The sequence below is a fragment of the Artibeus jamaicensis genome, unplaced genomic scaffold (assembly GCF_021234435.1).
Source record: "Artibeus jamaicensis isolate MK-2021 breed Jamaican fruit bat unplaced genomic scaffold, CSHL_Jam_final contig_354, whole genome shotgun sequence".
In the NCBI taxonomy this organism is placed as follows: Eukaryota; Metazoa; Chordata; class Mammalia; order Chiroptera; family Phyllostomidae; genus Artibeus; species Artibeus jamaicensis.
Window position 1 is genome coordinate 33092590 of NW_026521803.1, and position 71379 is coordinate 33163968.

At 39.2% G+C, this 71379-nt stretch overlaps 2 protein-coding genes and 1 long non-coding RNA gene across 11 annotated transcripts; 2 read left to right on the plus strand and 1 right to left on the minus strand.

Annotated features, from left to right (window-relative positions):
* The first annotated feature begins 1816 nt into the window (after window positions 1-1816).
* POLI (DNA polymerase iota) lies at window positions 1817-26660 on the plus strand. 4 transcript variants are annotated; one of them, XM_037165101.2, is made up of 10 exons: window positions 1817-1951; window positions 3552-3674; window positions 4325-4489; window positions 7153-7305; window positions 9066-9302; window positions 11347-11525; window positions 12449-12540; window positions 15082-15212; window positions 18979-19184; window positions 20828-26660. In XM_037165101.2, exons 1-10 carry the CDS (start codon window positions 1873-1875, stop codon window positions 21644-21646), a joined length of 2184 nt encoding a protein of 727 aa, XP_037020996.2. In that variant the 5' UTR covers window positions 1817-1872; the 3' UTR covers window positions 21647-26660. The 4 variants fall into 4 exon arrangements, with proteins under 4 accessions (XP_037020996.2, XP_037020997.2, XP_037020998.2 ...); XM_037165102.2 differs by having other exon boundaries at window positions 1817-1912; XM_037165103.2 differs by lacking the exon at window positions 3552-3674.
* On the minus strand, window positions 9192-31295 carry LOC119063664 (uncharacterized). The gene is made up of 4 exons (XR_008391410.1): window positions 30660-31295; window positions 26659-26959; window positions 20585-20717; window positions 9192-9277 (listed from the first exon to the last, which is right to left on the minus strand). It is a non-coding gene; the product is annotated as an uncharacterized LOC119063664 (long non-coding RNA).
* A 232-nt stretch (window positions 31296-31527) lies between these two features.
* On the plus strand, window positions 31528-54057 carry CUNH18orf54 (chromosome unknown C18orf54 homolog). 6 transcript variants are annotated; one of them, XR_008391436.1, is made up of 9 exons: window positions 31535-31604; window positions 32327-32417; window positions 34708-35036; window positions 36312-37082; window positions 37399-37549; window positions 39873-39975; window positions 44511-44670; window positions 45504-45565; window positions 46083-46100. XR_008391436.1 is itself a non-coding variant. In XM_037165107.2 (9 exons), the coding sequence occupies exons 3-9, from the start codon at window positions 34727-34729 to the stop codon at window positions 51440-51442; spliced, it is 1611 nt and encodes a 536-aa protein (XP_037021002.2). In that variant the 5' UTR covers window positions 31535-31604; window positions 32327-32417; window positions 34708-34726; the 3' UTR covers window positions 51443-54057. The 6 variants fall into 6 exon arrangements, 4 of the variants coding, with proteins under 4 accessions (XP_053520374.1, XP_037021002.2, XP_037021003.2 ...); XM_037165107.2 differs by lacking the exons at window positions 44511-44670; window positions 45504-45565 and adding exons at window positions 48284-48354; window positions 51370-54057 and having other exon boundaries at window positions 46083-46214; XM_037165108.2 differs by lacking the exons at window positions 44511-44670; window positions 45504-45565 and adding exons at window positions 48284-48354; window positions 51638-54057 and having other exon boundaries at window positions 46083-46214.
* Window positions 54058-71379: the final 17322 nt, after the last annotated feature.

Sequence of the window (71379 nt, forward strand, 5' to 3'; positions counted from 1 at the left end):
CCATGGTCAACCTGTACCTACCAAGCCACCCACCAACATGAAATACAGACACTCATGGACAATCTTACACTCTTCCTGTCAAAGTCCTTGAATGGGGTCTAGAGTTCTTCCTCTGAACCATGTGTGGCCAATTCAGCTAGGACAGAAGCAGACACTGGTGACTCCCTCACCCTTCACTGACATGTGTGTTCATGTTTATCACTAAGAAATTATCAAATTAAAAGCTGCTCTTCAATTTGACAAGTGACAGGGAGACAAACGAAGCTAAAGGGGGCTTTATTGTGCACTGTGCTTCAAGCTGCCTCACTTTTTCTGAAGCTGATGAGTATAGTGAGCCTATGGCTCTTACAAAGGAACAGTTTTAATCTTCCATGGTATGTCCATAGTTTGGATCATTCTCAACATGAAGGAATTAAAAAAAAAAAGCTTAGTATTCTGCAAGTACTTGGACACCCCTGAAAACAGCCAAGAAGCACTTAGTGACCAAGGAAGCACTTAATTCAAAAGTTCTTTAGTTAGACTTACCAAAGGGCATTCACAAAGAAAGCAGCACGGCTCTAAATCACTTAGATCCTACACTAGACTTCAGGGCCCTGGTCCAGATCCGAGAGGACGACGTGGTCTCCAACCCACTGAGTCCTGGCTCTGCCTGTTTTTTCTTCTCCTCTGTGGATACACCAACATGTCCTTTAAAGGTGTTCTCAAGGTTCTCACATCCTCTTTGTAAAAGCAGAATACCGTGAAAACATGTATGTTGAATATATGTATATATGTACACAAAGAAATTTCCAAATTTCCTCTGTTGTAAAAACACACAGGCACACAATACATCTTAACAGAAGGTAGATGTGTTATATACATTGGAATATTAAAGTAAATGTTAGTTTTTGTTTAGTCAATCATTTATTCTCCGGACTTTTTTTTTTTTTTACAGTGGAGAAACTGAGGCTCAGAGTAGTTACTGTATTTTTAGGACTATAAGACACACCTAGGATTTAGAAAAGGAAAATAGGAAAAGAAAATTTGAAGCAAAAAAATGTGGTAAAATATTTAATAACATAAATAACGTAGGCCACCGCCTCCCCCAGCCCCCGCCAACAGCAAGCCAGATAAGCTACATTTGGACTATGAGATGCACCCCCATTTCCAACCCAAATTTGGAGGAAGTACATCTTACAGTCCGAAAAATACGGTACATAACGTGCCCAAAGTCACATAGCAAGTTGATGGGTCTGGAGTAGAGATTTCAAAATCTCTTCCATTAAATTTGACTCCAAAACTCTTGCATTAAATTTCTATTCAGTTTAGATGATTAGAAATTCATAGGTTCAATCTGGCACAGTCTCTTTGAATCAAACAGCAAAGAAAATGCAATACACTTTAACGCACTTGTTAATCACATTAGTTTATGTGGCCGTCGGGCTCACATCTCGATTTTTACCGTTTCCCCACTTCCATCACAATACATCGTTGTGTCTAACCGTTAGCATCTTCCCTTAAAATTGATAGGGAGAACAGGCTGGCCTCGAGGTAAAGATAAAAGGTAATAACACCAAAGGTCTCAAGAAAACAAGGAGCTGATTTGCAACGCAACCCCTCACATCCTGCCCCGAGTTAGAGGGAGGAAACCTCAGCAACCGGAACCAGACGTTCTGGAGCTCGCGCCAGCCTCTACGTTACTGGCCTTTCGGCCTGCACCACGCATGCGCCAGGGCCAAAAATGGCTGGGGGAGGTGGGGCCACGGTTTCCATGGATACCCAGAGAAGGCTGCCGGAAGCTGCGCTGTGGTTGGCTGCCACGGGTTGGAGGAGCTGGGGGTGGAGCCCGAGGAGTAAGGCAGCTAAACGGAAGAAGAGACCGCGGCTCGGGAGATGGAACCCGCGCAGGCGTGGGCGTTAGCCGGCTCGCCGGGTGCGCGGGGGCCTGAGGAACCTGGCAACCTCCCCTGGTGTAAATGAGAAGGGCGGGGCGGGCGAACGCCCTGGGCGGCGGCGGCCGTTGGGGTGCGACCGTCTCCGCCCTGCTTGGTTCATTTCATCTTCCTGGGTCTGCCACTAGGGCTGCCCTTGGCTGCCTGGTGTTTTGCAGTCAGGACCCCGAGAGGGATGGCATCACCTAGTTAGGCAAGAGTGTATTTGTAGTAGCCCCTCAAAGAACTCCATGAAAGCCAAGCAGGCTCCTGGGCAGTTTAAAGTTGCAGACGTGGAGAACCTTGTCGCGCAGTCGTTGGGGGTGGGGTTGGGCCTCTGTTGGGTCTGGGAGGAATGGGTGGGCTCGGAAGGAACCCTGGACGAGGCTTGAGCGCAGTGATCGCCTCTCCAGACCCACTTCTAGCTTTGACTGTATCTTGTTTCGTCTGTCCTCGGGCCAGAGTCCCCCGGCTCTGTGTCCCTGCCTTTTTTTTTTAAGTAATTAAACTTACATTTTGGAAGAATTTTAGAATTTCCGAAGTTGGAGAAAGTTGTCCCTAATGTCAACTTTCAGTGTTAGTATTTTACATCATCATGGTACATTTGTCAAAACTAAGAAATTGACATTGTCATAATACTGTTGACTAAAATACGAACTTTATTCACATTTTACCTGTTTTTTCCTACTACAATATTTTCTGTTCCAGGATCCAAACCAGAATAGTACATTGCATTTAACCTGCCTTGTTTTTAAACTGGTAACAGCTGGAATTTCATCTTTCCTGTGTGTCGCCCTCCGGCCCCCCCACCCCATTGACTATGACATAAGCTACTTTTTTTAAAGTCCAAGAAATATGTAATCTTTTTTTTCAATTTAGTGAGCATTTATTGATAGTCTTATATTCCAGGCACTGTTACCAGTACTGGGGATTCAGCACTGAACCAGATAATCCTGCTTTCGTATGGAAGCTAAATATAGTTCACGGGTACCCATAAAATTCTGTCTTCTGCAATTCTGTATTTCTGATTGTTTAAAATTTAAGGACATGCCACTTACAGTAATTTGTAAATTGGTTGAAATCTGTGTTTACACTTTTCTACCCCTCTAATTTACCATAAATTTTACTGTAAACTTTTTTTTTCTTCTTTAATCTTTAAAGGGGAAGGGAAGGCGAGAGGGAGAGAAACATCAATATATGGTTGCCTCTCCTGGATCCCCTGCTGGGAACTGGCCTGCAACCCAAGGCATGTGCTCTGACTGGGAATACGAACTTAGATCCTTTGGTTCACAGGCCCGCATCAATCTACTGAGCTATACCAGCCAGGGCTTACTATAAACTTTCAAGGGAGAGGATAGTCTCTTGTCGTCCATTATTGATCAAGACTTTTTCCCCTCAAGTTTATTCTTGAGAAAAATACAGTGCAAACAGAAATGCTAAGTGAACAGGACTGAAGACCCTATTGTAGGTGGAGTTGCTCCCGTGTGTGTAATTTTTAGATGCTTTAGCAGGTATAATAAATCCAGGAAAGAAACTTTAAAAATTGTTTTTGCATTATTTTTCTCAGTTACCATGTTTTAAGGAATTGCCAGTTGCTCAGAGTTGATAAGCATTTGTATTTCTTTTCATATCGTGCATCAGTTCATGATCAGGTGGTACCAGCAGGAAGTTGTTCTTCCAGAGTCATAGTACACTTGGATCTGGATTGCTTTTATGCACAAGTAGAAATGATCTCAAACCCGGAACTAAAGGGCAAACCTTTAGGTAATTATGGATGTTGATAATATTTGTCGTATAATAAGGTCAGCACTCATTCATTGTGTCCATTGTATTCTGATTTATTAGCCATATTAAGAAAAATTTGGGGGCTCAGAATACTCTTCCCCTCCACATTATCTAATCTTCTCTGCAGATGATTAGGAAGAACAGTTCAATAATGAGAACATCAATTGGAGGAGATACCTGATAATTACTGTAGGCTGGTACTTACAGCAGAACATGGATTTATATTCATTACACAGTTACTCAGAAGATAAGTGAGTTTCCAGGAATTAATTTAACTGAATTCTTTTCATCTGCTTCTTTTTTTTTGGTAAAATATGTGCTAGATTTAGATGTAGAGTTAATTCAGCACAATTTAATCAGGTTTTGTCTGAAAAAAATTCTAGAATGATTTTATTTGTATCTTTTTGCTGAAGATTACATAGAATCTATTGATTCGTGATCATTTCTGTTAAATTTTACTTTAAAGAACTTGATGAATAGAGGCTGTATTTTTTAAATGAGACACAGCTTTTTTAATCAAAACAGATTGTATTAGAATTTACAATTATAATATAGGATTAGTAAACTATATTTTAAGATATTTCTTTAAATTCTACTCAGTTTTCTCATAAAATATTTATTTTTTATAGGGGTTCAGCAGAAATCTTTGGTGGTTACCTGCAACTATGAAGCTAGGGAACTTGGAGTAAAGAAACTTATGAATGTTAGAGATGCAAAAGAAAAGTGTCCACAGCTGGTGTTGGTGAATGGAGAAGACTTGACTCGATACAGAGAGATGTCATACAGGGTTACAGGTACAGATTACAGGCAGTAGTTTTTAGCCTTATAGAGGCTAATTTTTATAGAGGATGCCTGTTCATTTCATGAAATCTTCTAATAAATGTAAAATGCCATAATCAGTTTCTTTTTTGCTAATAACTTTGTTTTGGGTCTTTCCCATTTTTTAAAAATGTATATGAGGATGATGTTATGTAAGTAGTGTTGATGCAAAATGTCAAGTGGGAGGAGTTTGAAGTAGGTCCTGATTGGTGTGTAAATATGAAATAAGTGCAACAAAATTTAAAAGGGAGAAAATGGGGAGATGTACTAAAGAAAGCCAAATATTTTAAATTTTAAATTTAAATGAATTATGAAGAAATATGCTATACTCTAATTCATTAATGTTAGTTGAGAGAGGCTTCTGTAATGTTTAACATAATTAAAAACAATTAGTTAAAAACTAGCTTTCTATTTATCTTCTTTACTACTATTATTGTTTGTTCTCTTATTATTTGTAGCCATTTTCAGATGAAAGGGTTAAATATGTATAATATCCAAAAACACTAACAGATCAACAAGGAAAAAAAACTCAAGAAAATTGGACAAAGAATATGAATAGGTGATTGACCAAAAGAGCAAACACAATGTCCTATGATTATCTGGATAAAAGAATGCTCAAATTCATTATTGTCTAAGAAAATTTGAATCAGTAAGATATTTTATATCTATCCATCATACTTGCAAAAAATAATGTGAGAAAAAGTAGAAACAAAGTATTGTAGCTTTTTTGAAAAAGCAATCTGCAAACATTTTTGAAGTTAAAGACACATATTTTGAAGTCTTTAACCCAGTGGTACAACCTCTGGCAATTTAAGAAATAAAATCCTAAGGATGTATGTACAAAAATTTGTATTGTAGCATGGTTCATAATTGGTAAGCATGGAATGAAAACAAATTTTCATCAGGATAAGAATGACTAAATTAAGACTATGAAGGACTGTTAAGTAACCATTAAAAAGAATGCATTGGTGCCGTATACGTGACTCATACGTATATACCTTGTTGAGTTACCTTGTTAAGATGCACAAAAAGTGTATTACAGTTTTCCATATGTATAAAACAATAGCACAAACTCCTCCCCCACATATATGTATATGTGTATATATAAACAGGAAGAGAAACATGAGAGGATAGATACTGAGTTAACATTAGTTACCTTCTGGGCGGGGAGAGGCGGTGCTGAAATGGGAGGGGAAGCGAGAAAGGACAACCATGCAGAAAAGACAAGACTCTACTCCCAAAATAGTGCTTGTGCATTATGCAAAACTGTGTGTGTCTGAATATTAAGACGTTAATTTTTAGTGTCATGGAAGAATATTTACATGACACATAGAGCTGTGCATCTTGCCTTTGTTCTCGGTGATCTTTCGTGTCATTCACGTAGCAGCTCCTCATCCTTTCCAATGCCCGCAGTATTCCATTGCATCTCGCTCCATGCTGATTTAACTGGTCCTCCAGCGATAGGAGGACTGTGTGTCCCACTTTATGCCTAACGCCCCTGCATACTTATTACTACTCGCTCCTTTTATGTAAAAAAGGTCTTGTTTTGAATGAGAAATTTCATGGTTTCCCTGATGGTGATGGATTATTAGGCTGTTACCAACTTTTTGCTCTTACAAATATGTGCTGCTGTAGACATTTTCATGGGGAAATTTGGGCATACTTTTATGAGGGTATTTATAAGTTAAGTCCCTAGAGGTTAATTGCTATAATAGATCAAAGGTAATTGATCTATTGCACTTAAAATTTTGAATACCGCTATATGTTGCACTTAAGTTTGTCCCAACATAATTGCTAGTATGTGTGGGACTGTTAGATATTCTCAAATTATAAAGATTTTACCTCATAGGTGAAAAAAATACTGAGTGTTTTCTGCCATCCAGCTGATATTTCAAGAGGTAATTCAGAGAGAAATGAAAATTCTTCTCGGTGATTTCAAAGTTGTTATTAGTCTTAATCCTAAAAATGAAAATTGATAACTCCTTTTGAATTTATATCAAATCTTAGTTCAGTTCAGTTTAGTAAACATTTGACTTAAGGACTAGGCATTAGGCTAGATGTTGGACACTCAAGTACCTGTAAATCGTGGTCTATCTCTGCCTTTAAGGAATTAGCTCAGGAATGGCTAATTAAAATACCGAATTGTGGTGTATTTTGAAAATTAAATGAGTTTTCTTTTTGGCTCAGTAATCATTAGAAATTATAAATTTTGGTTTTGCCTTTAAAAACTCTCTTGAAAAATGTAGCTAGAATATATTATTACTTGTTTTTACTTTTCTGGGAAGACTATAATTTATTCTTTGGTCCACTGCTTCAAGATCATAATTAACGATAAGCATTGATATTGAATGTACTGCAGACACAGAAATTATAAGTATAGGAGGTTGAGCTAAATGTATCACTATGAGTATCTGCCCAGCAAATATCATTTTGGACTGACTTTGTTGAAAAAATTTTGCCTTTACCCAAAATGTTGTTCAGAAAAAAAAATCAGTTAAACAAGGACTTTGTTAAATATGTTGTGGAACTGTGGCTATATGTAAAACCTTTACTAACATATTTGATGTAAGCATAAAAGTTAAATGTATTCTCATTGTAACTTCAGTTGCGTCTGTGCTCCAATATTCTGTACATGCAGACTTGTTGGAAGAATTTAGTCCAGTTGTTGAGAGGCTTGGATTTGATGAAAATTTTGTGGATATAACAGACATGGTGGAGAAGCGACTACAGCAGCTTCAAAGCGATGAACTTGCAGTGCTGACCGTGTCGGGTCACGTGTACAACGAGCAGCGTGAGTGGATCGGACTTATTCTGTCCAGTCGTTTTAAAGCACTTACATGTCTCAATGCTCAGTGTGTTCCCAAAACCGACTTTGGACATTTTATGGCTTTTGTTGGAGGTGCAGCCTATGTCAGTCATCTGTCCGGGTGACTGAAATGCGTGCTGCTCCTGTAGCTCGGTGCTCTGCACACCTCCCACTTCGACACTGTCTGGGCGTTACCATTTTTGAGTGTCATACCTCTCTAGGTGAGCCTTACGTTAGAGGAGTTGGCTTGATAATATGCTTTTTAGAATAATTTTTGATTCTCTTCAAACTGTCTTTAAGCAAAACTTTGAGGCAGCTGAAATTTGCCTTTGTTGCTGCTTGCTTTTGTTCCCCCAGAGCACCAAGACTGTTTTGTTGCCCCCGACTTTCTGAGTTAGTCCTTCTGGGAGCCTGACCCGGCCTGGCTGCCGTCTTTTGCAAGCTCCTGTTCAATTTGTTCAGATCGTCTTTGCCAGCTCTTAGCATGAAAGCAGAATGGTTCATCTTCTTCATATATTAAAGTATAAGTGGCTGCTGGTACTTCCAGGGGGATATTTGCATTCGAAAATAAGCTCCAGTGACTATCTAATAAGACTTTGAGAGATCTTGTGACTTCACTGGTGACTTGCATGTTATACCAGAGGGAAGACAAGCTGCTATGCTTTTGTGTATCACTTGCCTTGACCGCCTGGCTTCTAGGTCTCTGCATGTGCTTCCTCTTATTCTCTTTGCTGAGAGCTGGTGATGAGTCCCCATGTAGTTCTCCACTTCCCGACGTGAAAGAAAAGGGCGAAAGCTACAGTTCTCTCCTAGAAGAAGACATGGAGCTTTTCTTATCCTTTGTACCTGTAGTTTCTTGTCACTCACTAAGGCTGAGAAGCAAGAATGTTCCAAATATGTTTCTGTGTAATTCTTAAAGCAAATTCAGATTTTATTGCTAAGAACATAGCACAGAGAGCTAGGTCTTATATCCTAAAAAGAAAATGTCCAATTTTTCACGAATTCTTCCACTGCCCCACAATTTTGTTAAAATTCTTTAAACATACAGAAAAATAAATGGAATAATACAATGAGAACACTCATTATACCCTCCTGGTTGATATACCTGTTACTATTTTCCACATGTGCTTTATCTTGCTCTTTATTGATTGGCTGACTGATTGATGAGCATGTGAGAGTAAATTGCAGATATGACACTTGATTTGTAAATACCCCTGAGGGTAAGGATTGTCTCATGTCACTGTAATAACATTTTCACACCTTATAGAAGTTGTTTCTAGATCATTTCCCTACACTTTTGATAAAAGAACTCTTAAATATGTACATATCTAAAATTGTTTTTATACATCTAGTGCATAAAATTTAGATTCAGATCTTCAAAGCTATAATGCTGGCTTTCTTATTAATACAATGCTTTATGCTTGCTTACAGGTAGCATGAAGAAGAGTTTTACTAATGTCAGTAGGAATTTTTTAGGAGAGATCAATTTTCATAGTCTGTTCATCAGTTAACACTCCTGTGCATTCTCTATCACAGGCCCTTGGAGTTCATACCCTGTAGTTACTTACTTTACAGAATCGCTGTGAAAAACAAAACAGATTAGTTAAGTGGGTGACAGTGTGGTGGTGTGTGTGGGGGGTGTTGAATATAGGTTAAATAAATCCTGTACCCTTTTAAAGTCATTTGTAAAAGAGGAAATTAAAAATTTTTGTGGTGACTTTTGACACCATTGGCTGTTTTCATAGCTGTAAACCTGCACGACGTCTTGCACAGGAGACTGCTTATTGGGTCTCAGATGGCAGCCGAGATGCGGGAAGCCATGTGTGACCGGCTGGGTCTCACTGGCTGTGCTGGAGTGGCTTCCAATAAGTTACTGGCAAAATTAGTTTCTGGCGTCTTCAAACCAAATCAACAAACAGTCTTATTGCCTGAAAGTTCTCAGCACCTCATTCATAGTCTGAAACACATAAAAGAAATGCCTGGTAAGACAAATGTATTGGAAAAGTATAGTTTTATTGTATTTCTTTAATTTAAAAATAAGACATACATGCAGTTATTTTTTTCTCTCTCTTTTTAAAATTGTTGTTCACATATGGTTGTCTCCATTTTCCCCGCTGCGCTCCCCACACTCCACCCTCGATCCTAGCCCCCTTTGGCTTTGTCCATGTGTCCCTCGTACAAGTTCCTTGATGTCCCTTCCCTCTTTTCCCCCCATTATCCCTGACCCCTGCCCCTCTGGTCACTGTCAGTTTGTTCTTTATTTCAATGTCTCTGGTTATATTTTGCTTGCTTGTTTGTTTTGATTCCACTTACAGGTTCCACTTACAGGTGAGATCATATGGTATTTGTCTTTCACTGCCTGACATGTAATTAATTTTTAGAGCCTGTGTACTTGGTTCATGGAGAAAACCAAAAAAACCTGTTTTCTGGAGGGAGTCTGTATGAGGAAACATACAGAGTTCTTTTCTAGTCTCACCTACTTTTGTAGAGTTTGAATGTGATCATAGAAGTTATAACCTGGGAACATACTCATATAGTCAATTACTTCCAATCCCTGGTTTATACTTTTATACTGTACATTGCATCTAAAGAGGAGCATTGTCTTTTAATAACTCTATTTTGGGATTATATATAAAATATTAGGGCTACAAGAGGCCTTCCAAAGCATTTAGACAAAGCTTTTATTTTAAAGATGAAGAAGCTGATTATTTTTTAAAGGGTCCAGTGATCTATTCAGGTCAAGTTTGTATCATTGAAGATCAAATACTTATGCTTTTGTAGACCACCAATAATGGATATGTTAAACTTCATTTCTATGGCATTGCCTGGGATAAAGATGTTATATAGAATTCTTTGGAAGTGAATTTTTAAGACAACTGAAACTTAACACATGTTTATGTGATTCCAGAATGTGTTATTCCCTCATCTTCCTTAAAGTACTACGGTTGTAACTTCTTGGATGCACCCAAGTCTGTATTCTGAAGAACAGTTACTATGTCAGACTGTAATACATTGAGGACTATAAACTGATACATAATACTATTACTTGACTTTACTTTTTGAATTCTTGTATTTTTTTTGCAGGCCTTTTCTTCCTTATTGCCAACTTGCTAGCCTTCTTTTATTTCAGCTGTGAAAATATCTGTCACTCCACTTTAATAATTTCCCCTACACATTCATCGCCTTTGATTTACTTTTAGTGTTCAAGGAAATTAGATAATTGTGGAATTAATTTTTTTTTAAAATGAGGGGAGTAAAAGGACACTACATTGCCTGAGCTTTTTTTCTGTGATAAAATATAACTGAGTTTTCCTGCAAAAAACTTTATGATAGGAGTTTTGCTAGTAAGAATTCTTTTTGTTGGTTTGGTTTCTGTTTCTTAGTTGTATTCAGGTGGTCAGTATTGCCAGGTATGACTTGTAGATAAATGTGTGGTGTTGGGTATAAAAATCGGGCAGGTTAACTACTAAGCACATGCTAATTGATTTTAATTGCTCTAGTGACAGTCTTTCTTTCGGTGTCCAACTTTTTGGCGTCTCTGGGCCCACTGGAAAAAGAGTTGTCTTGGGCCACACCTTAAATGCAGAAACACTAATGAAATCTGATGAGCAAAAAATGTTTTAAGTAAATTTACGATTTCGTGTTGGGCCACATCCATAGCCATCCTGGGCCACAAGTGGCCCATGGGTCGAGGGTTGGACACCCAATGAATAATCAGCATGATTCTTGAGTCCTTCCATAGTGGTATATATAACAGGTGGTAAAAATTTTATCAAGACAGAATTTATTGGTTGTCTCTATATTCATCATATTAGGTATATTAGGGCTGTTGGGTTTTCAAAGTGGTTCATATAACTCACAGGGGCTGAGCAGAACAGTGATGTCATTTGAAATGAAGTTCGATCTTAGCAAAATATTAATTATGGGATTTAAAGATGTGATTGATGCAGTATTTATAATATGTTCATTAGTTTTATTTTAAGGAAAAAAGTTGTTGTAACACTCTATACATTTCTTTTTGTTTAGGTATTGGCTATAAAACTGCCAAACGCCTTGAAGCACTGGGTATCAGCAGTGTGCATGATCTCCAAACCTTTTCACCCAAAATACTAGAAAAGGAATTAGGAATTGCAGTTGCTCAGCGTATCCAGAAGCTCAGTTTTGGAGAGGATAACTCTCCTGTAACACCATCAGGACTACCTCAGGTGCATGATAATGATATTTTAATTGAGTACTGGTTGTCACATTATTTCAGATGAAGATTTCTGGTTTATTGCTACGTTTTTACTATTGTAGTTTGCTTATTAGTTAGTACATGACCCCTTTTCTATGAGGAGGCTAATTTATTATAATAAATTTTTTACAGTTGATTGATTTAGAGAGGGGTAGAAGGAAAAGAGACATTGATTTGTTGTTCCACTTATGCATGCATTCATTGTTTGATTCTTGTATGTGCCCTGTTTGGGAATGGAACCCTCAACCTTGTCATAGCAGGACAACACTAACCAACTGAGCTACCCAGACAGTGTATAAGAGATTAATAAATATTCTTAAATTGAATCTGAGAATTGGTATTTAAATCTAAAGTTAGCCACTTTGATTAAATAGCCTATATTACATATGTGATGCAAAATATTTTAATCTTTTAGTAAGTCCTGTTTTTGGAGTAGTGTAATGATTTAGGAAATGGAGAAAGGTATAATGATCCAGTTCACATTGCCTGATTCTTTTCTGTGTGGCAGGAGCTTTACTAAGCACTTGACATCATCCCATTTAATCTTCACAGGCCTTTGAGGTGGGCAGTTCTACTGTTTGTTAATACCTTTTGCCCTCTCTTCCTCTTGCTCCCATTCTTTTTTTTTTTTTAAGTGAGGATGCCATACTGTAGAAAGGTTAAATAATTTGTCCAAGGTTAAATTTAAATTTTTTAAGAGTCTTGCAGTAACCATACAGTAAACTTGGAGTTGCTGCTGGACCTTTGTAATTCTCTTAACTTCCAGCGCACTTTCTAGTGGAGTACAGTAACTGGCAGGTAAAGAGAGGTAATGTAAAAGTGAACTAAATGGCACTGATAATTGGATATGCGTATTTGGGTTTACAATTATCCTTATTTGTGCTTCTTTGGTAGTCCTTTAGTGAAGAAGATTCATTTAAAAAATGTGCATCGGAAGTCGAAGCTAAAAGTAAGATTGAAGAACTACTTGCTAGTCTTTTGAACAGGTGATTTTCCATTTTGCCATATCCTCTATTTTCTGTATAAAGTATATGGAAAGAATACTTAATGCTCTGTCTTGGAACTTAAAGATTAACCGAAGACTAAACAGTGTAAAGATAGATCATTTATCACTGACTTTCTCTACATTATAAACTGTTCCAAAAGTAGTAGTAGATGCTCTTAACTAAATTTAACCCATCTAGTTTGATTGAATTTTACTCACATTATTTTTACATTATGGATCATAAGCTACTGATAGTTACCTACTGGGGTTTACAGACATCTCTAGAATCCCAACACCTATAAATATGTGATGGTTGAGGATAGGTAGTTATTGAGAGCAACAGCAAGGGAGAAAGCAGATGAATGCTTGTATCTCCTGTGTCTTAGACTACGTGAAAGAAAATAGAGTCAGGCAAAAGAGCAGCTCAGCGGGGCTGTGTGTGGGCAGTGAGAGTGATTGTGGGTGTGCACAGGGTCACTGGTCTGTAAGTACATGAGGACTGTCACCTGGGGTCATACACAGCACACAGATAGCCTAGCATGTGCGGAACAAGACATGTACCTTTCTGATGCCCTTTGCCATCATATGTCTGTCCTCAGCACTCTGTAGAAGAATATTGTCTCTTCCTCTTATGTCTTTGATTTCTCAGAATGGGGTGTGTGGGGCCTGAGAGTTTTGGGTGGTTGTGCTTCTGTAATGATGTCTGGGTGGCCAACTGATGAGAGAAAAGGGTTTGGATGACTCTAGGTCTGAGAAAACTGATGCAGTGAAGTTCCTACAACTTGGCTGTCACATGCCATGTGGTTCTCATGGCTTGAGCAAACCCACGCAGCTTATCGTCTTGCTGCAAGCAACCGGGGCTAACCTCGACCCAGCTCCAGAGATATGACTCAGGGTGGGCCCGGGAGGGGCTTGTGAAACTGGGTCACTTGCTTTGCCCCAAAGAAATAGAAGACTACTATGAAAAGCCTCGGCACGGGAGACAGTTCTGCACGTGGAAAAAACACAAGAATTATGAATATTATAGGTTCTCTTATTTAAGAATCAACCCAGGAATGAGACTAGGTGCTCTAAATCTGTGCAATTCCAACTATTAACCATTTATCCTTATCTCGGCTTGCCATTCCCTGTTCTATATCATGTCCCCTATTTCAGGGATTGAAGTGTAATACTGTGTAAGTGACTGGCAAAAAAAATATCGTGTGTGAATGTATTCAACTTCTAGAGTTAATGATGACTCGATAGAAATGTGAGAGGTATTAAATCATTTAATTTTTAGTCCAATGTACAGGCAGTAGTTTAAGATTGCTTAGAATATAATCTTTTTGTAGTATGTCTTAATTAGTTACAGGAACTAAATCATTGCCTTTGAATTGCACAATAACTTAAAAGAACAAGCTTATCTGGGTGATATTTAACTAGTAACATATTCACAGCAACCATTTAAGATGTTTATTATTTTTAAAGCAGCAATTAAGAAATTTTATGATAAAGCAATGAAAGAAATAAATAAATAATTTTTAAAAGATTTTATTTATTTTTAGAGAGAGAGGAAGGGAAGGAGAAAGAGAGGGAGAGAAACATCAATGTGTGGTTGCCTCTTACATGTCCCCTTCTGGGGACCTGGCCTGCAACCCAGGCATGTGCCCTGACTAGGAATTGAACTGGTGACCCTTTCACTCACAGGCCCACACTCAACCCACTGAGCCACAACAGCCAGGGCAAAAAAAATAATTCACTACAAAAATCTATTCCGATAGAAATCTTCTATTTCAGCATGTTTAACAATGTATAATATTTGTATTTTGTATTTGTGATTTTAATGTATTGCCATACATATAATGACATGTATTTTCTCTTATTAAATTTACACTGTTAAAGTGAATTTTCTGAATCATTAAAAGTTTGTTTTCAACCCCAAAACCAAGACCATTTGGATGGAATACTTTATAAGATGCATGTATATGCACGCATCTTCCTAAATACAGTATCTAATTGATCTTTCCAGTTCTTGCTCTAGTGTGCCACATAGTGGTGCTGTTACTACTGGCTCTCTTGGATCTACTTGGGGAGTGCTCTTTGACAAAAGTAATCTCACGATGTTTTTTCTTCCTGTAATGGTGTATTTTTTAAAAAGTGTGAAAAACCTATTACTTTTTATATATTTGCTTCTGTCAGTGATTCTCAGTTTCTTTAACTTCTTGCTGATTTTAATATTTTGCCTTTAGTTACATTTTGAACTTGGATTATAAAATGGCATGTTGTAATTATGTTTTATTTCTGTTCTTTTTCTGATTAGCACCCAATTCTGAGTGGGAGCCTTGCACTTACAATTTCAGTTCTTCAGTGTATAGAGTTTACAAAATCTATCTGGGCTCTTCAGGGACCTTTTATTGCTTACTGTGTAGTTATCAACTGTACTTACAATGTTGTAGTTACTAAATATGGCACCTTCAGATCCATTATGTTTACTAGACAGTTTTTAAAAATCTTTAGGTAATATTTTTCAAATTGCTTATTTCCTTTTTCTCTTTATTTTTAGAGTATGCCAAGATGGAAGGAAGCCACATACAGTGAGATTAACAATCCGCCGGTACTCACCTGAGAAGCACTGTAGCCGCGAGAGCCGCCAATGCCCCATTCCATCCCACGTAATTCAGAAGTTAGGGGCAGGTGTGGGCTTTTCCTAATCATTTAATTGGCAGGTTGTGCCCTTATAAAAGGAAGCTTTGCATTAGAAATTGTCTCTGTGGATGGAGGGTCTTCATAGGGAGTTAGTGAGCTATTAAATCCCTCTTTTCTATCAGAAATTTTTACTAGAAAACTTTTTTTAATAGATTATAAAAGTAGAGACTCAGTTAAGAAAGTTTCCCAAGCTCAGAGAAAACAAGCTATGATAATTACATGGCATGAGATAACTTTTGAATGAACTTTTAGATTGTTTCTATTTTTTTGGCTATTATGAAAAATGATTCCAGCAAGTCATTGGGCAGAACATGCCTTTGTTTATGTTGCATGTGTGGCAAGAAGTGGAACTGCTGGGCTGTGCGTTAAGGTGTGTTAAGTTGAACACTAAGACACTGCCAAATTTTTTCCAAAGTGGGTGTAACAATTTACATTCTCGCCAACCATGTACGATCATTCCAGTTTCTCACATTGTCACTGACGTTCAGTGTTGCCAGTTTCTTTTATGATAGTCATTCTCGTGGCCGCGTAGTGGTATTTCATTGTGTTTGGGTTTTCTTTCTTGGATAGTGCTTTTGGTGTTATATCTAACAATTCTAAGTGTTCTTATACTTTCTGTTTTATTTATTTCTGCTTTGACCTTTGTTATTTTTTCTTTCTGCTTGCTTTAGGTTTAGTTTGTCATTTCCCCTTTGTTTCTTAAGATAGAAGCTTATATTATTTATTTTATACTCACCTTCTTTTCTAATAATTCAAGTTGAACGTCATACATTTCCTTTTATGCAGTGCTTTAGCTGTATTCCATAAATTTTGTTATGTTTCTTTTCCATTAAGGTCAAAATAGTTTCTCATATCTCTCTGATTCCTTTTTTGACTCCTAAATTTATGTAGAAATTTATTCCTTAATTTCCAAATATTTGATGATTTTCTATATTTCTTTCTGTTATATTGATTTCTACTTTGATTTCATGTTTACCAGAGAATATACTGTGAACAATTTCAGTCCTGCAAATTTATTGAGCCAGATTTTATTGAATGGCAATAAAATTTATGACAAGGAGTCAGCTGTTAATGGTTTTATCAGTCTCCTACCACTCAGGACAGAATAAACCACACAGAAATTAGAATGGGAAAAGTTTCACAGAATTATTAACCTGAGCTAGGGGACTGACTCTAAGGGTATCAAGAGAACTCTAAGATGATGTGTTAAGGTCTGGGGAGAAAAGTACCCGAGGAAGGACAAACTTGGAAAGGGGAGTTCTCCTACCTCTCAAAGAGAAGGTGTGGCTGCAGATCACTGGATGGTGGAAAACTCCTTTTGAGTTCCTGGGCCCAGAGATGCATAGTTACTGGGCAAAGAGAAAAGCACCCACACTGATTCACAGACGAGCTGAGGCTAGTGTGTGGGTACACAGGAGGAGTTGAATGTGGGGCACTGGCTCACTGGCAGGGCAGTGCTTGAGCTGGGGTATGCAGTGTTTATGTGGGGCATGCATCTGTCAACAGACCTCCAGGGTGCAGGCAAGGGGAGGCTGGTGATGGCTGTCCTGAAGGAATCTGCTCCCACAAAGTTGAAGGGTATGGTGCCTGCATAGGAAGAGGCGGATGAGACAACCCTTCAGAAAGTAGGCAGGTCAAGGCTGTTAGGCAGGTGTGCAGAAGGAGCTGGGACTCTGTTGACAGCACTGGCTTGGTGTGTGCAGTGTTTGAATTGGTGTTGCCATGGTAACATGGTCACTAGGCTTGGGTTAGGGCTTGAGGTTGCTAAGGGACTGAGTGCACCACAAATATGTACTGCAAACAGACAATGTACAGGAGCAAGAAAAAGTAGATAACAGTACATTGGAACCAGGAAGAGAAGCCCATTTTCTTCTTTAATGGTCCTCCAGTGCTCTCTACTGACAAAGCTTAACATGTTCAATGTAAAAAAAATTAAGAGTCCAACCCATTAACACTGAACACACACTAAAGGGTGAATTTGGAGCTCAAAGGCAGTCATGTGTTAGTAGGTCTAGTTGGATTCTCATTCTCCTTTAGGTAATGAGTTGTCGCTGTGTTAGCAGTTTGACTCTGACATGTCTGAGTGTGGAATCTCTTTGTGTTTATCCTACTTGGGATTTATGAGCTTTCTGATTCTGTAGAATAATATTTTGATGAAATTCGTGGAGTTTTTGACTCTTACTTCTTTAAGTATTCCTTCTCCTGTCTGGACTCTCATTATACATATGTCGGTATACTTAAAAATGACCTACAGGTATGTGAGCTCTATTCATATTTCTTGAGACATTTTTTTCTTTTTTAGATCAGATAATTTCTGTTCATTTGTCTAGTTCTTTGATTAATCTGTCATCTCAAAACTGCTTTTACCCATCTAGTGGTTTTGTTTATTTTGATTATTGTACGTTTTAACTCTAGAATTTCCTTTGTTTGTGTGATTCTTTTTTTAATTGAGATTCCCCTTTTGGCAGTTATATTTTAATTCTTTAAAATGATTTTCTTTAACTCTTTGAATATGTGTTGAAGTCTTCCCTAAATCTGACTCAAAGTTAATTTCTATTGACTGCTTTTTCTCCCTGAATCAATCACACTGTCTCTTTTTTTGCATATACTGTAATGTTTTGTTGAAAAGTCGGTATTTTAGGTAAGGTATTCCAGCAATTCTGGATATTTTTCACGTAGGCTTTTTAATTTTTTTGGTAACTTGTCTGGACTTGAGCTGCAGGATATACCCTTTCTTATGATGTATTGCCCTGATTTCTCTGCTCAGCTTTTTAAATTTAAATTTAAATGTTTTATTTTAGCTTCCTAGGAGGTTATAGCAGTGTGTGCCTAGTTTGGTGGGTAGCCACCGCTGGCTCCAATGCTAGGGCCGGGGAGGCTTCTCGCTTCTGTCACCCCACGTGTGCCTGGGTGGGAGAGCACTTTAACACTTAGGCCGTTTCAGGTCTGCCTTGGCTTTTATTCCCAGCTAGGCCCTCTTGCATCTCTGTTCTAGTTAGGGATGTATGTGGACAGCTGGTCCCTCCCTGCCCTTCCCTCCCTGCGCATGCTGCCTCCCAGTCACCTGGGCTCATGAGGACAGTTTACACAGTCTTTATACGGTTGTTTTCATTTCCACATCGCCTGGCTAAGTTTGTGGCGGATCTGCTGATCTTTCACTCACCCCAACCATCACTGTGGCCTCGGGCTAGAGAGCTGTGTGGTTTCTCCCCGTGTTTCCTACCAACCTTGTTCATTTCACTGGCCACTCTGCTGGGTGCGAGCTTTTGCCCCCAGCTGCACACCAGACGTGCTCTTTCTGGCTTCAGCCCTGCTGCCTTTCACAGCCGGCCTCGCCCTGGTGGAACTACTGTACCAGCTGAGCTGCCTAAAGGGAAGTGTGGACAGCCCCAGAACAGGCTGCTCTCTCCTCCTTTCTTACCTAAGCACTAGCAGTGTTTTGTAAGTCAGTGCTTCTCACTTTAGTTGCCTTTGGTCTATTTCCAGACGCTCAAAATGGTTGCTGTTGACAGTCTTGTTTACTTCTATTAGAGTTCAGTGGGGAGATTTTCTGACATCATCACTCTACCATAAGCAGATATCCTGTATTTCAAATCTTCTGAAAACCTGTACCCATTTGACATTTAGTATTGATGTTGAGATGTCCCAATGATATCTAGTTAGGATTTTAATTTAAGTTAGATTAAGCCCTTTATACTAATGACTATATAATGTGTTTAGATGTCAATACTGTCTTCTTAAACACTTTATTTAGGAAATTATGATGCGATAACCCCAATGGTTGATGTACTCATGAAACTTTTTCGAAACATGGTGAATGTGAAGATGCCATTTCATCTAACCCTTTTAAGTGTGTGCTTCTGCAACCTTAAAGCAGTAAAGACTGCTAAGAAAGGGACTATCGATTATTACTTAACACCATCATCATCAACAACGTCACACCTTGGCAAGCGCAGTTTTGTAAGTACCTTGTTGTTGGACGTGTGCAGTTAAATTACAAATTTCAGTTTGTGTCTAACTGATGTAATTTCGAGTTTCTTTTGCGCTGTATTTCTGGACTGACTCCCATGTTTGTTATACTCATTGAACTGCGGTGCTAGGCTTGAGTACAACGTACTGTGATCAAGAAGAAAATGTAAGTATCACTAGATAGTGAAAGAAAACCATCATAGAGATTTTCTCTTTAGCACCCCCTCTGGGTTTTGTTAAAGTATTTAAATTTGCTTGGTTTTGAAATTAAATTGAGTTCCAATAGCAAAACTGATAGAAAATGACTACTCACTTTGCCATTGTCAAATTTTCAGCTGACTCAAACAAAACCCTGTGTATGGCCATTTGGCGCACCTCTGTTTACTGAGTGTGGGATGCTTTAAAAAATAATCATCTTTTACTAAATTTTCCACGCCTACAATGAACTCTTAAAGCATTTTCATGGTTTTCTTTATTTTTTATTGTTTAATCAGTCAGTATAACTTTAGTAATAATTTATTTACATTTAAGTTTAAAATGAAAACAGATAGTGTTATAGAAATAATGCATTAGTGCTCTCTTTAAATTAGTTTTTGTCTTCTGACCAATTTTATTCCATTTATTAACTGAAATTTTAAATGGTGTTGACTTTTTACTTTTTATTTTGTAGAATGAGAAGTAAAGCTCTATAATTTACCGTAGTATGAGAGAGGTAGATATAAGTGAAAGTACCTGTGTGTATGATACTCAGTAAACACATGGCCTGAATCTCTTCTCCTTTTGTGTTTTTAAAATTACTGTATCGATGTTTCCTGAGTTGCATTTGACTGTGTATACATTTTTATGATGCTTAAAGTTAGATGGAAATTGAAGTGGAAAAGTTTACATAAAAAATTATGTAAGTTAGAATTGAAGGTGTTTTTACACTTTTACTTGCATATAAAAGAGGTAGTCCAGGGTAAAGGGAGTCAATTATATGGTGAGGGAAGAAGGTTTGACTTTGGGTGGTGGGCACACAGTGCAATATTGAGATGACGTATCATAGAATTGTCCACTTAAAACCTATATAATTTTATTAACCAGTGTCACCCCATTAAATTTGATTTTTAAAAAGTGTTATGCCTTAATAATGATGTTAGATTTTTACCACAGAAGTATTTTTTCTTGTTAAATGATAACAATTTAGAAAAGGGATTTTTAGAAAACTAGTCCTTGATGATCTATGCATCAAGTAAATATATATGTACATATATATACTTGTGTGTGTGTGTTTAAATACTTAGATACCCCTGGGTTAATCATTTACTTTTTGAGGCCATTCTTCTACTCCCAGGATTAGAAGTGTGGATACATGATTAAGGTCCTTCCTGTGTCTGTAAATGCACACCTACCTTCTGGCTCGGCGCTATTTGGGAAGGAGACCTCTTCCTGGAATAGTGCGTGAGGACCCACACAACAGTGTGGCCAGCTGTGATGAGCTCATCATCTCTCCTTGTCTGGGACAGGCGGAACGGAATGAAGTTACTGAGTAGGATAGAAACACAACCGTCAGATAATAGGTACAGTCATACTTTAGCAGCATGAATATTTACAGATATTAGAGATCTAAATTATTCTGTTATCTTGTATTCTAGAAAATGAAAGATACTCATATGGAGGATTTTTCCAAACACAAAGAAACAAATTGGAATTTTCTGCCAACTGGAAGAATTGAAAGTACAAAAACTGGAAAGTCTCCACTAGATACTGTAAATTTTTCCAAAGAAGACAGCGATGAATTCCCACTCTCTTCACTTCCTGAGGGTATTGACCAAGAAGTTTTTAAGCAGCTTCCAGTAGATATTCAAGAAGAAATCCTTTCTGGAAAATCTAGAGAAAAGGTCCAAGGGAAAGGAAGTTTGAGTTCTCCATTACGTGCCTCTAGAGGGATATTATCTTTCTTTTCTACAAAACCAATGCAAGAAAGTCCATTAAATCCTAGAGATCATTTATCTACTAGCAAACAGACACTCTCTGTATCTCCCTGTGAACCAGGAACCTCAGGCTTAAATAGCAGTAGTTCCTCTTACCCGTCTAGCCCAAAGGATTATTCACATTCTCTGGACAGTAGATTAAAAGTTGAAGGAGTGAGGCAAGGACCTAAAGAATCTCAAGGATTCCACTTTCCAACTACAAACCCCACTTCATCTATTTTCCATTCATTTCCAAATTTACAGTGTGAGCAACTTCTCTGCAAAAACCTCTCTGCAGATTGCCATAAGCCACTGACAGCAACAGCGCCTCATCGTGAAGGACTTGCAGAAAGTAGAGAGCAAGGTTCTTCCGCTGAGAAAGTTACTTTCCCTTCTGATGTTGACCCTGAAGTTTTCTATGAACTGCCAGAAGAGGTACAGAAGGAGCTGTTGGCTGACTGGAAGAGCAGAGGGTCGGAGTTCCACAATGTACACACATAGGCATGCTGAGGAAAAAAGGTCTAAAAAGCAAGGGAAGGACGTTACACTCATCTAAATTAAACACTAATAGATACTCAGTTATGGAGCAATCCAATATAAAATGTTCCAAATAAAGTAAGAATGCCTACGGGGAGTAAATTCTGGCACAAAGTATAAAAATTTATAACAGAAGAAGTAATGTGTAACATTACCTTCCTCTTATTTTTAAAACTATTTTATATTGCTTTTCAATAAAAAATACTTTGGTAAGCATTAGTACATTTCTCATAGATTGAGGGGAAAGGTATATATGCCTGCATATAAGAAATAGACTGGCCAAATCATTGCTATGCTATAGTAAAGAACTTTTTTTTTCCTATGAAAATTGAGCCCATTAAGAAATAGCCAAATAGTCCTGGCTGGTTTGACTCATTGGACTGAGTGCCAACCCGAGAATCAAAAGGTTGCAGGTTCGATTCCCAGTCAGGGCGCATGCCTGGGTTGCCGTCCAGGTCCCAGTAGGAGGTATGTGAGAGGCAACCAATGAATGATGAATGTTTCTCTTGCAGATCCATGTTTCTCTCCCCTTTCTCTCTCCCCACTCTCTAAAAATAAATAAAATTTTTTTAAAAAAAGAAACAGCCAGATAAGTTCTATAGCCAACTTACCGATTAAAAATGTAGACAGCTTTGAAGTACTGTGTACCATTAAGTTAATTAAAAAAAATACCAAAGTGATGCATATTCAATTAATGCCTCTTATTACACCTAGAGCCTACCATCCTGCCTGGCACACAGAGGGCACTCAGTAACTACTGAGCAAATGAGTTGCATGGCAGGGAGTGTATTAACATGGTGAATGAGAAGGAACCTTCCCTGCAGGTAGGTTCAGGGGAGGATGGACACCCCAGGTGCAAGGTGGCAGATCCAGAAGGGTTCTAGATAGTGGAAGAAGTCTGTTTCCTTCTGGCCAGTCTATGGGGTCTAAACGCAGTGGATTACATGTTTTTGCATCTCCCCAGATTTTGGAGGTGAAATTCAGAATGTCACACAAAGTTACTAAATTGATGGATGTCCTTTTTCTCCCATCGTTACAGCCTTCACCTTTTGCCTGCCAGATCAAAAATTAGATATAAGACTGTGGACATCTTATAATTTGTAAGACATAAAGAATGTTTCTAGAACATACCCAATTATTACTTAGCACTGTTTGGAGGAGTCCTATTTATAACATTTGCATGTATAATTTAAAGACAAAAATAACGTACACAAATGTGAATAAAGTATAGCCTAAAAGTACTTCCTTCTAGGTAGGTAAGGAGTTTCAACTTCATTTCAGGTTTTTTGAAATTTGAAAATCCCCTAACCACCAAGGATTGTTAACAGGGAGTTGGAGCTCATCAGAAACACTAACTTGCAGCAGGAACATCAGAAGTTGCTCACCATGCAGATACTCTGTGCTGTGGGTCAAGGGCTAGAGAATTTTGTATGTAGTGTTCTGATGAGGCAGTTAAACTCAGAACAAGAGTTTACCACTTTTTTAGATAATTCAGTTTTAAAACATATCCAATAATCCTTATAATTATTTCAGCCAGAAATCAGCATATGACTATTTATCATTTATCTATCTTATCTGCTTTTAATAAAATGACCTTTCTTTCTTTGGCATTGTACAAATTTATAATGTTGGGAAGTGTGAATTTATTTTTATTCTTGATACATGCTGGCATCCTGTATCTTTCAATTCTTGTTAGTTCTATTAAAGTCTTAGCCACTAGCCCTTCAAGTATTGCTTCAGTGTCTAGGACGTGGGACTGCAGAAATGATGGGCCTTTCTTATTCTGTTCTTCATGTCCCTTAATCCCTGCTACATTTCATTACCTTGTTTATCTGCTACATTTTGGCTAATTTCATCAGCTCTGTTTACCGATTTGTTTTTCATTAATATCTGATCTACTATTTAAAACATTAATGATGACTTTAATTTTAGTTAAGTATATTTTTCATTTGATTCTTTTTCTAATATTCCTTGTAAAAATTCATATTTTATGTTCTTTGTCTGATTATTTCAGTACCAACTTAAGTTTTTGTAAGTTTAAGTTTTCTGATAATGACGTGTATCATTTTAACTTGTTTGAATGTGTGGCTCAACTTAACTGTGGGAAGACAAAGGACCTAGACTGTGGACGCTTCCCTCCAAGATGATTTGCATTTGCTCCCAGGGAGGCGCAGTGCCAGTCCACTGGCGCCACTTCAGCCCCTTCTTGGTCCAGTCTTGCTGTCTGCAGTGGTCTTCGTTTGAGCTGCCCGACCTTGCCACTGTCCTAAGGTTTTTTCTCCAGAGGTCAATTGCAGGCCATTTGCCTTTAGGGTAAACTCTACCTTCCAAGCAGTTTGCCTGATGCTTCCTGCTCTTTTCCTGCTTTTGTTTCAGCTTTTTTTCCCTTCCCTGTGTGAGGGTAAAGGGATGGGGCTTAGGAATTTCTATTACAAAGCACAACCAGCAATGAATTACAAAGTGTTTCATCCTGTAGAGACTCTTACACATATCTGCCCCCCCCCCCATAGTGCGGGAGAACAAGTCTACTTGGAGATATTTTTTCCGTCTTATTTGCTACCTATTTTTGCCTTGTTCTATGCTATGCTTTTCCCACCCTTATCCACTTTCTGTCTTCTTTTTGGATTGGCTGAGCTTTCTATTTAATATATTTCCACCTACCAACTTGAAATTTAAACGTTCTAAGTATTGTACTTTTGATTCCCTTTAAAAATTTAACATGCTTAACCTCTAAAAATGGTATCTTTACCCTCTTTGCAAACACAAGGATGTTAAAATATATTAATTCTAGTCAAATTCCTCTAGTTCTTAGTTTGATCTACAAATTGGATATTTGTTTACATACTCTAGGTTTGCCCACTTATTTTGGGGGCTCACCTTTTTTCTTGCATTTCAGACGTCCCTTCAAACTAGAATTGTTCTTGCTTTCTGAAATTAATGTCTTTAGCACTGTGTATTTAGAATTGATTTCTCTTGGACTGTTTTAAGACACTTTTGTCTTTGAAGATATGCAGTATTTGTATCTAGCTACAAGGCTTATTTTTATCATGTTTTAAAACATATAGCTCACTGATGCTCTGCTCATTTTTTTATTCCTTTCTATTTCCCTTTAGTTTTTATTGCTTTGTCTTCAAGTTTACTAATTAGTCTCCCATAATATTTCATCTGTTATTTCTATTTAGTGTAGTTTTCCTGTCAGGCATTTTACTTTTCTGGATACCTGATTGTGTTGTTTTTGTATATTTTGTGTCTCAATATGTTCAATTTTTCTCTATCCTCTTGCACATATGAAATATTAATCATACAAATTGTTTTTAAAGTATTTCTGTAGCTCATTTCTGCATGTACTTCTATTGATTTGTTTTTCTCTTTATTATAGGTCATATTTTTCTGCTCTGAATGCTTGGTAATTTTTTAAATTGTATGGTGGACATTGTGAATTTTGCCTTGTTGGATAATGGTTGTTTTTGTTTTTTAATAAATATTATGAGTTGTTCTTGGTAGCTTTAAAAAGTTCCTTTATTGCATATAACCAAAGCAGCATTTATTCTAGGAACAATATCACCTTATTACTAAGGCAAAATCCTTCTGAAGACCTCTGTGCCCTGTGACTCAGGAGGTCTTTTTCTCTTGTCATAACGTGAAATATTTCTGGTCCTCTGTGGGCTCAGGAGATTTTTCCCTTTGCACCTGTCAGGTGGTTCCTCCCCATAGTTGTGTAATTTCTTATACTGACCAGTACAAGACTCTCTCTTCTCCAGCACTGTGCGCTGTGAACTCCAGCCCCTTTCGTGTCTCCAGACTCCCGGCTCTGCTCCATGCACAGACCGCTAGGTTCTCTCTGGCTCTCCTGTCCCAGTACTGCACCCTGGAAGCTTTAGATAAGTGAGCTGGGGCAATGTTAGGGCCTCATTTGTAGATTTTTAAGAGTAATTTCTTCTCTAAATGTTTCTTTCTGTAGCATCCTATTCTTGTTCATTGGACACAATATTTTCTCATCTCTCTCAAGATGTAGTGATAGAACTTCCAAAGATTTCCTTGTACTTGAATTTGCTTTTTGTTTAAGAGTGTGGGACTAAAAATCTGATCGTTTCTCTGGGCAACCTATTCATGCTGGCCTTTTTACTCACATGTCCTGTGATTTTGGAGTGTGGGCTCCCATTTGCTGGGCTTTGTTTGTGGGGTCCTGTAAGGTCTGGGTACCACATGTCCCTCCCCAGAATATTTGCACTGGCTTCTGCCAGCACTTTAGGGAACCACGTCTGGGACCATTGCAATTTTTCATTTTGAACATTAAACCCTAGATTTGGGCAGACTGTGGGCATGAAATTCCCAGAGGGTACTCCTCTCCCCTCGTCCCACCCCATTAGTTTTGTCTTTCGTTTTGTAGTTGGATTATGTCCAAGTAGTTCCCCACTTTACTGAGAGAATAGTCCTGCAGGGTTCTTGGTCAGTCTCATTCCCGTTACCTTCTGTGAGCCCGAGGTGTTGTCTTCCATCTACAGACTTAGATTTCACTATTTTGTCTTCTTACCACATTCCTCTCTCTCGTGACGATGCATACCATCACCACTTGTAAGCAAATTACTCAGCTGTGTGAAATTCACTTTCATCCTGTTGCCTCACAGTGTCACTGATGCTGTTTTTCCCTGTAATCTCCACATACAACCGTGTCCTCCTGTGAAGCTGATTCGTGTTAATGATGACTTTTGGTTTATGAAGAGAGTCCTGTTTTTGATAAATAGAGGTGAGGCTCTCCTAATTTGCCAATACTTTGGGTATCCTTCCTTTCTTCAATTGTATTTACTACATATCAGATAGACCAGAGATTTAAGGTATCACTAATAAAGTATTTTTAAAATGTGTTAAAATCCTTTGAGAAAACTAAACTTTCAGATGCTCTCTTGGCTGGTAAAATGAAACTTCTATAGATATTTTAAGCATAACAATTTTAACTTAGTGAATTAAATGCTTACAAAACCACGGCGGAGCTGAAAGTTCCGGGCTTGGCCCCCAGAAGCCGGCCTGGGAGCCAGACAGAAGCAGTCCACACAAGCTGTCTCCGCTGAACCCATCAGAGGAACTGCGAATTCAAGAAGCTGGAGTCAATATGCCATGAGCACAGCCACTGCTCCTTGACATGCAGCAGCCTGGAAAACAGTTACCCACAACTGCCACCTGGTAATCAGGGGCCAGGACGCAGGAAGCTGCTGCTCCTCTGTCTTGGATGCTCCGATTTTGGACAGATCTTGGCACACAAGATCTGGCACATGGACACTGGAACACAGAAAAAAAAAAAAAGCTTCACTTTTTCTTGTCTTTGGTAGCCAGCAGAAAGAACAACAACAAAAAAAAAGAGAAATGCTCTCTGCCTTCAACTCTCAGAAGACTTCAGCCAATGGTGTAACCAGAAAACTAGATGCAGGCAACCCCTGGGATGCCTGTTTTTCTTAGTTTTCTACCTTCTCTAATTAGAAGCAAGGTAGAGTGGAGGTAAGCAGGCCAATACACGGATTCTGTCAACTCGGCGTGTGTATATCTGTTTGCATATGCACAGGTATATAAAATATGTATTAAAAATTTTAAAAGCTGACTACTACAATATATTTGTGTCAGTGGCAATTTCTTTCTATCCCACACTACAAACTTGTACTGTAATAAAATTCAGCCTGTAGTCGACTTATGTAAACAAATGTGGATACAGATATACTGAGATAGAAAAATTGAAGATATTAATAGTTGAATATTCCATCTTTAGATTTAGGCAAACTATCATATTCTAGTTCATTGTAAACCTTTTTGATGTAACAGCCTAACAGTAAAAAGAACTGGGATGTACATACTCCTAATATCTGAGTATTTATGGATACACCAAAGTTTAGCTTTAGCCTTGGTATTCAGCCAAATTCAGTTATTTGCCCATGAAGTAACTGAATAATCAACTAGTTTAGGGTCATTTGTAACATTACTAAAATTGTGTATGAAATTGTCATGTGATTGTGTAGGTTACCATCATATCTAATAGTGTTAATGAATCCAGTAAAAAATAAAGGCATTTAGATTTATTATTACCATTTGGGCATTTACATTTGAATAGAGGTAAGCATTTCAGATTCTAGCAAGTAAAATATCATGAGCTTTCTCTAATAATTCCATCAAGGTATAAATTTCAATTATTATTTCAAAGTAAAATTCATTAATCAATGATTATGAATGATTATTGAGTAGGGGAAGAAATTGACAGTAGATCTGAATATTGAGAGTAAATGCTTGATAACTTTATGATGATCATATATTCTTTCTGAGTCCAAAACGTGTTGTTTTGTGGCATTATTTCAGTAATAGATAACTGCTACAAAAGTTGGTACCTGAAAGCGGAGAACTACACAACAAAAACCCAAGATATATGGTATTAGCTTTTGAGCAGTAGGGAGTTTAGAAAATTGTTAGCAGACGATGGAATCATGGCAAGGAAACTATTTTATTAAGAAGCCGTTATGAGACATTTGATGAAACAGTTGCCTGTGTACCTTGGAAAACAAAATAAACCTAATGAACTTTGGTTTTGGGCAAGGATATTGCCAGGTAAAAATGTGGAAAGTGCCACCTAGTGGCTTTTAGCTGCATAGGCTGAAGTGTTACAAGAAAGAGTTGAGCTTTAAAATAAAAACAAAAAACAAACAAAAACTCTGGTTAGATTGCAAGCAGAAGTTAAAAGTACTCAAGGGAGCCAGAGCTGCTAATCTGGAGATTAAAACTGCTGCCTTATCGCTAGTGACCCAGAGAGCAAAGTCTCTAAGACAGGAGCGCACACACCCAACATCAAGATTGTGCCTATTAGTCTGATAAAGCTTCTGAGAGAGCTGAGGTGGTGCTGAGTAGATCTTTTCAAGTAGTCAGACTAATCCCAAAGTGGCCGTGAGAAAATCTAGAAAAGTACATGTTGATACCACTTCTTAATGGACCATAACCAGATAGAGCTCAAAGTGTTAGCTACTAGCAAAAACACCAACTGCCAGGCTAAAGACGGAGGAAGCTATAACAATGTCTCTTAGCTCTGGACTGTTTTGGGCAGCCTGAAGAAGTTAATCAGCTGCAGACACAGATCTTTGCAGACCAAGAACAGAAAAAGGGGAAGGAAAGGGAGGCCATCTCAGCTAGTGTCGTGAAAAGCTATGGAGAACAATGAGTCAGGGAAAGGGTCCCAGTGAGCAGGTCTAACAGGGGACCAGGATATAGTATTACACATTTTTTTTAGGGGTGTGAAGACCACTATCTCAACATGTACGTGACTATTTTTACAGATTGGGAATACCCAGTAGCAGTTTGTGCGGTCTTAAATCTATTTGAGTTTGCTAGGGTTGCACACTCAAGAAAGCCTTTCCAATATTTACTGGAGAGTCCCTCCACTATCGATATGTTTTGTAGGTTTACTACAAGATTTGTTTACAACTTCTGGCTGTCCAAAATGTTGGGCTGCCCGCGTCTCAGCCCGCCCTCACCCATGTCCCCACGAGGAGGCCGCCATCGCTGTCAGCTGTGTCCGGGAGGCCCTGGGAGGGAGCTCAGGGTGGCGCTGTGAAATCGTGCTGCGCTTCCTGACATTTCAAAATTGGGACCTCGGGTCCTCAGAGCTCTATCGAAGCCCCGAAGAAGTGAGGAGAGCTGTGTTTTGACAGACACGGCAGCCGGAGCGGGGCACGCAGTGGTGTACAGGCAGCCGTGTGGAATGCCATCAGGTGTCCCCCCCCCCCCGCCCCCAAATCAGCACAGACCGCGAGGGGCTGACTCGCGGACTGTGGTTAGGAGGACCGGGAGGGTGCAAACCAGGGCGAATGGCCAGGCTGTGACCTTGCCTGCATCACGGGGCACCACCGGTGCAGGAATCGGATCCAGATAGATGAGCTCCCCGGGCGTGGGTGCTGCCTTGTCGGGTCTGTTTCCTTAAACATCAAGCTGGGGGAAGGGAGGGGACCACAGCGAAGCAGAGAGCGGAAAGGTGGCAGCGCGGCTCTCGGTGGCCCGTTCATTGTGCTGAGGTCACCGTCTTGCAAGGCGGGAGCGCCGTCCTGTGGTGGACAGAGAGCTGGGCCCAGTGGCGCTGAGACCTCTCAGGACGGCCTTTTTTTGTAACTTCTGGGCTTTTCTGTAACTTCTCCCCAATCCCAGGCTTTAAAATCAGTTTAATAAAAGCAGATAAGGTTAATCTACATAGTTCTAAATAAATGATAAGATGGTGCCAGATTTATTTTTGGGACATTAGTTTGTTTCGATGAGTGAAATATGGTTTGGAGACTCAAAGAACCAAAGACCCAGTGATGTGGAATTTTACAAATGCAGTTATTTGTGAAAATCATAAAAGTTTGCTTTACTCCAACATTCATATTTACCACCTCTTCCTAATAACCATTAGCCAAAAATGTACAGCTCATTTTAAAAACAGCCTACTGGGTTATAATTTACATACCATTAAGTAAAAGTATGTGCCCCAAGATGGAAGAAAAAGGTAGTAAGAGAAACTTTAGAGATACTGCCTATGAACAGAATTATTAAGAAGTTATTTTAAAGAAGGAGCGGTTAAAAAGACATTTAGGTAGAATGTGGATTTTAAACGTCGAACTCTTGAAGCTCATGCAATTAGCAGTCCTCAGCTGGTCCCTGACCTGGGCTTGTCTCAGCACATATGTCACACTAATTTATTTCCTATCAGCAACATACTTGATACTGACTGACTTAGGAAATGCAGAGTACGGGAACAAACCGAGTGTAAACTCCTGCAGGGAGTTACTGTCATTCTCTGTCAAATCACCCAGCACTTACTGCCACGACAAACATGTGTTTATTTGCACCACTTGACTGAACTTTTTAGTTGCTAAGAAAAAAGCAGATTTTTTTCACTTGCTAAGAAAAAAGCAGATTCAGTGGGCTAGAGAGTAAAAACAAGAAAGAGCCAACAGCAAGACTACAATTATACTACCTGGTGATGGGACATCAGATGAGCTGGAACATATCGAGGTGAAATAATCAAGGACATCTTCACCCACAGGGTCAGCGGAAATTAAACATAAATCAATATGGAGATGGCATCATTTATTGATACATCGCTTGGATGAAACTGGATTCTTCGCACCTCACATGCGGAGCCAACTGTGCAGACAGACTCACACATGCTGTTAAGCGGGTTTTCACATCTGCCTGTATCATGTCCCGCTTTCTGGGCTGTCCGACTGGGTCACTGCCATACTTCCTGGGAATCAAGGTCCCCCAAGGAGTTGGTTAAACCCCATCCCGCGTGGGCTTCGAGTGTGAGGGGCTGGCTGGAAGCCCAGGAGAGCCCGCGGTGCTCGGGGATAAATGAGTGGGGAAGGCCCTGGGGAGGGAGGGGAGGCAGTCAGTGGTCTCGGGATCTAGCCCCGGCCGAGATGGTATCTTATCCTGGGAACGGGGAGCCGAGCTCACTTGGGGAGGTGGAGCTGCCTCCCCGAGACCGAAACGTCAGGCGCAAGCGCCCAAGTGTCCCTACCTACTTCCCTCTCTCAGCTTCGGGAGCCAGGGAGGCAGGCTCAGCCTGTCCTGAGCTCAGAGTGGCAGCGAATCGTTGAGGGTCGCAGTCCAGAACTCCCGCCCAGAGAGATGAGGAGGGAGAAACCACACTTCCCAGAAGGCTGCGCGACCTGAGGCCCCAGTGCGTCACCCCCGCCCCCCCCCCCCAGGCTCCTGCGCGTGCCCCCTGGTCCTGCGCGCCCCCGATTCCCCCTCCGGCGCCTGAGCACTACGCACGCGCACGGCCTGCCGCTGCCATGTTGGGTCAGTTTGAAAGCCTGCGCGGGCGTCGCGCTGCCTTGTGACCGTGGGGGATGCTGCGAGCCAGCGGCTCTGTTCGCATCGGGGATGCTTTGTGGCATCTGCGCTCCGGAGGCAGGTCTGGGCTTTCCTCTGCGAGTCGTGGGAGTGTGCTTTTTTATTTCTTTGTGAATCTTCGTCTGCGAGTTCGATGGGTGTGTTTTCGAGGGGCATCCCATCCTTTGACAGCCCGAGGGAAGGGCTAAAGGAAGGTGGTGGGGAGCCAAGGGGAAGAAGACAGGGGCGGGAAGGAGGATGCTGAGAGTCCCTGCGGGAGGGGGACCACTTTAGGGGGAGGGCCCGCGGTCGGGGGAGGGTCTCGGAACTGGGCGGAGGGGACTGGAGGCGTCCACTGAAGCGGGGGTGGGGGGTGGGGGCCGAGGCGCTTGGGACTGTCCCTTCCAGGAACTCAGTCCGCACCCCGGGCGCTAACTGTCGCAAGGCCCCCATGTTTGGGGGGAGCCTGTGCCTGTGATCGCTGGGGTCCCGCAGGCAGGGCGTTTCCTAGATTCGGGGGCCGGTTTGAACTCAACGCCCGGAGGGGACAGGTTGCTTTAGTGTGGGGGCGCCAACAATCCTGGCTTTCTGGTATTCTTTTTTGCTGTAGGCTAGAAACACATGTTCGGCTTCATCACATAAATCACAGAGCTGCCATCTCTTTTTTTCCTTTATTATGTTTTGTATTACTATTCAGTTCTCTATACCTCCCTCCCCCAAGAGCTATTTTCTAAGATCTGTTAATTTCTTCTGAGCTATTCCCATTGGTTATTTGACACAGAATATTATGTTTTTGAATCAAAGGTAGTTGAAACTTCTTGCCATTCGTTTCACATTTTGTTCGGAATGATGGATTTCCTTATGCAGCTGTGGACGAGTGTGTATGGGAGAAATGGTAAGATACTTGGGATTTGTTTCCAAATCCTGCGGGAGAAGTGGGTGGGTATTGTAGAATGTTTGGGTATGTTGGTAATTGAAGAAGGGTGAGAGCTGCATAGGGGTTTATTTTATTTTAGTTTTGTACTTTTGGAGACTCTATACAATAAAAGTTCAATTGTGGATTTTTGGTTTTTATTTTTGTTTTGCTGTGAATTAAAATAGAGGTAATTACCCACTTACCGAGAACCATGACCCATCACTTTGCCCTGTAGGGTTTTGTTTTGTTTTTGAGGTTTTGTAAAATTAAAATCAGTAACCTAAGGGAGAAAATGTTTGGTCAAGCTTAATATCCAAGCAGTATTTGTTTCAGAAAGTTTAAACATCATTGGTGAGTAGAATAAAGAGAGCAAAGCTGACTTAGTCTAGCCATTCTTTATATATATATTTTAATGAATTTATTGGGGGTAACTGGTTAATAACATGTACGTTTCAGGTGTACAATTCTATAATTATCTACATTGCTTTCTGTACTCCATCTAAAGTCTAGTCTCCTTCTGTCATCATGTATTTGACCCCCTTTACCTTCTCCTACACCCTCACCCCTTCCCCCTGTGGAATCTACCATACAATTGTCTTTGTTGGTGAGTTTGTTTTGCTTGTTGCTTTCTGTTAATAGCCCACATGTGAGTGAAATCATGTAGTTCTTTTCCTTTCTTGACTTATTTCATTTAGAATATACTCTAGAGAGTCAGCCATGTTGTCATAAATGGCAGTATTCTATCCTTTCTTGTGGCTGAGTAGTATTCCATTGCACATATGTACCACATCTTCTTTATCCAGTCATCCACTGAAGGAGGTCACCTAGGTTGATTCCATGTCTTGGCCACCATGAGTGATAGTCTAGCCATTCTTTCTTGGCGTACCAATATCACACACTCAGGGAAATCAAAGAAGCCAAACCTGATCCTATGTTCTGTTGCTGCTTCCGCTCACTGCTCTCAGCTCTCTTGCAGAGGCAGTTACGTATTGTTAGGCCGACAGGCAGGATGACGTTTTATTGTCTTCTTTTTTTTGAATGGAAGACTTTCAGTATTGTAAAGTCAGTTTTGAGAGTTAAGATTTCATTAAAAGTTGTTATAACTTAAATATTCCAAAATACAGCCAAAAGTTAAACATCATGGCATGTGTTAAGTCCTAGACATTAATCGTATTTTTAGTACCGAAAATCCATTGATTTAATTTTAAAAGAATGTAGTATATCAAAAGAACAGAGCGGGTATTCATTTTGCTACTTTTTAGGTTTTCAAATATAGATCCTGTTATTGCTATACTAAGGTAGATAGGAATTCCCTCAATTTTACTAATGGAAAAACAAGGTGAATACATCATCAGTTTTCTAATTATTTAGGTCTCCTATAAAAGAGAGGTGGGCTGAATATACTTAAGAATAAAATATAGTGCCAAAATGAAGGTCAGGAAGTTATTATTAACAGTATTGTTTTAGGAAAAGAGCATTTTGCATGTTCATCTTATGACATAACTTGTAGCTTATTTCTTTATATTTTGTTTTCTCAACTCTTTTTCAGGTGAAAGGGTTGGTTAAAATTACATATTGACATTTATAACATTCTTCCCTGTTCCTTCTTGTTTCTAATACCTCATTTGATCCCTTTAAAAATTTAATGAGCAAGCCCTGTTTTGGAAGCTGGGTTGATTGGAGAGTCATCCTGATAAGCCAGGGTTGCAGGTTCTATCCCCAGTAAGGGCACAACAACAACCAACCAATGAATGCGTGAGGAAGTGGAACAACAAACTGATGTGTCTCTCTTTCTCTCCCTTCCTCTCTCTAAAATCAATTAAAGAAATAGTATTAAAAAAATTACTGAGCATTTACTATCTGCAGTGCATGGTGGTAGGCTTATGAATTGAAAAATCTGTATAGGGGAATGTTAGGTATTGTGATGTCATAAACTGTATCAACATAAGAAAAGGCTATGTACTTCAGTAGGTTTTAGGAATTAAAAAGTAAGTACTCTTTCTTTGGAACTTTCTATGAATATTCTCAGATAATTTTAGTATGTGTAATTCTAGGCACATAGTAGGTATTCAATGAATGTTTTCTAGATAATTATGGAGTTCATAATAATTAAAATAATAGAAATTATGTGTTTTGCCTAAAAATGATTTATAGATAATGGATTTTATTCTTAAAAGAAAATAATAAAAAGTTTATATTTAGTAATTTCTTTGCATATGGCTGTTATTCCTTTTACTTTGAACCTTGATCTTTTGTTTTTCTATTACAGTTATTTCTAAGAGGAATGAATGGAAATAACCCATTTTGAGGAAGGCATGGCAAAATCAAATATAAAACACAGAGTTTGTTCTCGGGAATCTTCGGTATCTTCTTTGCTAGCAAGCTGCAGCCTGAGTGGTAGTCATTCCTCTAACTCTGATGGCTCTTTTCAGTACAAGGATAAACTCTACAGTTCTGCATCGCAGGCTCTGCAGGCCTATATTGAGGACTTTGATCTAAGCCAGATGTGTCCTGGTGCAACCACTGGAAAGATGAACATTTACAAATGTCCTGCTAATGTGCCAGAATTCTCCAGCTACGTTTATAAACCAAACAATGGTATGTTTTTTTCCCTCTGTTTCTCCTCTTCCTCCTCCTGCTCCTCCTCCTCCTCCTCCTCCTTTCCACTGATTTAAAGCATTTGAGAGACATGTTGTAGTCTTTGAAAACTGCATACTTCTTTCTTTGTTCTTTTGCGGTAAAAATGACTTTATAATGTTAAGATCTGGATATGTTTCTTAAAAGATTCTGTAAATATCTGGTTCTTGGGGGTTTTCAGCTAAGATTTCCTTGTGACCTGGGAGGGGAAGCTGATGAATCATAGCAGGTGGCTGACACTAATCCTTAAACCATTTTATTACTGCATAATGGAAAGAGCATTGACTTGGGGGTTCTAGCTTTCCTTTACTGTCTGATGACTTCAAATCTCAGCCTTTCTTATTATACCTGGTCAATTCCAATAGCTGGCATAGCGTTATATTAGTCTTCCCAATCTGTATTCTCTGGGGCAATAATATTCACAATACGTTAAGAGGCTATTTTTAAATTTTATTCATTTATTTTTAGACAGAGTGGAAGGGTGGGAGAAAGAGGGAGAGAAACATCCATGTGTGGTTGTGTCTTGTATGCCCTGCACTGGGGACCTGGCCAGCAACCCAGGTATGTGACCTGACTGGGAATTGAACTGGCAACCCTATGGTTCACAAGCTGGCACTCAATCCACTAAGCCACACCAGCCAGAGCACGTTAGGGGTTTTTACTTGGTAAGGCTTTTATGAATACAGATTTGGAAAATGCATCTGTTGATAACTCAATTACTATGGAATAGCCATTGTATGGAAAAAGTTTGCATTCAACTCTTAGAAGGATGTAGGCACTATTCCAGAAGAGGAGAATTAGAACAGCTACTTACTGTGGGTCAATGCTATTGCGGAGTTAATAGGCAAGAAAGCAAATTTTTTTCCCCACCTGATCTCATTTTGTCCCCCTGTATTGCAGCCAGTATTGAGTGACCAGGATTAATGTGAGTGCATTAGTGCATTGGGTATGTCTAGATGAAAAAAGTTGAAGAAACAGTAAGTTAAAGAACATGGGAAAATTCGGGAGGTTGGACAGAAAAGGGTAGGAACTAGTTAAAACAGATGGAGATGTGAGGTAAAAAAAAGCACATCCTATTTTATCAACCCGTATCTTTTAGTCAGTGCTTTATTGAAGATAAAAGGAAAGTGGCAAAAATAGTTCTTAAATTCTTAATTCTTATTCACTTTTGAATATTTTGAAGTATTTTTATATTCGATATCAGAAAATATACAGAACTATGCTTTGTTTTTTCAGCTTTTGAAAATTTTGATCACAGAAAGAGCTCCTTATCTTCCAGAAGACGGACTACTAATGACATTGACTCCATTAGCTTAACAACGGATGATCTAGTAAAACTTCCGGCAGATGGGTCATTTCCTTTCACTTGTGTTGGACCAGGTCACCGAATTAGCAAGAAAACCAAGAAAGGCATTGGAAGACTGAGTTCATCGGACACTGAAAAGAACCAGAATTTTCAAGAACCCTCCACTGCCATGAGCAAGGATAGCTTAGCAAACACACATGTAAATGGAAAGCAGTCTCGCAGGCTAAAAAACTTAAAACTTGTAAATAATACTAATAAATGCATTTCTGGACCATCTTTATCTTTTTCCGAGAAATCATCTTTCAAGGACAGTTCAGAACACAATGTTGAAAAGAATTACCCAAGGTGGCTCACTGGCCAGAAATCTGACCTTAATGTTTCGGGGATCACTAGCATACCTGATTTCAAATACCCAGTCTGGCTCCACAGTCAGGACTTGCTACCTGACACAGATAGCCACAGGATTCATAGAACATTTAAAGAAGAGCAGTGTTCCCCAAGACATAGTTATCAGGCACAAAGAGCTTCTCGACTTACGAGTAAATTAGATTGCTTTGAATATTCTTTTGAACCCTCAGACATTTCAAATTTCTTGAGTGGTGATAAAGGAGTAGGTAATGAATATAAATGTGATTCTGAACATAGTCAATGTCAATGTGAAAATCCACTTCTTTCAGGACAATCCGAAAAGCCATTCAGTGGTAATTGTTTTTTGTTTGTTTTTAAGAACCAAAGAAAATGCTGTAATTTGACCTAATATCTAGGAACTTTTATGTTCCGTTCTTGATGCAATGATCAGGTGATAGAAGGTCTCTTGAATTCCTATGGTTTTCATTTATGTAGCATTTTGTAAGTAGAAAATGTCTTTTCTCCTTTTGTTTGAAATGTCACATTTTTGACATGATTTGCTATTATAGATGACTATATATTCCAACTTATCTGAATTCTTGTTGCTTTTGTGAGATTTTTGTTGTGCTTTGCATTTTAAAAAAAGAATTAATACAGTCTTTTAAATAGGTGACAAAATCGAATTGCTTATCCTGAAAGCCAAGAGAAATCTAGAGCATTGTACTGAAGAACTACCGAAGTCTATCAAACAGGATGACAGTCCTTGTTCATTAGATAAACTTGAAGCAGAAAGATCATGGGAAAATATTCCTGTTACTTTGTAAGTATGTTATAATGAAAAAGTCGTATGAGGTCATTAGTTTTTCAAATGAAAAGTGTGTGAACATCTAATTTATTTTTAAATAACTTAATTAAAATTAGCAATGGTAATTCTGTACAACAGTTGCTTGCTTTATATTGCAGTTTTTCATTTGTTACCACAAGATGGTGTAATTTTCATAACTTAGAAATTGTATACTTTTGCTTTTGTTACATGTTCCTTTTGTTGCACTATAAAATACTCATATATGTTTAATATGAGGAATTAGAACCAAAAGCAACTATTTTGCAGAGGAGAGCTATGAAATTCTTATTACTTTCATTTTACTTTGAAGTTTTTTTCTCCCTTTATATTCTTTCCATGTATTAGTTATCCATTTCATTTCATTTACATTTTACTTTCTCTTTCAGTCGTTATATCCCTTAAATGACTGTCCATTTTATATATTGTCTATTCTGTAAATATTTGTAGTTTCTGAGATTATTTTCATTTGTGTGTTTAACTTTACAGTGGTTTTCAGAATAAAACATGTTCACCTAGGTAATTAAATATGAGCATGGAATAAGGATTGGGAGTTTAGACAGGAAAGCTTTTTCTTAGTGTCTTAGTGGTACTGTTATATCTAGACTTACCAGGTGTGTATCCTTGATGACCCTGTATCCTGCCTCAGTTTCTGATATTTATTGTAGTCTGTTGTCTATACTTTTGCTTTGTTGTAGATGGTGTTTGGTAATTCCTGGATACTTTTTGATTACTTTTCAGCTGAATATCTTTTTTTTTAATGTGGACCCTGGTTATGGAATTGACCCTGAATCCTAGTTCTGTGTCTTCCTCACCGAGACCTTGTACAAGTCACATCTATTCTGTACAACTCGACTTTGTACAAGGTCTTCTACAGGTTATTTTGCTTTGGTGTTTGTGTGAAGATTCAATTAGTTAGAAATAAATAAAGGTACTTAAGTTAGGACATTATGGTGATCTCGTAAATTGTAATTATGGTGATTATTCAGAATATTTTTTCTTAGTTTATTTTGATTTCTAACTTGTTGGTTCAATGATTTCTTTCCAGAAATGGGTTAATGATGATGTCATTTAATTTTTATCTTTCTTATTTTTTAATTTCTTATTATCAGCTGTTTTCTGGTAATAAGAACAAATTTGACCTGGATGTACTCAAAGTAATATGCTAAAAGATTGACTACAGCCACAACTAGATAATTGCTTTTTTGTTTAAGTTTTTATGTGGGAAAATTTCAAATACAAAAGTGGAAGAATAGTATAACGAATCCTTATATACCTAGCACCCATCTTCAATAGTTAGGTAAATGCTTTTAATAATGGTGGGTGGATGTACAAAGTATGAACTCTTTTGATAAAGAAGGGGAGAAAAGTCTACTTGAGAGCAATAAAAAGCTCGGAGTGAATTACAAATCAAATGAATTAACAATAAAGTGCTGCCAATGAAGGAAAATTAGCATTGTGACATTTACATGTTATAAAAAAGACTTAGATATCTGGGTACTTGAGTTAGAAGCACATCTCATAATGATATTTAAATAAAAGAATGAGTTTATTCTCTGACCAGCAAAATTTGGTTTTGGGAATTTCTTTTGATGGGGATGCCCTTTTTTTTTACTACCCCTTACATCAAAAAGTAAATTAATATTTATTGAGCATTTATTAAATATAACAGGTACATAGAGTTAATTTACAGAAGATTTATTGGAGATAAATGGGACTAGAAATGTAGAAATCAAAATTCAGATAAATAAATTAGTAAAGTCATATAATGAGTGGGATTGGGATTTGAACTCAGGAATTATAATTTCAAAATTGATTCTTTTCCTTCTCTAATCTGTCTTCTTTGTTAATACTAGTTCTGGAGGGGGACATCTGTCCTATCGCTTTGACATGGCAGAGCATGTAACTGCCATCTTAGTAAAAATCATATATTTGTGGGAGTTTTGTGTATTATCATTGGGTAACTAATGGTGTTTAATTGGAAAAATGTACTGCTTATTTCAAACAAGTGAGCTGTAAGTATAGCCTATAGTTGAAGGCTTACTTGGTTATTTGAAAACTGACATTTTCATCTTTTCTTAAAGCTTTAAAGAAGAAGGACAGAGATAGGGAAGGTTAGGTTCTATTATCAGTGAAGGGAAAAGATAAGAGAATTATCAATAAAAATCAATATGAATCATACTTATAATGATTATTTCTTGGTGACCATTTATATTTAAGTGATAACCATGTAATTAAACACTTGTCTAATTTTTATAAATTGGGAACTTAATCACTATCTTGTATCTTAAATTCTGTTTAGCAAATCTCCTGTTCCTGTTAACTTGGAGGAGAGTCCTCAGCAGGCTTCAAGGGCCAAGCATGATAAAGGGTTCATTGAAGACTTTTTAAATGACGATAATCAGGTGAGTGAAGGTAGATCTTTTTAACTTATTAAAAGATTACTAATGTGTAGATATTAATTTCCAAGTTATTTAGTTATTATAAAACAATGACCTGTATTTCTTCTTCCCGAACACACATCCAATGAAAGTTTCAACTGCCCATGAAAGGTGTCCAGCCTTTTGGCATCTCTTGGCCACACTGGAAGAAGAAGAGTTGTCTTAGGCCACACATTAAATATGCAAACGCTAAGGACAACTGACGAGCAAAAAAAAGATTTTAGGGAAATTTACGATTTTGTGTCAGTCCACATTCATAGCCATCCTGGGCCACCTGCGGCCTTTGGGTCACGGGTTGGACACCGCTGCATGAAACCATCACGCCTAGAGTTACTGATAATGTGTTTGAGTATTCTGCAGTAAAGGGACCTGAGGCTGAACTCTTACAGAGAGCCTAAGTTGTCATGACAATTTTTTTTTTCTGGAAAACATATAAAACAGACCATTGTATTTTCCCATAGGGCAGCTGATTATTGATATTTGTGTTTGTAAAATAAAATTATAAACCTGTATAATTTTTAAAATAGGAAAACCATCATCTAATTTTACTAAATCAGTATATATTCATCCTGCAGTTAACCCCAAAATAAAATATAAATGTGTATATTTGCACATAAGTAATGATGTACAGTTTGATTTAGAAACACAAGACATGGTGTTAAATATTCAAATAATATTTTGGGGTTTTTAACATTCTAGATTTGAGAGGTTGAACACTCAAAACAAAAATTAGCTAAAAAATTTAATAAAATGTCTTTTTTCCTCCAGCAAAATTTACTACAGACCTTAGCGCTCTCTATAAGATAGTACAGCAGGTGCTGGGTAAGTGAAGTTTAATTATCAAATATTTGACAAATATTTGAGTACCAAGCACTTTTTTGGAAAGTAGTGAAAAAGAGGAGATCGTTACCTCTTAGATTTTTAATGCTAGTTGAAGAGACAAACTAAATGAAAATTTAATGTATAATATATAAAGGAGTACTATTGGTGTTGTGAAGAAAAATTAATTGGGAAAGAGAAACGAGACGACAGCTTTAAAGAGAGTAGTCAGGAGTGGCCTCTCTAATGAATGAAAACCTGATAGGGGTGAATGACCCAGGTGCCCGCGGGGAAATGACTCTCTACACACAGAGGTCATTGTAAATGCTGGGACCCTGGGCCGAGGTGTTGGCATCGGGAGTGTCAGGGTCGCTCCGTCAGCAGGAACACGGGAAAGGATGCTAAGAGCAAAGATGGAGAGGTTACGAGGAGCCAGATATGTAAGGACTTTTTAGCTGTGGAAGGAAGATTTTACATTTCATCTGAGTGAGAAGTCACTGGGGAGGTTTGAGTGGAGGAATGGAATCTTCAGATACACATTTTAAACCATAAAATGGTAGGCGTATGAGCATAGTTTTAAGAGCATAGATTTAAGTTGGAGAAGGAGCAGAAAAGGTTGGCAGTTTTTGCACTTTGTTATTCAGAACAGGGATTGGAGAGGCCTGTGTAGACTGGGTACGTGGGAGGAGGCTGGAAACAGTTAGACTTGGGGTGTACTTTGAAGAAAGACCTGGGGGATGGAGATAGAGAGGATTTGAAAAACAAATCCAAGACTTTTGAGTCAAGCAGCTAAAGGATTGGATGGTCCCCCCGTTTCTTAGATAAGGAGCACTGGTAGAGGAACAGATTTGCACAAGTATTTTTAAGTTTGAGATGGATACGTGTTGAATACTAAGCTACTGGTTCCTTTTCTCCTGACCACACACATACAACCTCACTACCAGGATGGTTTTATTTGTTTGTTTTTAATAATTTCATATGTGCAGAAAGTTGCAAAAATAATTCACATGGCTCCTGTCATCCTTGTCCCAGCTGCCCTACTGTTAACATCTCAACGTAGCATTAATGACCAGGAACAGGGACTTAACATGGGCACGATACTGTTCTCACAGCTGCGCACCTTCTTCTGATTTCACCAATTTCTCTTCCAGTGTCTTGTTTCAGGACACAACCCAGGATTCAGTGTTGCATTTAGTTGCCATGTCTCCTTAATCTATTCCATTTGGTTACAGTTCCTCAGTTTTTCCTCGTCTCTCCTGTTCTTGACACTTGAGGAATACGGGTCAGTTGGCTGTTCTGTAGATCATTCCTCAGTTTGGGTTAGTCTGAAGTTTTCTCATGGTTAGGATGTGGCTATGCATTTTTGGCAAGAATGCAACAAATTATGCTGTGTGCCCTTCTCAGTGCATCATATCAGAGGGTTTATGATGTATTCACACTGTTGGTATACAGATAATGTGTCTTAGTTTGCACTGCTGAAATAGGCCATACACCGGGTGGCTTAAGTAGCAAACAATCATTTCTGACAGTTCTGGTGGCTGAAAAGTTTAAGGTCAAGGTGTCTGGCAAGGTCCTGTTTGTTAGTTTTGTAGGTGGCCATCTTCTCCACGTGTTCACAGGGCAGAGAGAAGAGGAGAAGCAAGCTCTCCTGTGTCTCTTCCGAGGACAGAGCTTCCATTCATGAGGGCTCCGCACCCTTCTCTGAATACGGTCACATGGGGATTAGGCTTCAACATATGAACTCCAGGGGAATGGACATTCAGTTCATAGGAGTGTGATAATACAATAATAATATGCATGTATATATAAAGTTATAGAAGTATGTTTTAAACAGTTGGTGTCTACTGGCTTTCTCTTTAGTAAAATTACCATTTGCCCTTGTAATGAATAGATATCTTAGAAATGATTCTTGGAGAATATGATCTACTAATTATAGTATCCATTGGTGGTCTTGTCTTTTCTTTACATTATTAGTTGAAATTCTTACATAACAAAATGCTTTTCCTTCTCCCTCATGTATTTGTTTATTAAATCATATCATCAGGGGCCCATAGATACTCATTTTATTCTAGTTTTACAATACAATATTATTATCTCTTTTGTACTCAAATTGTTCTAGTTTAGGCCGTAAGGAGTTCCTTCAGGTTGGCCTCTGTGTCTTTTTGACATGTCCCCAATCCTTTTTAGACACTTCTCTGAGTAGCTGTGGTTCTTTTGATTGGAAAATGGTGTTTAGAAACTAAGATCTAGGCATTGGGTGTGCTTACTGCTACTGGGTTGTTATTCATTCTAGACTTTCTCAGCAGGCCCAGGTAACGTGTGTTTACTAACCTACACATATATATCTCTATTTATACATATATTTTTATGTATGTATAAAATTGTGAGTTTATACTTATACCTCTGATTCTAGTCCAGCACCACTGTGTTTGACTTAGTCTTTCCTGTTCCTTATTTGTAACTTCTTTCTCCACTGGTGAGAATCCTGCCTCATTTCCTATAATAACTTTACTTATCTTTCAATCTTAGTATATAGATAGTTTCAGAATTACTAACCAATAATCCTGTAAGAAACAAATTTACCAGTTAGATAACAATTGTATATAGTTTTTTGTGTCATTAGCCTTACAATAGATGGTCAAAATATCATTTTTCAGAATCACTTTGGTTAATTATTTTTGTTCAGCCCCTTTCATTTTGCCCCAGTCATCTTGTTCATTGATAATAGCACTAGGTGGTTCATTTTTTATTCTAATTGGTTTAAATTGTTTTTGAATATGTGAACACAAAAAAATTCTCGGATATATTCACTGTAAGGTTTTAATGTCAAGTTCAAGAAAAAATTCTATCAGACATACCAACATTTATAAATATTCTCTAGTGAACGGCACAAAGCAGCTTGCATGACCTTTCAGTAGTCCCTGTTTTACGTGCTCTGACCACTGCCTTGCCTGAGTTCACGGAAGGCAGACCGCAGGTCCCAGAGCCAGGATTTGCAGCCCTGTGGTCGCCCTCAGGCGACCAGAAGTTCTCTCAATCTGGTGGCACAGTGCAGATGGTTCAGAGCTACGAGTGCCTCGGGTGCCGTCTCCAAGAGGGGCACGGTAAAGCCCACTGGATCCTTATGCCCTGATTCTTTTTCTTTATTTAATTGTGGTAAAGTCTACATAACATAAAACGCATTATTTTAACCATTTCTTTAAAAGATTTTACATATTTATCTTTAGAGGGGAAGGGAAGGGGAGAAGAAGAGAAATATCAATGTATGGTTGCCTCTCGGTCCCCAGCTGGGAACTGGCCCGCAACCCAGGCATGTGCCCTGACTGGGAATCGAACCGTGATATCCTTTGATTCACAGGCCCACGCTCAATCCACTGAGCTACACCAGTCAGGGCTATTTTAACCATTTTTAAGTGTGCAGTTTTGTGCAATAAGTGCTTTCACATTATTGTGTGGCCATCACCATTGCCTGTGTCTAGAACATGTTTATCTCACCCAATCGAAACTCTATACCCAGTCAGCATTAACTCTCCATGCCCCTTTCCCGCCAGCTCTGGCCAGCACCATTCTACTTTCTCTGTGCACTTGGCTATTCTGGGAACCTCATACATGTTAGTCTGCTCAGGCTGCTGAGACAAAGTACTGAAGGCGGGTGGCCTAACGGATTTTTATTCTTACAGTTTTGGTGGCTGGGGAATCTACGATCAAGCTGCTGGCAGATTCTGTGCCTGGTGAACAAGTCTCCTCCTGGCTGATAGATGGCTGCCTTTCACTGTGTCCTTACCGTGGCCTTTCCTTCAGCTCTCAGATGTCTCTTCTGATAATGACACTAATCCTATGGTATCAAAGCTCCCACTCTTATGACCTCATTTAACCTTAATTACCTCCCATAGCCCTTCTCCAAGTACAGCTGAATTCAAGGTTAGGACTGTAACATGAATTCTGGGACACAGTTCAATCCATAGCATCATGTTAGAGGAATCATATGTTTGTCCTCTGTGACTAGCTTATTTCATGTGTTGTATCTTGTGTCAAGGTTCCCTTCCTTTCTTAGACTGAGGAGTATTCTGTTGTATGTACCATGTTTGGTTTATCCAGTTGTCTGCTGATGAAATCAGGGGCTGCTCCCAACCTTGTGTTCTGTGAATAATGCTTCTGCGACGTGGGTTCGCGAGCGTCTACCCAGAGGGAGAAGTGCAGAGTGTATGGTAACTCTGTGCTTGTGTTTGAGGGATTGCTGTGCCATTTTCCACAGCAGCCGCATCATTTTACTTTCTTACATCATCTTCCTTTTTTCAATTACAGTGCACATTCAGGATTATTCTGTATTGTTAATAGTTTCAGACTTACAGAATAGTAGTTTCCTACACTGTGTTCAGAGCTGTGATGTGCCTTTAAAATCTTCTTACTCTTGTGCTTAACTTTGAATCTCTTCACCAGCAAGAGCCCACTTCTAATATTCTTATGCCAGCCAACAGTTTCCTCTAGCCTTGAAGTTTAAACTGTACATGTGGTATACTGTCTATGTTGAAAAAATTTTAAATTACAGGCATCTTAACAGGCCAGTTTGCTACTTTGTGGATAGTTTTCAGGACACAGCAACTCATGTGAATAGTGTAAAAATAATAGGTTTGTAAGAATTTTAAAAAGAAGTTCAAAAATATCCTTTACAGATTCTCTTAGAAGAATCTTGACCACTTACATGGCTAAGTGCTGTTGCCACCTTTGGATGCAGGTAAGATAGGTGATAATTGACTTACGAGTGTTTTTTTGGATAGCAAGGAATATGTGGCCCGTGAAGAGGTGGGGCACCAGTATTCCGTGTGTCAAAACGTATCTGAATGTGTGCAGAGAATACTGTATTTAAGATCCCAGTCCTTCCTGAGCTGGTAACCGGGCTCCATTTACACACCTGAAAAGAGTGGGTTGGCTTACCTGCTCTCTGGGGGACTTTTAGTTCTTAAAAATCTGTGATTTTAAATGTACTAAATGAATGCATCGAAAATGTAAACAAGTACTATTCATTTTAAAAGAGCAAAGATGAGAAAGGAAATGCCATACTGTTCGTGATGATTGTCACAAGTAACTTCATCTGGGAGCTGGGCGAGGAGAGGAGATGAGTTACGTACAACTTTTAAGACACTTTATCGACATGTATTGTTTGGATTTTTGTATTGAGGAAGAATAATACAAAATACAACATTTTGCCCCTGAATGTGGATGGTTAGTTGTTCATCTGTTTTAACTCTTAGAGCTGTACCCTTTCTGGAGGGAAACACCATGGCCCTGTGGAAGCCCTGAAACAAATGTTGTTTAACCTTCAGGCTGTGCAAGAAAGTTTTAACCAGAACAAAAGCACAGAGCCAAAAGGAGAAATTAAGCAAGTAAGCACAAACTTGATTTATGAATTGGGATCTGTGAAGAGATAAGATTTATTTCTAGATCTTTTTTTAGTTTGACCTGTAGTTTTATGTTACTAAACATAGCACATAACATATGTTGTAGAGTTGTATTATTATTTTTTTGGAAAGTGATTAGTGAGCAAAATAGAACCAGAGGCTTGGAATGGTGGAATAGACTGACCCGTGTAAGAGGGGAGGAGGAAGGAGGGGACTAATTAAAAGAAGGTGAAGGCATTAGTCAAGGAACACACGTGAAGGACCCATGGACATGGACAGCGGTGAGGGGACTGATTATGGAAGTGGGGGGGGTGGGCTGGGTGGAGGGGGGCAAAGGGGGAAAAAGTGGGACAACTGTAATAGCATAAACAATAAAGTATATATATACATATATGTAAAAGAAAGTGACTTACTCAAAGTGAATACTATTAAATTTCTGCAGTTGTATATTCTGGAATGGATTGTTTTATTTAGTTTATGGTAATGAATTCAACACCTTATTTAGATATGTTGGATAGATCGGGGAGATCAGGAAAACCTTTTTACCATTGGACTTCTCCACGTATCTTTGTCATCTGAAATTTGAGCCATATGGACTTCTGAAGACAGTTCTGTAAAGTTTTATTTTTTGTCCTTACCTGAGAACATGCTTACTGATTTTAGAGAGAGGGGAAGGGAGGGAGGGAGGGAGAGAAACATTGATAGAAGAGAGAAACATTGATTGGTTGCCTCATGTGCACAGCCCAACCTGGACTGAACTGGAAACTCAGGCGTGTGCCCTGACTGGGAATCATCCGTGACTTTTTGGTTTACAGGACGGTGCCCCTGCCCAGTGAGCCACACTGGCTGGGGCTAAAGTTTACTTTAAAACCATTGAATTTTTATGTTTCCTAGGAATTTGGAAATACGTTTCTTCTTTAGGCTACTAGTCTGTAGGAGTGAATTTTCTTCACAGTAGTATAGTATTTATGAATAGTATAACCATGTTATTTATAACTTGGGAGAATGTGTATATAATCCCAATCTGATTGTGAATTCTAATTCTGCCACTTACTAAAGAGTTTCAGTTTTCTCTTCTGTAAAATGAAGTTGTTGAGAAATTAAGATAGATTATATCAAGTACTTATTATGTTTGGCACCTGATTAAAAACTTAATAAGTATCTTGTTAATAAAATACTTACCCTAATAACAAAGACTTAAATAATGCCCTGGCCTGTCTGGCTTGGTTGGAGTGCTGTCCCGTAACCGAATGGTTGCGGGTTCAGTTCCTGGTCAGGGCACGTGCCTGGGTTGTGGGTTTGGTCCCTGGTCCAGGTATGTACGGCCCCCCCGTCTGGGAGTGTGCGCTCCCAGATCGAGCGTGTACGGGAGGCAGCTGAGGAGTGTCTCCCTCCCTTTTCCTCCCTTCCTCTCTCTAAAAGCAATAAAAAAATGTCCTCCAGTGAGAATTAAAAAATCCTAAAAATAGTAATAAAAAATAAAAAGTTGTAAAAACAAATAATAATACTTAAATTATTTACAGATAATCATACCTTTGAATATTCAAGAAATGTTCTTATTGTCATTGTTTTTGCTATTGTTACTCAGCAGAGCTTCCTGAAATTCAGTTTTTGTTAAAAATGAGTGGATTAACTCTTGGGAACTAGCACAGCCTGCTCTACTGAGTTTGTTTTTTACTATTTCTCTTTCCTTTCTAATGATCACAACATTTAATGTACAGCATGTGATCCGTCTTTGTTTTCCCCTTTTAAACATTACAGAGACAGAACCAAGTTCACAGAAGTCATCATTTCAAGCCAATATTTGATTTTTACTGGGCATACATTTAGAAGCACACTTTAGGACAAGTGAAAGATGACTCTAAGTAGTAGTTGTATTTTTAGAAAAAAAGAGAATAAAAATAATGCCTTACTGAAAATTATTTGCTAGAATTATTTCTTGGAAATGAAGATAGTATTTTTTCCTGTTCTCTTTAATCACATTAAATAGTATGTAAGTTGATAATTATGCAATGTTTTTAGTGTTTTGTTTCATTTGTTGTTTTTAATAATAGGTTTCAGAAGATGATTTCTCTAAATTACAATTGAAGGAAAGTATGGTTCCTATTACTAGGTCACTTCAAAAGTAAGTATTCTGTACTGATTGATGGATATGTGTGGATATGTTTTAGCCACCTCTCGGATTGAGGTCAGAAGGTTACAGGATGTAATGAAGTAGTTCTAAGGATGTGATGGGTATGGTTAAGCTTCTTGGGACATACTGTTTAATACTGAAGTTTTCTCTTAATACTGTGCTATTTCTTATTTAAAATGTTCTTAGGACCCTGTGAGACCTTAGACACCTAAAATACAAGGAATGTGAATGGCCTAAATTGATACTCTTTCATTTCTGAACAGTAGCAGCAATGTGAGATTAGTATTGGTGTGGATTTCCTGGATGAGCAACTCGTTCCTGACATGTATTTTCATATATTCCCTCTAGAATAGCTATAGTCATAACTGTATCATTATTTCACCTATATCTATGGAAACCTACAGTAGATACAACGTCCTGGATAAAAAGGTTGAAATGCCCTAAAGGTGTTAATCCCCCTATTTTCTTAGTTTCATCGTCTTAAATTCAACAGTGGGGAAGAATACAAGTCTTTCCTTATTGGCAGAAGGGGAAAGTATTGTGGGTTTGGTTGAGTGAAAATAAAGTGCCCTCAGAAGATGGGGTACCGAGGTCATGAAGTGCCAAGATTACATTTTTTGCTTTGGCAACACCATTTCACTCGGCTGGACTCAGTGTTGTGGCGTAACCCTTAATGTTTTCTCCATCAGCGTGTCTTTTTCCCTTTTTAGAAAAAAATCAAGAATAGTATTCTACAACTTCTCCCCCACTTCTCCCTTCACATACCTTTGAATGGCACACTTCGGTAGCCTCTGCTCTGAGTGGCTTGTTTCATTCTCAGCAGGGCAGATGCCAGTTAAATTAAAGGAACTGCCAGCTGATGTGTGTGACCGAGCCAGGGAAACGGAAGATTCCATTTCTACGTAGCTTTATGTTCCTTCCCATCACACCGCACTCTCCCCGCTACTCCCCTGTCTTCCTTTCTCACTGACATTGTTTTTTAAAGGTGTAAAACAAACTATGTAGAATTAGAAAGGAAACTAGTTATGTTGAATTATAGTTATAAAAATATTAAATTTCTAGTTACTAAGATGTGATTATTAATGCATTTAAAATAAGACTACATTTAAAATATAGATAAGTTAAAGTTAATTTTGTAAAAACCTAATTGGAAGGCCTGTTGCATAGCTTGAATAAAAGTAGTGAACTGTGGTATGCTTTTACTTCCTTTTCATGTATTGATCAGTAGATAGAGAAAGGGAATTTTGGACAGCATTGATTTCTGGATTACCAGTGGGACCCTGCTATTCAGTGGGTAAACAGTGAGGCTTAAAGTTGTCTAATAGTTGGCCAGTAAAGTCATATGGGTGCTTTTGGACTGTAAACAGAAAGACTTAGATAAAAACATGTTCTGGCAGGGGCTTTGATACCTATTGTAATTTTGAAACTATCACTAACTGTTACAATTTTGAAATAGCGATAAAAGATTTTTAGATTCCTGCAATGACTATAATGTGATATGAAAATATCTCTGTTTTCTGTGGCATATAAGGTCACAGATTTTGGTCTGTTGCTTACATGCATAATGGAAAGATGCTAATTTACAGATAGTATTTAGTGAAAATAAAGATGAGGATTTTTTTCCCAACCCAGTTTCCTAGACCCTTGGAGTCTAAGGGATGTGTGGCCATTAGGGTTGTGAACAGTAAGATAAGACTCTCTAGTCATTTGCCATTTTCTTTCACTTGAGTCACAGGTAGTATAATAACAAGCCTGAACAGAAAAAGGAAGACAGGTCTCAAGAATATTTACAAGTCATCTTATTTGTCATAACTCTACATCTCTAGGGAGAAAAGAATTCTTTAGATGATGTAGAAATGATAATGTCTAGTCAGTTTTACATAATTGCTTAGTAACTTTGGGTGTGTTATTGTAATTTAGTTAAAAAAGATGAGAATCTCGAAAATTAACTGAAGTTGCCAAAAGGGTAGCAGAATCCAGATTCTTCTCTTTTAATTATATTTGAGTAAGTATCCAAGAAAGAGACATGGGAGAGAGATATAATGCAGTAATTAACACTGCTAGTTTCTTCCACCTCTTTATCTTGGGTAAAGTAGAAGATGTGTTTTATTTAGTATACATTTATTGAACCTGTGTTAGAGACTGTGGGATAGGCTGTCATAGTTACTGCCTTAGCCACCTTAGTAATTGGCCTCCAGAGATCACTGCACACATTGCTATATTATTTCTGTTTTTCTTGGTCTCTTATTTATCAGAGACCCGAAGTATGGTTGATTAACATGGTTGACATTTTCTGAGTGGCTCTGGGATCTGAAGGATAGGAGAGGAAAACTGGAACAGTTTTTAGAGCAAGATTGGAGAGTGAAGGGCCTTTCTCTTCCTGTTTTGAGGGATGATTGAATTTTCTCCACTGATACTATAATCTGAGCTTTATTTTTACAAAAACCAGGTTGTTGGTATAATACTACATTATTCAACATAATTGTCATTTGTTTCTTCCATGCTGAATAAAAATGAGTTTTTCTGAGAACTGTAACTGATCCTTTATTTTTTTCAGTTTTAGCTATCTTGAGTGTACGTTAAAAACAAATGAATTGTTTTTGAAATGATACACACAGTATACCAAAATCAAATATATATTTCACAAACCTGTTGTGAAAATTACATGAAAAAAGTTTTAAGTGTGATAACAAATGATATCCATTATTGTTTCTTACTAAACTTGCTCAGCTAACTTGCCAAAAAAAAAGCCTTGAACACACAAAATAAAAATTTTTTGAAGTGTTGTTATCGAATTTTAGATAAATTATTTTAACTCTCAATTATTTAGGTATCAGAGTTTTATGAGAAAACTTCATCACAGTTCAATACTTAAGTTATTGTATAAATTTATTCCTCATACTAATTTTGATGTTAATAAACAATGTAATCACCACTTCTTGCTGTCTGTGTTCCTATTCAGTCTTTAATCTTGGTTTATAATATGTTTTATACTTTTTGATGAAGGGCTTTGCACCATTTATCTCGCCTGAGAGACCTGGTTGATGATACCAGTGGGAAACAGTCACCGAAAATGTGAAGAGGAAAATAAGAGTCTAACCAATAAATAGTCACCACGACACAAAAATGTATTTTTTTCCTATTGCTAACTGGCAGAGTTATTATGAGCCATACACTGTTCAGATTGGTTCAATTATTATATATTTAAAAAACAAACAAACTTGGAAATGTCTATGCTTTTGTGACCTATCCTCATTTTGTGCCGAAACACCAGAATGTGAACTGGAAGGACCCTCGCGATGTCCTGTGGTCGGCCTTTGGTCTCCATGCCAGCACATGTCTGACATCCAAAGACGGGCGACTCCTGTTCTTGAAGCGCACATGGACTTAACCTCTGCAGCATCCTCGTCCGTTTATCATCTCTCTCTGGATTATTGAGAAACTCTTCCTGGTTTCTAGTTAAAATCTCTGAAGCAGAATAGACTTTTTGACACAATTAGCATCTGTTTTTAAGAAACTTAGAGGAATATAACAATTGTGGTGTATCTTATCCATATGGAAGTATGTTACTTTAAGCTTTATAAATCAAATATTTAAGATATGTTATGTTTACAAATAACTAATAATGGGGTTGTTCAGTGCTAAAAGGAATATTGTTATATGTTGTGAAATCCAAGAGAACTTTATTTAATTAATGCTTTGATTTTGATTCTCTGTTAGATAATCTTGACAATAGTTGAGAGTTTACAAAACATTATTGGGGAGATATTTGAAAATTTACTATTTTGCTATTAGATTATTGTTTAGATTTTAATTTTAGGGTCAAATTAGTAAAAACTGTGAGATCAGTGACCAGATGCTTAATGAAATTTTATGACTAAACTTAAAGAAAACAAGTATGGGAAATTAGAAAGCAATACTCTATTTCAAAGTTATTTTGTAAGAACTGAACTTTCTCTAAGATAATCTGTAGTCTTTCAAGTTTCTCTCTACCTGGAAGTGAGCAGAGCTGTATTCTTAATGAGTAAAACTAAGATTAAGTTATAATGTGTGACTAATGAAGCATATTAAAAAGCCTGATGAAATGAAAGAATATCCATCTATGTATACAAATACTACAAATTAACACTTGGCCCCAATGGCAGCATCTTGGCTAAGCAGCTTTATTTCAAATAGGAATTTCTAAGTATATTAGGTTAGAGAATTTGCTTTTGATTTTCTCCAAATTTAACGCACTACATAAAACCTCTGTTTTAGAACTTACATGTCAAAAACGTAGAGTGAACACCGCTTTTTCTTGGTCAGTGAGTCAGAGGCACCTCTCCATGCTGGTCTTTCTGCCCAGTTTGAGAGTCCCTTGCCTCAATGAGTTTGTTTTCTTTGCTCTGTGCTGTATCTGCCAGTGACATTCCATTTTCTGAGTGTGGTCTTCTGCTTCACAGCTAATAGTAGTTTGCTTTCATCCAAACGAGGCGTTACTTTGATGATTAAAAATGCGGCTCAGCTGTTGCAGATTCTAAGCAGGTGAACATCAGGTGGATCTGGGTTGACCGTGCTCCAGGCTTGGTAAACCCACTGTTAGACAAAATCTGAAGAAGACGGAGAAGATAAAGATATCATCGTAAACTTCTAATTACACAGTATATGCTGATCAGACAGAATATACACCACACTTAGACAGCATCTACAAAGGGTTTATGATGCAATTACTGAATTGCACTAGTTCGGTTAGTGCTTCCATTTGCAAGAACATATCTCCAATACTAAGTAAGATAAGCCTATTCTAAAATTTTATGTTATAACTAATATTTTAAGAAATGATTATATTTACCAAAAGAGCATTTTCTGTTTGTTAAATACGGAAGTCTAGTCTTTTACCTAAAAAGAAAATAAACTTACCAAAATGATTAATTCCAACCTTTAAAAAATACTAGGACTGTCAATGAAAAAAACAAAACAATAAATGTTCAAGAAACTAATTAGTTTATTCCATGTTGAATATTTCCGTATTTTTTATTTCAAGATTTCCTGGGGGAAAAGGAGACTACAGTGTTTAGATGACTGAGTTAGGAGTTTAAAGCAGATAGTGAGAACAATTAGATTTTTTAAATTACATTCCAAATATAAAATTATATCTTTTTCTCTCCTTTAGCTATATTAAAAAATGTGAAGACATTAGCTTTTTAAATTAAGTATGAAAAATATTTAACTTGATTCCAAAAGTTATTTGAGATCAAGGGGGAAAAGTGTTATGCATATGTGAAGATAAAACTCAACTATTTTCTTTATTATAAGAAGTCTGCTTTTAGTTTTTTCTGTGATAATCATTTGAGCTTCATGGACATTTCTGACCAAATTGAGGAACTTTGTCTTTGGTTTGACTTATGTTTTTATATGTCATTTCTTGTTGAAATGTATATATGTAGTTATTTTGGGTATTTTATATTTAATGTTTATGATAATGTCTTGTTAAATTACATAGTTATACCAAAATGTTGCCTGAAGATAAATCATGAGAAAATTCTTTTTCCCTCACCTGCATTTTGAATACATATGCAATCACTCATAGGTTTGGATTTTTTATTCATTTTCCTGTCACAGTTTTTATTGTGTCTCAAAACCTGTTGGTGGCAGTGCCATCATGAAGAAGTGAATTTGCCAAAAGGCAATGATCTGAAAGGAGACAAAAGTAACAGGCCAATAAAATGGATAATTTCTCAGCAACTGGGCTGTCTTCAAATGTGAAAGACTGTGTCCTATTCCATCTATGAATTGGGTGTTTCATACACGCGGAGAGGTCGGCTTGACTTGTAGTGCCCGTCCCAGCGATGGGGACAAGCCTAGGCCTGACCTGAACACATTGTGCAGCACATTGTACTGTACACATTGTACTGTAATATTTGAAATTACTCCTTTCCTACTTCTAGGCTTCCTTTCTGTCCTGCATAGTCACCTGTAGTTAAGAGCATTTCTTTTTGAACAAAATCTTAGCTTTTTACCCTCCCAGCTTATTCTGCACTGCCCTTACCCTGGACTGGACTTGTCCGTGGTGACCACCTTTCTCACAGCGTAACAACTTCTAGTGCAGTGTGGCGACATCTGTCCATCCTCAAACCCATTTCCACTGTCAGCATTCCGCCTCCCTTTCCAGCTGTGACACCGAGGACGGACCGGTCCCTGCAGGGCACTGCTACACACCAGCACTGTAACCTCGTGGTTTGGTTCGGCAAGCTGGCTGCGAAGAAATGGCTTTACTTGGCTTCTCCCACACTCCTGTGACATGTTCTCACCTTTGGCACATTATTTCCCATACTAACGCTCAGTTTTCTTTCATTTTGGTCATCTAAGGCACACTTTGTGATTTCTTTAAAGCTCTGACCAAGTCTTGTATTTCCTGTTCCAAACATTCTAACGTTCTTCCAAACTGGTGGGTTGGCTTTCTTTTTTCCTTCCCTCATCACTTATTTAGCTATTATAGTTCTTGTTTTATTTTGGAAGTTATTTTTTGAATATTGCTGCTGCTGTTTATCAAATAAGATCAACATTTGAGGAAGTATTTTGGATGACTTAGCTGTAAGCTTTCTAAGCCCTCAAGCCTTTAAGATAATTGAATTTGCATGTGTTTTGCATATCATCAGCTAGAAACTGATGTACAGATGTAGAACTAAGTACAGGGAAACATTCAGTGGGTGGTATTATGTTATTTTGAGCCTTGTGCTATGGGAAACTTGCTCTGGGCTCAGTCGGAAACCGAAACCACACAACAGTTTTAAGCCAGGGAAATTTAATATTAAAAAGTTTCAAACATGACAAAAGAGACATAGGAGAACTTGGTGTGGTATCACAGAGCTGAGGGAGAGGACCTAAAGAAGGACAAACTTGGGAGAGGTCCTGCAATGTGGGTTCAAGCCTTGTTCAACTGGATGACAGAGAAGTTTACCGGTTTGCCAGATGAGCTGGTCTCCAAGGTTTGGAGAAGCTGTAGCTGGTGACTGCATCCGTGGAGGTGCAGAGGGAGCGAGCAACCCTGGTGCTGGCGGGACACCTAGCCTGTGACCTGGTACTCTTGGAAGGGCTAAAGGGGAGTGATCGCCTGCCTGGGCTTGGCCTGCGTGGTCGCCAGGGGCGATCGTACATTCTGGGATTCGGACTTGATTCTGTGCCGGGTGTCTTCACACCCACCGTGTTACTGGTGGTGCTGAGAGACTAGGAATTGACAACTGACAGAGAAACTGATCAGGTTCTAGAAAGGTTTTGGTGGGAGAGAACTTAAGGGAAATAAAAAATGCCTCAACAGTCTTCCTCTGTCCTTTCATTTTGCTACATATTACATAGCCCATTCCAGAAGAGGGCATACAGGTAAGATAGCAAAATGTCCGGTCATTTAGAAAACAGGCACAGTGTGACTGCTGTGGCTCAGTGGGTGGGCACCCTCCTGCAGATCTAAAGGTTCGATTCCTAGTTAGGACACATGCCTGGGTTGCAGGCCAGGTTCCTGGTTGGGGGCGTGTGAGAGGCAACCAATGGATGTTTTGTTTTTTTTATATGCCAATGTTCCCCTCTCACTGACTCTAAACATAAAATCTAAATCTTAAAATCAAAAACAAGCACAGTGAGAAACTTTTGATCAGTATTTTCACAATCTAAGATATTTGGTAACTTTGGAACAATAGTTCTGAACTAGGCATCTGGGACTATTATAAGTGTTCTGGGACTATGTGACTGATACTATCAGAAGTGGAGTGCAGTTGCCCCCAGCAGGTTCCCTCAAGGTGGCCATTTGCCTTTGTAGGAATGGTCCCTGCAATCGGAAAGCTTTGATTGTATAATTCTTATATTAAGCCTGTTTGTTTTTCTGAATCTTTCACATGGTGCTGGTAATTTTGCCTTTGAAGAGGCCAGGTAGCTCTTGGTTAGAGTGTCGTCATGATACGTCAAGGTTGTGGGCTTGAACCCCGGCCAGGGCACATACAAGAATCAACCAATGAGTGCATTGAGTTAAGTGGGAAAACAAATTGGTGTTTCAGCCTCCCCACCTCGCCCTCTCAATCTCTAAAATCAATAGATTTAAAAAAACTCTCACATGCACATTTCAGTCTTCCTAATATTAAAACCAACAAAAGTGACGTGCCTTCCATCTATCTTGTAATGCGTTTCTAGTTCCTAAGTTATTTATTTGGAAATAAGTCATTATTTCTAGTTCCTTAGTTATTTAAATAACTAAGTTATTTATTCATTGTTTCACTGTTTTGGATTCTCTTTCGCTTTCAGTGTTTTGTTTAAACATCTATATTTTACAAATGATTCAGAGTCCTTAACAGCATAACGAGTATACACTTTTCCACTCTTAAAATTGAGATGTAATGGTAATGTGCCAGGTGTACAATGTAATTTGATATTTTATATGTTATGAAATGATTGAATAAGTCTAGGTGACATCCATTCACTTTATTTTTTCATATTGCCACTGTTAGCTGACCTTTTCACCTTTGTTGAGGTATAATGGACAAAATTGTAAGAACATTGGAAGTATACATTGTGATGATTTGATATACATGCCCACCATAAAAATATTCCCCCCAATAATACATCCATCACCACGTATCTTTTTTTTTTGGTGAATGTTTTTTAATTTTTTAAAACAATGTAGCACCGGAATGTCCAAGGTGCATAGAGTAGACTGGATCTCTACGTTTGGTGCTTCAGTAATTTATTACTCTATTCAGCTGGCATTCAGTTGGCTCCGGGTGCTGAGCTAGATGTGTGTGGAGATGGATGGAGGAAAGGGCAGGGCAGCGTGGGGGAGGGGTGATAACTAAGAAGGCAGGACCATGGTGCACTCAGTGGTGGACACGCATAAATAGACACAGTCACACTGCCACCAGGTAAGTTGCTTCAGAGAAATGAAGACGGAGCAACCGCTGAAAGGCACGCACAGAACATGGAGCAAAGAGGCCTGGGAAAAATCAGGAATGATTTCACCCAGCAGGAAAATCTTGAGTTGATCTAGAAAAATGAAGTTTGCCACCGACGAGATTATTTATTCTGGGCAGAGGATGCTACGTGCAAAGACAAGTGGTAAAAAGGTCCGATACCGAATTTACTGACTTGCGAGGATGCTCTGTGTGCTGGGAAGAAACCTGCTCTATGGCATCTGGCAGATTCTATGATTCCACCGCTTCGTAGTTCTTTATTGCGAATAGGCTGCTTGAGCTTGCCCGAGTCTTGTTTTCCTGCCCATTTGCAATCACTGCTTTGCAGTTTTGTTTTGAGGATTAAATGGTAAGTGCGACATCTCGGACCGCAGTAAACACTAGCTACTAATATGGCAGTACACCTATTTGGGGGAGGCACTCAGAATAAGGGGACTGCTTCTACCCTTTTGCCTCCCCATTCAAGTCTCCACACTATAGCAAAAATCCTCTAGAAACACGACCTATGAAGTTACAACTCTTCTCAAAACCTTGAGCGGCTTCCCGGCTCAGTAAATGTGAGTTTCTTCCATAGCCTGAATAAAAGGCCCCATGTGGTGTGCCAACACCTCTGTCCAGCCATGACCAAAACAGAGCATGACCTCCCAGTCCACGTGCTCCGAGGCAGCCCCGTTAACCTTGCTGCTCTCCACGGTGAACATGAGTCTGGGCCCCGGCCTCTGCAGTTTCCTGCGTCCAGACAGTGTTTTCTCAAACACCCCCGGAGTCACCCCTTGGCTTTATCAGAGAAGCCTACCCTGACCCCCACGAAGCGCCATGCCCTTATTCCTTGCCCCTTTAATGCAGCTTTATTTTTCTTCAAGGACCGGGTTTTCTCCCTGCAAAACTAGAATCGTGCCCAGCAGAAACGTCAAGTGCTACATAAACATTTGTTCTCTGAACGAGGCTGAGAAAGTGTCCTGAGGGACACTTAATACACTCAGCTAAGGATTTGGGACTTTTGTCCTGCAGGCAAGAGGGGACCAGTGCTTTAGATGCAGCATAAATGAATGCTCAACTTTTTTAGGGGGGTTAAATCCCTGCGTAGATCTGTGGTTTCAGTCAAGTTGAACTTTTTACTGAATACTAAAACCAATCATTTCCTTCTTCCCGGTAGTTTGTCCTTATAAACTGACATCATAGCATAAGAACATTATTTAGTCATTTCTGTGGGGAGTAAAGAAAGAAGGCAGGCCTCATTTACTTTTTTGTTCAGAGGTATAGCGCTTACTGGGGGTCCTATTTTAGTGCAAGATAAATTGCCAGATTATAGGTTTTATTTTTTAAATAATGTTTAGAGGGCTATTGATTTGTCTTAGGTGGTAGTATCTACCCAGTGGTAAATACTATGATCAACTTGGTAGCGAATGATCAGTTTGGGTTTTGGGAAAAGACTCTTAGAAGACAACACACAGGCCTGAAGACGTCTCTTGGAGGGGGACTCGGAAGCTCTGATGGCGAGCGGGTATCGTGCGTGCATCCCTGGGCTCCGCGCCGCCGAAGGAACCTCGCTCCTGCTCCCGACGCACCAGTGATGCAGCGCCTTCCGGGTCACTGAGGTCATCAGTTTTCTTTCCAAAGAGATCTAGTTGAAATATAAAAAAAACTTTATTTAGAAACAGATTCATGTCATTGTTGCAAGTTAAAGCAGAATCAGTATTCTGAAAACGAGGCACGTGTAGCAAATATTTTCCAAATTTCTGCTGCCATCCTCGTGTGTTTGCATGTGGTTTTGAGTCAGATTTCTTAGGAGGATTTAAAGTGTAAATGTTTGCGAACTGGGTGCCTTGGGCAAGTTGCAGCTTTGAGGAGCTCCCTCACACCCCTGTTGTAAGGATTAGAGGAGGCAACGCCTGTAAAGGGCTTGCTTTGCACAGTGCCTCACACATAGTAAGTGACCAGTGTTACCTATGATGGGTAAATACGAAAGCGTGGACTTGTTTTTTTAATTTCAGCTGATTATATGTAATTGTTTGTTGCCTCTTAGCTGCCTGCATGTGGGTGTTTTGTAGAAGTAAGTATAGATCAGTGTTTGTAAGGACTGTAATTTTTTCCCACTAGAGTGCATGTCAATTTTGGCAGTAACAAGATCAGAAACTGCCTAATTGGTTTATTATCCCTTAATCTGGCTTTGAGCTCAGTCCCTGTTATAACTCTTGAAGGCTGTGCTGGAATATAAGAAATGTTCTTGATCCTGGCCAGGTTGTTCAGTTGGCTAGCACGTTGTCCAGATACCTAAAGATGGCAGATTTGATCTCTGGTCAGGGCATATACAAGAATCAACCAATAAATGCATAAATAAATGGAGCAATAAGTCGATGTTACTCTCCCTTCCTTTCTCTAAAGTCAATTAAAAAACTTTTTCAAGCAATTCTCTTATCCCTCTTCCTTCCCACACCTAGGTAGAACTGTATTTTGTTTTGAGGAGGGAGAATCATCTTTCTCCCTTCTGTAAAACAGGTTTGGACCCCGGTTCTAGTCTCCTTAGCGTACTTCAGCCCCAGGTTCAGCTGGACCACTCCTAGACTTGCACTGTGCTAGGTCTCTCTGCAGTTCCCTTCCCCATACATCATAAAAGGAAGTTTTGGCTATTGTAAAGGGATGGCCTTTAAAAAATAATAGTTAGTTTTGGGTCTTTAGCAGGACATGGGAGCTGGGACTGGAGGTTCAAGGGAAGCACCCTTGTTATGGCTCATCCTTGAGGCCTCTTTCCCATGCAGAGGGAAGGCAAGTTTGTAGACTGAACTAGTGGCTGCCGTCTCCCCAACATCTTTTGTTTTCAGTCAGGAAGAAATGAGAAGGTGTGAAGTGGGGGCAGAAAAAAGGCCACAAAAGGTGAAATAGAAATGGATGGCATCACTATCTTGAACTAATAGATCCTGCATAGGTTAATCTTTCCAAGGATTAGTAGAAGCTTCAAATTCCTACCTAGTGACCATGGCTACAGAGTAACTTTGCAGGGGATGTTGTAAAATACACACCCTGGTGTGCACAGGATTTACTGTTTCCCGCTTTTTTATTCAGTCTGTTGTATACAGTGGAACATCAATGTGAGGGGCCCAGTTACTGTCAGGACTCCACTTAGCCATGGTCACAAAAGGGAGAGAACACACAGGAAAGGGTGAGTAGGACATAGAGCTAAGGGGAGGAGAAGGGTGGAAAATCCTCCAGGATGACTGAATGCTAGGGATTCTCTGACACCCAGTAGGGATAGTAAGGGTCTCCCCTTTGAGTCATCTTGGTAGAATCCTGAATTATAAATCTAGGACTTGAATCCCCAGGACCCTGGTTTTTAGTTCTAGAAATGTCTCAGTTTTCTAGCATAGATTGCTCATAGTATTCTCTATACTCATTGTTCTAAATTCAAATTAAGTCTAAATTTGTAGGATAAACTGTGTATCAGGGGCCTTCAGTATCTCGCCACTGACCATGTGTCCTGACTTCCAATAAAAAGGGTGTAAGTGCTTTTCATGTCAGCAGAGTTGAAATAAAGTGTGAAATTAGAGATAATGAAGGGGGTTCACATTAATCAAGTGTGAGCAAGCATGGGTTCTATGGGAACTTGATTATAAACAATCAAAGAACTAATCACACTTTTAGTACAGCAGTATCCACCATACCTGTAATAGAAGGCAATAGATGGTGATTAACTGATTCTCATCGCATATTTTTTTTCCCAGATGACCCTAGGTCCTTGATCTCGGAGTGGAAAGAAACGCACTCTAGACCAGGGGTGGGCAAACAATGACCCACAGGTCAAATCTAGGTTGCTGCTTGTTTTTGCACAGTCCTCAAGCAAAGAATGTTTTTTACATTTCTAAATGGTTGAATAAAATTTAAAAGATGAATAATATTCTATGACAACAAAGTAAAATAAATCTACATCAACACTACTACATTAAGCACTCTTCACAATATTACAATTCACAGCAACCTGATAGTTAATAAAAAAATTTTTTTTTATCATCACGGCATAATTTCTTGATGAATAAAGAGTGAAAATGAGGAAGAAGCCACGGTGTGTTTTGAGTGGCTTGTTAGCTAAATAAGAAAAACTACTGATAGTGGGTTAATTAAATAGTGATTGATTGCAGCAAGTAAAAAAAATGTGTCCACAGGAAATAAACTTGTTTAAGACTATTAGCCTTTGGGGACCTCTGCCAAGATGGAGGCATAGGTGGAAGCACTGAGCCTTCTCACACAACCAAGTTTAAAAACAACAAAGTTTTAGCAACGAAAACGCAGCCAAACCACAGAGAATTGAACTATATGGAAGTCTGACAACAATGAACCCTTCAGCCAAACTGGTAAGAGGGGCAGAGCCAGCAGCAGAGTGGGGTTGGGCAGGAAAGATCCACCGGACCCACTTGGGCGTGCAACCCAGGTGTGCCAGCAGCCGTGGGCAGATATAGGTGTGGAATAGCAGCGGTGGACCTACTGAGGGCGCAAGGCGGTGGACTCACTGAGGGCTGACCACAGTCACACATTCGAGCGCAGATAAACCGATGAAGGAGCGAGTGGTGAGACAGACCCTGCAGGTCCCAGTGGCGGAAAGTGGCAGAGGGAACCGCCATTGTCCCTCTCTGACCCTGCCCCCACATACAGCATCACAAACCAGCGACCTGGGTGGCCCCGCCCTGGTGAACACTTCCTCCTATATAACAGGCATGAACAGATCAAAACATGGCTCAAGAACAACTCAGAGCCCCAGAGCCCATAAATGTAAGTGATGAAGAAATAGCCAACCTATCAGATGCACAGTACAAAACACTGGTGATCACGATGCTCACAGAACTGGTTGATTTTAGTCACAAATTAGAGGAACAATTGACGGCTAAACTAATTGAAATGAAGGGAATTGCACAGGAAACCAATAGCGATGGAAAGAAAACTGGGACTCAAATCAATGGAGTGGACTGGAAGAAAAAAATGACCAAACAGATGAAGAAACAAGAATTCAAAAAAATGAGGAGAGGCTTAGGAACCTCCAGGACATCTTTAAACGTTCCAACATTCAAATTATAGGGGTACCAGAAGGGGAAGAGGAACAGCCATGAGTGGAAACCTTATTTGAAAAAATAATAAAAGAGAACTTCCCCATTCTGGCAAAGGAAATAGACTTCCAGGAAATCCAGGAAGCTCAGAGACTCCCAAAGAAGTTGGATCCAAGAAGGAACACATCAAGCACATCATCATTACATTAGCCAAGATTAAAATGAAGGAGAGAATCCTAGAAGCAGCAAGAGATTAGGGGACTGTCACCTACAAAGGAGTTCACATCAGACTGTCAGCTGATTTCTCAAGAGACCTTACAGGCAAGAAGGGGCTGGGAAGAGGTATTCCAAGTCATGAAAATCAAATACCTACAACCAAGATTGCTCTATCCAGCAAAGTTTTCATTTAGAATAGAAGGACAGATAAAGTGCTTCTCAGATAAGACCAAATTCAAGGAGTTCATCATCACCAAGCCCTTATTATATGAAATGTTAAAGGGATTTACCTAAGAAAAAGAATATATAAAAGATGAACAGTGAAAGGACAGCAAACTCACAGTTATCAACAACCACACCTAAAACAAAAGCAAATTAAGAGGACAGCTAGATCAGGAGTGAACCATAGAAATGAAGATCACGTGGAGGATTAGCAACAGTGGAGTGGGAGAAGAAGAAGGGGGGAGAAGGTACAGAAAATAAGTAGCATAGACAGTAGGTAGAAAATAGGAGGGGAGAGCTATAATAATATGGGAAATACAGAATCTAAAGAACTTGAGACGTGTTCATGAACTAAAGGGGGGGGATGGTAGGGGAGGGGTGTGCAGGGTGGAGGGGAATGAAGGGGGGAATAGAACTGTAATGGCATAATCAGTAAAGTATATTAAAAAAACAACCACACCTAAAACAAAAACAAACTAAGAGGACAGTTGGATCAGGAGGGGAACCATAGAAATGGAGATCACATGGAGGGTTAGCAACAGGGGACTGGGAGGAGGAGAAAGGGGGAGAAAGTACAGAGAATAAGTAGCATAGATGGTAGGTAGAAAATAGACAGGGGGAGGGCAAGAATAGTATAAGAAATATAGAATCTGAAGAACTTGTGACACATGGACATAAACAAAAGGGAGGGGAATGATGGGGAAGGGGTATGCAGGGTGGAGGGGTATGAAGAGGGGGATAAGACAACTATAATGGCATAATCAATAAAATATATTAAAAAAAGACTATTAGCTTTTTAGGGAGAGTAATTAACCAAACAGTTGCCAACATGGAGAACAACATTAATAATTAATTAAAAATCAGGGTGAATGATTTCAATGTTTTTTCTTGATTTTTGAGCAATCCCAAAGATGGTACCGATGCTCAGTTTTTAAAAAAATATATTTTATTGATTATGCTATTACAGTTTTCCCATTGTTTTCTCCTTTGTCCCCCTCCACTCAGTATCCCCCATTCCCTCTGACAATCCCCTCACTTAGTTCATGTCCATGGCCATGCATGTAAGTTTTCTTTGGCTTCTCCATTTCTAATACTGTTGTTAACATGCCCCTGTCTGTTATGTATCTACTGATTTGTACTTTTAATTCCTGCCCCTTATCCCCTATTTACTCCCTTCTCTCTCCCAACTGACAACCCTCCAAAATGATCTTCATATCTATGATTCTGTTTCTGTTCTGCTTGTTTACTTAGCCTGTTTTTAGATTTAATTGTTAATAGTTGCGAATTTATTGCCATTTTAACATTCATAATTTTGATCTTCTTAAGTAAATCCCTTTAACATTTCATATGATAATGGCTTGGTGATGATGACCTCCTTTAACTTGACCTTGTCTGGGAAGCTTTATCTGCCCTTCCATTCTAAACGATAGCTTTGCTAAACTGAGTAATATAGATTGCAGGTCCTTGCGTTTCCAGTTCCTTCTTGCCAGTCCCTTCTAGGCTGCAAAGTATCTTTTGAGAAATCAGCTGACAATCTTATGGGAACTCCTTTATAGGTAACTCTCCACTTTTTTCTTCCTTCTTTTAAGATTCTCTTTATCTTTAACCTTTGGTATTCTAATTATAATGTGTCTTGGTGTGGTCCTCTTTGTGCCCAACTTGTTTGGGACCCTTTGTGCTTCCTGGACTTGTATTTCTCTTTCCTTTGCCAAATTAAGGAGTCACCTTTCATTATTTTTTTTCAAATAAGTTTCAAATTACTTGCTCTTTCTTTTTTCCTTCTGGCTCCCCTATGATTCGAATGTTGGTATGTTTGAAATTGTCCCAGAGGATCCTTAGCCCATCCTTTTTTGAAATTATTTTTTCTTCTTGCTGTTCTAATTTAATTGTTTTTTTTATGTTCCAAATCATTGATTTGATTCTTAGCTTCATCCACTCCACTGTTGAGTCCCTGTAATTTTTTTCTTTATTTCACTTAATGCAGCCTTCATTTCTACCTAGATCTTTTTTTTATGTTGTTGAAGTACCCAATGAGTTCCTTGAGCATCCTAATAACCAGTGTTTTGAACTCTGTATCTGGTAGATTACTTATCTCCATTTTGTTTAGTTCTTTTTCTAGAGTTTTGTTCTGTTCTTTCAGTTGGGGCATATTTCTTTAACTCCTCAATTTGGCAGCCTCCCTGTGTTTGTTTCTGTGTGTTAGGTAGAACTGCTTTGACTCCCTGTTTTAGTAGTGTGGCCTATTATAGAAAAGTGCACCCATAACTTGGATGGGCGAACCTTAGGTAATCACCAGGGCAGGGCAACCCCTGTGAACCAGGTTGATGGAGTCTCAGATATGTGTCTCTTCTCTGTGGCTTTGTGGAGGGGAGTGCTCAGAAGAGGGACAATAGCCACTCCCTGGCCTCCAGGGTTTTGTCCAGGAGGAAGCTGTCCACTGGCACTCACCCTGATGCCAGACACTTGTTTCTCCCCATATGCCACTGGTGCTCTTTTAGCTGCTGCTCTGGTGCTGGAGCCTGGAGGGAGTGAGTCTGTGTAAGTCCTGAGTCCATTGCAGGCCCTTTAAAAGGAGACTCCAGAGAACCTGCTGTTTCTTCTTCTGCCCCAACCCCACTGGTTTTTACAGCCAGAAGTTATGGGGACTTATCTTTTTGGTACTGTAACCCTGGGCTGGGTGGTCTAGTATGGGGCTCAGATCCCTGGCTTCAGAGGTATCCCACCTGATTTTTATCCACCACACATAGTTTTGGGACTGCCTGGTCCGCATCTCCATGTTTCTGCCCTTCCTACTTATCTGGATGAATATGACTTCTTTAATTCTTTGGTTGTCGGACTTTCATACAGCATGATTTTCTGACAGTTCTGGGTGATAGTTGTTTTGTATTTTGGTTGTGAGTTTTGCTATGGTTGTGCGAAGAGGCGAGCTGTGTTTACCTGCACTTCATCTTGACTGCCCATGTTGTTTTTTTATTCCATAGGTCAATGCCAACTTTGAAGTGAAAAAAAAGCCTCTATGAGTGGTCTGTATGTTATAGCTAAAGAGGAAATATTTCAAACAAGTTGGGAAAAATTAATCAGTAAACACGAAGTGGAGTCTGCTAAGATGTATGACAACTCACAGGTACAAAAAGTGTGAAGCAGAAAAAAAGCTTAGTTCGCAACTTTACCAATCTTGTAAAAATATAAGATGCTTAATGCTTATTCATGGTATTATTCATTAGCAGTTGCTTTTCAGAAAATACTTGAGTCTACCATGTGTTACTGAAATAATAGTATCAATGGTGAGCTTCATTTGCTCTTGTGTGCTTAACCTTGATCTGTTTTGTGGATTTTTGTCAGGAATTTCCCTCTTACCCTACCGCATATCAGTTTGATAGCTTAGCAACAGCAAAATTTGATTGCGATTTTTCTTATCCAAAATTGAAATTTTTCTTAAGGAGAAGAACCAGTCTGAACTATAATGGAATACTGAATGGTTTTGGAAATTAACTCTTAAGACAGACATGACATTCCCTAATGAACCCAAAGTTGCAAGGCAGACATCGGTCATATGCAAATCTTAAACCATAGCAGACACTTTGATGACAAAGTGCTACCAATAGCACTCAAGTCTCCAGTGCTACCAAACACTTCCCATGGGGACGGGTGTATTTTCCTAGCTCACACTAGTTCAGTGCATATTTTGGACCTCCCTGCTGATACAAAGGAGTTTCTAAATTTAAAAATCCTTTTGATGGATTGAAGAGTTTTCCCCTTACTTTCAATTGGAGGTGATTAACATAATGATGTGTTTTAAAAGGCAGATATCCAGAAAAGTGTTCTATCCAGAATAGAATTCTATACATGTTTCCCAAATGATGAATGTGCTCAACTGAAATAATAAGCCATGGAATGGCATCAATATTTGTCAGTAACTAATGGTGTGAAAAGACTTTTTCAAAGTCGAAATGGATGAAGTCCTGTGTGAGTGATCATTAACAATTGAGGAGAGAGAAGACAGCGGCTAGGTAAGAGGGAGCAGATTCTACTTCCCCTACACACGGGAGAAAAACCTGGCAGATCTACAGAGGAACAGAGCAGACAGCCAACGGTACCACAGCATATATGAAAATAGGAGATCAAAAATTGTAGTGGACATTAAAGATCCAGATGGTAAGGACTGTGCTTCAGGACGATAAGGGCCCAGAGATCAGCATAAAGACCAGGGAGGCTGCAGCCCCAGGCCTGCGGCCCACTGGGCCAGCCACAGGGCCCCTGGGAGAGAGCTGGGTCTGTGCTCCCTCACTGGCCAAGCAGGGTTTGAGCGGCACCAGGAGAGAACTGGTTGCTTGAAGTCGCAGAGAGGGGAGTAAGGACTGAGTGGCAAACACCTGGGGGCTGTGAGCACCCACACATAGTTCTGGGAAGTGTGTGTGCCGGAGTCTGTGTGACTGGAGGTGGCCTGGCTGGGTGCACATGCCCGCAACCTGGGGAGACAGAGCTTTGCGGAACACCCGGGGACTGAGAGAGTGCTCGTGCCTCAGAGACACATGGAGACCACAGCAGAGACCACACTGGTAAACTTGGAGTGAGCAGGCATGCCGAAGGAGACCGGCCCACCTCTGTGAACCCCGCCTCGGCCTGCTGCAGCCAGAGCAGAAAAACTGGTCTGGCCAGCTTGAAACCAGCAAGAGGTGTTTGTGTGTGTGTGTGTGTGTGTGTGTGTGTGTGTGTGTGTGTGTTTTGTTTTTTGTTTGTTTGATTTTTTAACGTAATTTTAAATTTTTAAATTTTGATTATTTTTTATCTCTCAATTCTTTTTGCTTCTCTTTTCTTCTTTTTAATTTTTTCCTTTTTTCTTTCTTTCCAATTTTGTATCTTCGACCTCCTTAGTCTGTTTTTTTTTAAATACCCACAAATGAGACAAAAAATCTAAAACTGTGAAAAGATAATATATATATTATCCTTTTTCTTTAGAAATTTATCTCATTCGTTCTTCTGGGATGCGCAGTTGAACCCTCTTTAGTTGGTAATAGTGTGTCCCAACAGGTGCTGACTGACTGCTGAGTTTCTCTCCTTCCAGTTATTGCATGTGACCTTGGGGGCCGCTCAGCACTTCCCGGGGTGGACACAACATCGGCGTACCCCAGGATTGCTCAGCTCACTGACTCTTCCCTTCCTCGTGTTTGTTTACTGTGCCGTTGACCTAGCCATCAGTCTATATCTGTAATTCCTAAACACCTGTATCATTAATACCTATGTATTAATACCCTGCTTATGAAAATATAGAGCATTCTATTATATGCATCCTTTTATATTACAACTACCTTGATCAATATTTTATATTACCTTTTATCCTTTGAGGGTCATTATGAACTTAGAGCCTTTTACAGGTTCAGTATATTCCAATGAACCACAATAAAACTATTATTGAAAGCTCCATGATCATATTCTGGTTTCTTGGGGGTCTTTGAAAGCTTCACTGGTGCTGACATTCTTGAAAGCATCATTGCTTCTTGGTGACAACAGTATGGTCCAAACTCTCCCGTTTGTTCTGCCATAAAACATAGTCATAAGCTCCTTTGTAAGCAAATGTGGGTCCATCTGCCTGCTGCTACAAAAGCCAGTATAAGAGGGGCAGGTTCTGATGTAAAGGAAAGTGGTTTATTTTCAGATGCTGGCCACCTGGAAGATGGTGGACTCATGTCTCAAATCCCATCTCTACCTCTCAGTGGAGGCAGAGGTTTTTATAAGGGGGGAGAAGGGAACAGAACAAAGAGATCAAGGGAGGGGGTTGAAAAGTTCTCTATGTGCAGGTGAGCACAGTCCATTCCAATAAGGCAAGCGATGGCCCAATGTGCAGCATCCTGGCTTAGTCATCCTGGCTTCCCATCATCCTGACTCCACAGTCAAAGGTCAGCAAATCTCCCAGAGCTGGAATTCCTGAAAGTTGGAGCCTGTATCTCTTGAAGCAAGTTCCTAGGATTCTCACCCGAACATGCTGTTTATCCACAAGCTGCATATGAGTCAGAGTCAGCACTTGCAGAAATGATGTCAAAGGACGTTGGAGTGGGTTGCAATTCCCCGCTGTCACATTTTTTCACTGCTACACTTCCAGCAAACCAGGAGATTTTGCTACTCATAGCAGAGGGATGGAGACCAAAGTCTGGACACTGGAGAAGGACACAAGAGTGGCCGGAGATCAGAAGGACAGCTCCTGCAGGTGTCATTTTTAGTGGGGACACAGCTAACCACATCTACACAAATTTCCACGGACATTTTTTATTGAGCTCCTCATATTGCTATATGGAGACTTTAAAAAAAATAGTTCTGTATGTGATCTCATCAACCCCTTAGATTTTCTCCTATTTAATCCATTCTAGAAAGGGTAAGATAAAGAAATACTAATAGACTTCTTCTCCCTCCTTGAATGCAGGGCAAGACAAGCCCAGCAAAGAGGCTAAAACACCATCCACTGTGACATGGGGAGGAGGGGGGAGGGGTTCAGAGGTGCCCTGGAAATCCCCATAAAAAAGTCTCCCCCAGACAGGGACCCCTGAAAGGCAGCCCCTCAGTAGTGCTGGGAAAATCTGAGTTTTACCCCCAGTTCTAACACTAGCTAACAAGTTTCCTGAAATACAGGGCCTTGAACTTGGCCTTGAAAAAAGTGGCCAGATGGAAAGGTCCATTCATCTATACTCCCAGCCTTCTAAATAAAACTCAGAACTGTTAAACACACACGCGCGCGCACACACACACACACACCCCACTTAAAAAAAAAAGAAATACTAATAGAGGTTGGATGCATATAGATCAGTAGTTGGTAACGGTTTGTGGGAAGGGGTGTGGGTGTACTGAATGTAAAGGTCATGTGATAATCACTTACTTGTTTCAGTCCATTCAGTGCCAGGCATTATGCTGGGCTTTAATGCCTCTGCCCTGCATTAAAAGGCAGTGGAGGCATTCATGAAACAGTTACTGAAATGAAGACTTCCAGTGATACATACAGGGTGTCCTGGAAATGCATTAGAGGAGCATTTAGCTTCATCTGGAGCATGAGAGCGTTTAGGTAGATGGGGGCAAGGGAATGGTGCTTAGCAGATGGGTGGGAAAGACCAGAGAACATGTTCACAAGGAAGTTGCTCTATTTGGAGACATGAAAGGGCCCATATACACAGGAGAAAAAATTGTAGCAATCAGAGGCCTTGCTGTTTTTAAAGATATAATTTATATTTTCTCTTCCAAAGCCTAGTGAATAAAAATAAAAAGGCAGGAAACAAAGGCTCAAAGTTTACCGACTGTCACTGAATATGCAGAGATTCAGCATCCAGCACCCCTGGTCTCACATCACATGCATGGGTCATCAGTCCACAAGGCATTGGAACAGTACAGAGGTCTTCCGGGCATGTTTATCTTTTCCTTAGGTCAGCTGCTAGGGAAATGGAAAATTCATTTGCTGAGGGTGGGGTCATGGTGTATACCTTCTGGCATTCTCAGCAAACTCTCTTCATTTTATTCAAAGGATAGATCTTAATGCATCTCTCTGGAATGGACCAACAGCAGATACTAGCATGGGTGAAGATTGGAAGGAAAAATGATGCGGAAGTCTTGTCAGGAGTGCGGGAAATATAGACGCACGTTTATTTCTCTTTGAAGGGGAAGATGAGAAAACTGCTAAACCCTTGAATTTTGTGATGAGTTTGAAAGTGTTCTAAAACATGTTTCCCCATATCTTTTAAAAATTTTTACCAAAACTTTCTGAGGTGGATTGTTGGAAAGGCCTTATGACTTCATCCATTTACCGAAAGAGCGGGTAAGACATAAAGCACTTCTATTCCTCACCTGTGGCCACAAAGCTTGTCACCAATAAAGCTGGAACTAGCATAAAACTCCATTTTCCAGGAAATTTTGCCAGACCCCAGACAAGGCCTATCCTGATCACAGTAAAATTGCTCCTTCCCACACCACTCACCCTTGTCTCCCTCTGCTTACTTTTTTCCCCCAGAGCACATCACTTTCTGTTTAGTGTTTGTTACCAATTTTAATTTACTTGTTTGTTTGTTCTGACTCTTCTACTAAAGTGTAAGCCACACGTGGGAAGGGAGTTTTATCTATAGTGTTTACTGATAGCCGTATACCCCCAGTACATAGAATAGCGCCTGGCACATAGTGGGCCTTCAGTCATGCTTGTTGAATGAATACACGGAAGCAGTAGCAGAAATGTTCTGCAGTTGGACTCAGCTATTTTTATTGTTCATACCACTATTCAGCAGACTTCCTAGAGTTACCCTCTCTTCTAGTATGCCATGAGGTTGGCATTATAAATTACGTAGGAAGCACTTACTCTGGGGAACAAACAGCCAATGAATACCTAGAATATTGAATACCTAGAATTATGGCAATGGACTCTTGAAAAAAATGAGGGTGTTGGGAAGCTGGCAGTTGAATGTTATTTCTTAAAATAATTATATTCCCACTTCAAATGGGTCATTGAACCTAGCCTTAATTTTATACAAGTGAGGAAACCAACCTTCCAGGGTTAAGGCGCTAGTCCAAGATCAGATTCTAAGTAGAGCTGGATGAATAGAATATTATAACTTTCTTAGATTCACAAGTTCAGAGCTCCTTCC

Excerpts from the sequence above, each read along its gene's own strand:
- CUNH18orf54 (XM_053664399.1), top strand. The coding sequence starts at position 34,727 with ATGGAAATAACCCATTTTGAGGAAGGCATGGCAAAATCAAATATAAAA. Across the intron at positions 39,976-46,082 it reads TTTTAAATGACGATAATCAG|AGCTGTACCCTTTCTGGAGG; the intron begins GTGAGTGAAGGT and ends TTTAACTCTTAG. Across the intron at positions 48,355-51,369 it reads ATTACTAGGTCACTTCAAAA|GGCTTTGCACCATTTATCTC; the intron begins GTAAGTATTCTG and ends TTTTTGATGAAG.
- POLI (XM_037165101.2), top strand. The coding sequence starts at position 1,873 with ATGGAACCCGCGCAGGCGTGGGCGTTAGCCGGCTCGCCGGGTGCGCGG. Across the intron at positions 1,952-3,551 it reads ACCTGGCAACCTCCCCTGGT|TTCATGATCAGGTGGTACCA; the intron begins GTAAATGAGAAG and ends ATCGTGCATCAG. Across the intron at positions 12,541-15,081 it reads CTTGCTAGTCTTTTGAACAG|AGTATGCCAAGATGGAAGGA; the intron begins GTGATTTTCCAT and ends CTTTATTTTTAG.